The sequence below is a fragment of the Phyllostomus discolor genome, chromosome 8, assembly GCF_004126475.2.
Source record: "Phyllostomus discolor isolate MPI-MPIP mPhyDis1 chromosome 8, mPhyDis1.pri.v3, whole genome shotgun sequence".
NCBI lineage: Eukaryota > Metazoa > Chordata > Mammalia > Chiroptera > Phyllostomidae > Phyllostomus > Phyllostomus discolor.
The window spans coordinates 86,691,714-86,763,308 of NC_040910.2; the positions used below are offsets into that span (position 1 = coordinate 86,691,714).

Here is a 71,595-nt window from a genome sequence, read left to right on the forward strand (position 1 = left end):
ATTGCTGTACAGGGAGAATAAATTCAGGCCCTGCTCCTGTGTCCTGGTATCTAACATGTGCTACATATGCTTGGGTTTTTTGTTTTCTATGGAGGGTATGCATTTTTTAATCCAGAGATTGGCAAATATTGGATTGACCAAAACATTGTTACATTTTTTCCACACAATAGTTCTGGTAGTGCTTAGTTGTTTTTAACTTCATTCGAAATTACCTTGTTAGATTGTAATGTGACAGCTGTCATTATTAGCATATATGTAAAAACACTTATCTAAATTGGTGAATTTTTGTGTATTTTAATATTGAAGATGGAAAAAAATACACAACATTTTTGGTGTATAATGCTTTATTATTTCAAGAAAGGTAAAAACACAACTGATATACCAAAAAAAAAAAAAGATCTGTGCAGTCTATGCAAAAGGTGCTATGACTGACCGAACATGTCAAAAGTGGTTTGCAACACTTCTTGGTATTATTGACATTTTGGCCAAATAATTCTTTGCTGTGAGACTGTCTTATGCACTGGAAAATATTTAGAAGCCAATAGCAGGAGATAACTAACATACTCAAAATATCCAAATCAATAAAGTTATAGGTGAAAATGAAAAATGTCTTTTATTTTATGGAAAAAACTAAACAGACTTTTTGGCCAACCCAATAATGTATCCTCACTTTTCACTGGGGTAGTAAGTGAAGTTTTTCTTGTCTCTATTTCCACAGCTGAAGAGTTCTATGAAGCTTCTGGATTCAAGCAGAGATAGGAAGTCCAGCTTCAGAATCGATCAAGCACCAAATTCAGGTCACAGGCATCTGAAAACACCTTTTTAAACTACCGGATTACTGCCATTCTACTCAGTTCCGGCTTTAATTTCCCTTCTCACTTTTAACACCTGGGTATGTACATATCTTTCTCTTTGTTCCTTTTGTTGATTCTTATTGTCTTCCATCTATCTTTTTCTTCTTTTCTTCTAAAGGTTGGTTATATACCTGAACAGCTATTTTAAATACATTTTACCCACTATTTCTATAGATGAAAGTTGGGTGCATCTTTAACAAGTTAGTCAGATTTATGGGCTAATCTTCAGGTATAAACATGAAAAGCGGCCCCCCAAATACAGGTGAATCAGAGTAAATAAGTCAAGAAAGAGGAACACAAAGAATACATTTAAAAATATCAATGATAAAAAGTGAACCTAGTAAAATATTAATTCTAAATAATTATTGAATTCACAGTTGTGAATTTCAATGTAATTGTAAGAAAGGCAGAGTGGGAAAATGATTTTTAAAATAGAGTATATAGGGTCTAAAACAACAGTGACAACAAGAAAACTAATGAAAAACCTGATATATAGTTCAGGTGATTGAAAAGAAACTTAGAATCTTTGTCCGGACCCTTGACCTGTTACTGATAACACGATTTTAACGGTGTTCATGGCCTTCTACTCCCCCACCCATGGCAAGACCTTTAGAACGTCTTCATTCCCTTTGGTTTTGCCAGGTTTCAATGTCAAAGACATGCAGTATTGCATTGTTGACTATTTTTTGAAAAACAGAACTAATAACCAATGAGAGAAATGTATATACATAATTTCATGGCTTTAAATTTTTTTAAAAAATGACCCCCCTTTTCTCCAGGACATCTCTTAGTTTTATGATTATTAACATCTGTGGACCAGGAGGAGCCATGTCAAATATTTGAGATTTCCCAATTGATGGACTTTGGTTTCTTGTTTTGCCCTTTACTTTGGTGGGTCAAGAAAAGTTTGCAACTCTTTACAGGGAGAGATAACTATGCAAAAGCAGCTGAATAAATTTCAGGTTGTTTGCCTGGCTGTCATGCCTAAAAAATGACCCGAATCTCTTTCTTTTAATATGCTTTTTAGTCTTTAGCAATCCATTTTTATTTTCTTCAGTTGCCCTGAGAAATTCTGCATCCACTACGAACAGAATGGGGAAAAGGAATTTCCTTACTGTTCTTCATTTGTCCAACTTTAGTGTTTCCCCAAGGCAGACTATAGACTGCTTCACTTCATTAGGCAACAAAGAGTTCAGCTTCAGCACATTCTGCCTGTTTCACCTAAATTAGTCAAATATATCATTGGCAACTTTGTTTAGGCATTAGGAGCGAAAAAAAAATAACTAGCAACTCCTCATGCAAATTTAACTACTTTGCTTACTTATTGTTTTTATTTATTGTTCTTCCCTCCTTCTTTATTCCTCATGTCTGTAGGGCTGGCTGCATTTTCCTGGTTTACCATTGTCCCCCTTATCCTTGGAGTTGAAAGGCCAAGTGCACAAACACAGGGTTTGTTCTATTCCCAACCAACCACCGAACAGTTATTTCCCTGCAGAATAATTGGTTTAAGGAAGAAAAGGCAGAAAACAAAACAAGTTCATCACGTGCAGCTTGGTGTGACTACGCCCCTCTTTAGCAATCAGCCCGGGTTAAGAACTGTTGGGAGTAGACGCCCATTTAAAGAATAAATGAAGAAGAGACAGTAAAGAAATTTCAATCTCTGCCTTAGACAAAAAAAAAAAAAAAGAACAGTGCTTTGAAAGTGTTTCCAGAGTACTTTTTCTGATTTTTCTGACAGTAAGTACAGCTTTGTTTTGTTGTGCTATGCCAGATATGTGGGTGGACACTGCTAAAGTCAATCTATTTTTCATATGTTTCTAAATACTTGTGTGTTTTATACTGAAGACCTAATGATGGAAATTTTTCTATTTTTCCCAACCAAATTTATTGTACAGATACAAGAGTATATAGGAAAAGAGTAAAATTTGTTTCTGTGCTCATTGAGGGAGAATTCTCTGAGTTTTTTGATATGAAAATCTAAAATGATTTAATTTTGAGGTTTCAAAAACTGAAAAAATGTATCTCTGTTGGTTTACTTGCAAACATTTGACCAAAAATTACTTTCCCATGTATTTTTTTCTTTTTTTAGAAACTTACTCTGTAGTTTGTTTCCTCAGTTATTAAAGGACTTCTGAATTCAGAAAATTGAGGTAAATTGTTTTATTCTTTGTGTGTATCAAAATAAAGTTTCAAGTAGTTTGACTTTGGGTTATTATCCCATGGCTCAACTATTTTCATTAAAATAGTTCAAGTCAATTTAGAAGGTAAATACACAAGAAAATATTGAGTTAGGGTTAAAGTTAATGGACATAATTATTGAGATGAATTTAGGTAATTTCATAATGAAGTATATGAAGTTTGATGTTAATTTTATGTAAATTCTGGGACTTCCATTTAAATGCAAAGAATAAGAAGTTATTAATCAGATGAGATACAATAGATACTCTATTCCTATAGTTGAATTTCTGTTATGTAAGGTCAAAATGTGAAGCATCTTACAGGTCCTGCTATCTAATGATATCCTTTCCATCGGATACTTTGTTAGTGTAAAATGTGATAACAGTCACTTTCCCTCCCCTCTACTACCTACCATATAGCTTCCAGTGCATATATTTCATGTAAACTTTTACAATTATGAGTTATTGAAATACTTTAAATGCATTTTCTTTTCACTTCTTAAAGGTAGGAAATCTTTCCCCCCAAATATGAGCAAGGCTTTTCCCATTACACCTTTTTTCCTGGTGTTTACTTTCTCCTTGTTCATTTAATGAACAGGCTACATGCATAGGAAACAGAAAAGCGTGTGTCAACAAACTCAAGCCCTTTTGTACAAAAATCTTCTTAACAAATGGAGGAAGAAAAGAGACAGCTTATTGGTATGTTTGAAAGTTTTTCTCTTTCTGCAGTTAGCATTATTGCATTTCATTTCCTAACGACTCTCTTATTTTATACTTTAAGCAATAGACTGGATTTATTGATTTTGGGGTTGTTTCCAGCTGTACTTGCTGAATAGAGAGAGACTCACAGCAGTCTGAAAATAGTGTAAAATTGTAAAGATAAAAGCATTTACTCATTTTTTAAAAAACAAGATTAACTGAAAATTTAATTATACGATAAATTATAACAACTATTAAAGCTGCTCTAATTTGCATGTAATAAATTTAGAGTCAAGAAATAATAAAAGTAGTGTCTAGCAGAAAGTCAAAGAATTTTAACCTCAGGGACTTATTTTCAAGGCCATAAATTACCTACACAGGGACTATTTTCAAGAATTATGACCAAATAACACCGTTGGTTTTCAGTTTGAATTAGGTAGGTAGGCTATCTATAGGTAACAGCCCCAAATCTCAGTGGCTCCACAGAACAGAGGTTTATTTTTATTCTTCACTCTTTTTACAGCCTAAATACGATTGGCTGTAAAAGCGAAGTAGGTTGGGTAGGTGAAGGAGTCTTCTCCACGCAGTCATTCAGGGACTCATACTTCTTCATCTAGGGATTCTGCCCTTTCATTGGGCCTTGGAGACCTTCACCAGATCCTCTGCATCCAGTCAGAAGATCGGGAGGTAGAGGGACCTAGACAGGGAGACTAACAGAGGTGTCCAACCTGTGGCCTGCGGCCTGGTGGCCGTGTGTGGCCCAAAATGGCTATGAATGCAACCCAACACAAAATCATAAATTTACTTAAAAACTTCTTTTTTTGTTGCTCATCAGTTTTCATTAGTGCTTGTGTATTTAATGTGTGGTCCAAGACAACTCTTCTTCCAGTATGGCCCAGAGATGCCAAAAATCTGGGCACTCCCACTGGAAGGTTATGCTCCATGAGCTAGGCCTGAAAGTGGCCTATGTCACTTCTGCCCACATTCTACTGGCCAGAACTCCGTCGCTTAGTGCCACTTAATTTCCAGAGGCTGGGAATATAGTCTAGCATTGTGCCAAGCAGGAAGAGATTACTGAAATTGGTGAAACACTAGACAGTCTGTACCATTCAGCAACTTTCCATTTTCTTTGATTTCCAACACAAAGATATATGACCAGAATATCGTTATTTGTCACCAGGAACTCTAGCTGGGATAATCTGTGTCTCATAGACTTTAGAATCAGAGGCTCATGCATACAGACATTGTCATCCTATTAGTTTATCAGATGGCTTCTACATGAGTTCATGAGCTAATGGAAAAGTGTGGTTCTAATATTGGAGTATGGTGCATGTGGCAACTGTCTTGGTGTATGTCTTTCACTGGGTTCCTTTAGTTCTGAAGGAGAGCAAAGAGAAACCAACACTATGGTGAAACTGGAATTTGTCTTTAATTCTCTGGTGCCAATTGAGCTCTTTAAAGGAATGTAATCTAAATTTGTTCTTTTTTTCTCTCTGTGTTATAGGAATGGGGGCTCCCAGTGCTTCTCGGACTGTATATGAGCTTATTTGCAAATTTCAAAGAAAGTACCCAGTTTCCTGAAAAGCCTCCTGAGGAGCTGGGAAGGATAGATAAATTTAATGACACTTACACGCTTGTGTATATGCCAATCTCCAATAGAACCGAGCAGATAATGAATAAAACGGCCTCTATATTTAAAGGTAAATGTACTCACGACAAAAAATTACTGATATCATTTTATATTTTTATAAGATGTATATATGTTTAATTTAAAGTTACAGCAACCCATTATGCTAATTATTTAGGCATTAAAAATAGCATAGACATTTGGTTAATTTTTTTCTTTCTCTAACAACAATTAGCCTATTGAACCCCTTTTCAGCTTGATGGGATTCCAATTTATGGAGACCTACATTTCTATTAACATTTAACTAAAACAATAGATTTGTAATTCCAGATTTGCAGAATAGTGTCTGGGAAGAATACGCCCTTGATGAATGTGGGTGTTTTTAGCACAGAAATACAATGGTTAAGATTTATAACTCAGGGGGAAAATCTAAATAAAGGAAATTAGGTCCTGGTTATGTTAAACAATACTTTTGAAACTGTGAAAAGTGAGGATGGATAGTCTAAGTCAAGGAACATGCATAAAGGGCCCATGGACAAAGACGACTGGGAGGAGGACTGAAAGAGGAAGAAGGGGGTTGGCTAGGGCAGGGGGAGAGTGATGTGGGGGTGGGGGGGAGTGGGGACAACTGTAATTGAATAACAATAAAAAATAAACATAAAACCATAAAGATAATCCATGCTTGGTGCAATTTGTAAACATTTTTAAGAGGCTTCATTCCAAAGAAGGTTACCGTATACCCGAGATAACCAAAGCGTGTCTTTCATTCACGGGTGAGCCGGTGCAGTGGGGCTGCCTGCTTTTGAACCCTCCATTTTTAACGAGTGAAGTCACTGCTCGTGAGGTATAGCGTCACTTTGTGCTCTTGGTTCCTGCGTAAGGCAAAGATCATGAGATGTTTTTACTATAGTAACTTGGATTTCTTTCTTTTTTTCAAGTTTTCATTTCTTTTATTTATTTATGTATTTATTTAATTGTTCTGAGATTACACTTGTTCCCATTTTCTCCCCATTACTCTCCCCCATCCTACCCAGTAACTCTGACTTCTTATGCATATTTATTCTGGCATAACCTTTTTATGTACCTAAATTTGCCCTAAGACTTATTATTAAAAGAAAGCACTTAATTCTCAAGCATGTCTCCTGACTCTAGAACCTAAAAAACATTAAAATAAAAATTTCCCCTTTGCCTTTTGGGATAAGTTTTATTTAAGGGAAAAAGATTTTCTTTTAATTCTAATGAAAACTGTATGATGACATAGTTGACTATCACATTCTGTTTGGGTGAGGTTCTAACAATCTTTTATACCTATTTTTATTTTGTAATTCACAGGAGCTACAATCATTGGGGTATCGAATCAAAGTTCTATGGATAAAATACTTCTAGACAATATCCTAGAAGGAGCGGGGATCATCTTCAGTGATACTTTATTTTATAAGTTGAAATTTTTTCAGGGACATGGCATTCCATTTTTGAAGGAAGACCATTTCTCAGGTGATTTTCCATCTAAAATATCATCATGCTTTTTTCATGCTTTTAGCATAAAGAAGGGGTAAGGGTGATCAACAGAGCAGCTTTCAATGGCACTTGAAAAACTTAAAAGCACATTTTATTGCTAAACTTTTTCCAAGGTCAGTCATGATATCTGGCTAGAGGATGATGATCAAAAGATCATGAGTTATCCAACCTCTATATGCACACATATACCGAGGGTCTCCTAGGTGTTCGATATTTCTCTTGGCCTTGAAGATTGAAGTGAACAAAATGCAGAGCTTGCTAGTATGAATATGTGTATATATTCATACATATACAGTGGGCTCACAGGTGTATGCTGTGAAGGATGTGGAGGGTGATGGAAAGTGATGGGTCCCAGTCTAGCAGTACAGACATGTATTGAGCAGGTGCAGTAATGATAAGTGCAAGAGCAGGCAAGGTCCTTAAAGGGACTTATACCAGGAGTTCCTAATATGCTTGGGAATAGAGAAGTGCTATTTGGAGAAGTGATGTTTCAACTAATGTCAGAAGGAACAGCACGTGTGAGGTGCTAGGGGCACTGTGTTTCACATAGAAGGGAAAGTATGAGGCTCTGAGGTGACAAAGGACATCTGCTAATGTGCCTGGAAGAAGAGCAGTGTAATTGAATAAAGAACACAAAAAGGAATGTGATGGGAGAATGGGGCTGAAGGTACTCAGGCCTAGGTCCTGTGGCGTCCTTTAGTCCCAGGGCAATGGAGAGCCATTCGGGCACTTTAATCAGGGCAGAGGCATGATTAGATTTCCAAGCCTCAGGTACAATCTGGATACATCCTCGAGAATGGATTGCAGCAGAGTCCAGGAGAATGCCATAAAACGTACCAGTCAGCTGACGGTGGCTTAGACCAGAGTGGAGACAGCATAGCAGGATGTAAAGAGCTTGGAGGACCCCTTAGGAAGCAGAATGGAAGTGACTAATGGAAACGGCTTTTTTTCCCCATTCCTTCACTGAGGGTCTACTATGTGTTCCACATTTTTCGTGGCCTTGAAGATTGAAGTTAACAAAACGTAAAGTCTGCTAGTAAAGAATCGTAACAGTCAGGGACAGGGAATGGAAAAAAAAAACAATGGTCACTGCTAGGTGGTAATAAAGCAACAAAGTAAAAGAAAGCAGGGATATAAGACAGAGACTGAAAGCGCTATTTTAGATATTTTTATTTATGGTGGCCTGGAAAGATCTCTATAATGAGTTTACTTTTGAGAAGAGATCAGGACGGAGGAAAGGAGTGAGCCATGAGTGCCTCTGGAGGGAGAGCATTTGAGCACGAGAGACATTCTAGCACTGGAGTGCATTTAGCCTTTTCAGGCAGAGCAAGGAGAGTCCAGTGAGCTTGCTTTTTTTCTCTCTCTCCCCAAGCCTCCCTATGCGTGCTGTGGTTTCCATGAACAGAGTTGCCTCATTATGAACTTTGCTTTGCTTCTTTTTTTCTGTGTGGTTAAAGGTTCTGACTGGTGCAGTCCCCTCTAGATTGTTTTCTCTTGGATTCCTATTTCTTCTTCTCCAAGTGCCCTCACCCCACAATGTTGACCCTGCTCTCCTTTGTGCTTTACAGCTCATTGCTGGAAGTCGAGTCACCACTCAACATGTACCTTGGCCAAATACTTGTATACGGGATTTGTGGCTTTACAAACTGCAATTAATGCTGCTATTATAGAAGTAAGAAAAGTTCTAATAAATACTTCATTCCAGAAGCCTCAAGATTTTGATGAGAGGTGATATATACTCAGGTTTTCCCATGGTTATATAATGAAGCAGGTATGCAAGCGCTGAAATGGGATTTAGGCAAAGGAACACATTGCTTTTTTAAACTAAACTTTCCAGTAGTTATGGAATGAGAGGAGGTTGCAAAAACAAGGTCCAGGGTGGTCTGCATGCCCTTCACTGGGTTTCTCCAAGTGGAAATAGCTTACATTTCCAATGGACAATTTAAAAACCAGGAAATAGACTTTGGTACAATCCCCACAGCTTATTGATTTCACCAGTTTCTCTACTTTGAATAATGATTTTGTTTGTTTAAACACTTTTAGATCATGACAAATCACTCTGTGATGGAAGAGTTGATGTCAGTTACTGTTACAAATATGAAGACATTACCTTTTATTGCTAAAGACGCCCTTCAAAATGAGATGTTTATTTTCTACTGCTTGCTTTACTTCTCCTCATTTACATATTTTGCATCACTCAGTGTTACAAAAGAGAGAAAAAAGAGTAAGGATTTGATGACAATGATGGGTCTCCAAGATTCAGCATTCTGGTGAGTGACTGATTCAAATAGTAGCGATGAATAAGAGAAATGAAGAAGCAGTGAAAAGCCGTTACTGTTCCAGAACATCATGATGGAAACTTAATACATTGGCTACTTTCTCTCTTGTTCTGACTTTTTGATTTAGCCTTTCTTAAATTTTTCCATGCAAAATAGTTATACTTCACTGAGTACTTTTTCCGTGCCAGAATACAGAAAGCTAACACTGTTACAAAACTACTGTTCACGCCAGAGAGAGGGCAAGAGTTGCCCGGAGTCAGGTGACTGATGAGTGCCAGAGCCTGGCTGCAGCCCAGGAGCCCTGATTCCAGCTCCCTGCCTGGGTCTGCCCACAGTTACCCTTTGATTTCTGGAGAGTCCCTTGTGTTGAAGAAAGTATAATCTAATGGCTAGCTTGTGTTCAGGGATTTGGTCACAAGGGATTTTTCATTTTTCTGAGCAACTAAGTATCAGATGTTGGGGTTTAAAAGAGATAGCCTATGTAATGTTCCCAGCACATGCAGTGTGTAGGTTGGCATACAGGAAGGGCTTAATAAGTGCACTTCCTTCATATATTGATATATTTATATTTTGTCCTATTCCATGAGTAGTTTAAAGTGAGTATGAAATTTTGAAATATACATGTGTATATGTATCTGTGTGTTTGTATTAAAATAAAAACAAATAATTGAGGAGTAGAAGCCAAAGACCTAGCAAAATAATAAATAGGTAAGATTGGTAGCTTGAAACTGCTAAGACACCAAAACTGAGCACTCTACAATATAGTCAGTTACAAAGTCCATGCTGTCTAATAAAAGAAAAGAAAGGAAAGGAAAAAGAAAAAGAATCAATTACTTTTCTAGAAAAATTGTACTTCAACAACAATTAAAATAAAATTTAAAAAAGAAAAATAATTACTTTTATCCCCAAAGAAACCTAATATTTTTCAATATTGAAACCTGGGAGGTATTTCTCTGTACAATCTTCGTATCAGGAAAATACTGTGTAGGGATGTGGAGCTCTCTGGAACAGATGAGGAACTATTTATTGAACAATCTTTTGTCAGATACATGTTCCCTGAAATAAAAATGTGGTCCAAGATATTTCAAATTTTCTATAAATTATGTTTTACTAACAGAGTTTTGATTCTGACATATATGAAATGTGAAATACACAAAAAAGGAAACTGTGTTTTTCAATAAAAAAGAAAAAGGAGAAGCGTGTTTTTGTAGTGGAACTTTGGGAAGTGCGAAAGAATGGGTGGGGTCTGTTGGGAGGGAAGAGAGAGGGGATCTGGGTGAAAAAGACCCTCCTTCAGTCCAGCGCCTGTCTTATGGGGTGGCATCTCTGCAGTCACCTGAAATAGGCGGGACCAAGTCAGCTCTAGATGGAAACTGGAAAGGCATTGGATATTTAGATGTGGACCCATCTTAGGATAGATGCTTCTCAGTATGCATGGAACCTAAAACTTAGCAAGATGAAAATATATGTAACCATGGAAAAACCTGAGTATATATCACCTTTCGTCAAAATCTTGATGCTTCTGGAATGAGCTTACAGTATTTATTATAATTGTTCTTACTTCTGTAATAGCAGCATTAATGGCAATTTGTAAAGTCACAAATCCTGTATACAAGTATTTAGCCAATGAACATAAATGTATAAATACATATATATGTATTTGTATATTTACAACATATATTTAATATATATTAAATATATAATGAATATAATATATAAAATATAATATATATTTAAGGATATGTATATATATATCTTAAAACTAACAAGGAAAAGATTCTGAAACTTTTAAAATTAAACACAGAATGACTATTACAAATAAGTTTTGGCTTCTTAACTTTTGTAATAAATTTAAAATGTAATCAGGATTTATTCTTTAAGTATGACATCTGAATTGCTCTGTTGCTATAAGAAGGTTTTCTTGAGTTTAGTAACATCTCCCCCCACCCCATCCCAACTCTTCAGTGACTTCCTTTTTCTAGGTATTGTTTTAATTTCCTGTGTCTGTAATTCCTTACCCTGTGGTTTTTCAATTACTATCTATTGTAGTTCCCCTATGTTCTCAGGAAGTGGCTTCTGCAGATGCATTATGCTTTTTAAAAAATGATGTTTCTAATGCATCACTGTAAAGACATGAAATTTCAAAAGAAGTCTCATAGCCATTCCTGGTATATCTACTTGGGCAAGAGACACAAACAAAAAAAAAAATAAACAAGTGAGACTACACTAAGAAATTATTTTTTTGCCAATTAAAAAATGAGCAAAAGACCTGAATAGACACTTCTCCAAACAGGACATACAGATAGCCAATAGACACATGAAAAGATGCTCAACATCACTAATCATCAGAAAAATGCAAATTTAAACCACAATGAGATATCACCTCCAACCTATGAGAATGGCTATCATCAATAAATGAACAAACAACTAATGTTGAAAAGGATGTGGAGAAAAGAGAACTCTTGTGTACTGTTGATGAAAATGCAGATTGGTGCAACCACTACAGAAAACAGTATGGAATTTCCTCAAAAAACTCAAAATGGAACTACCTTATAACCCAGTGTTGCTGCTTCTGGGAATATATCCAAGGAAACCCAAAACACTGATTCAAAAGGATATATGCACCTTTGTATTTATTGCAGTATTATTTAGAATAGCCAAGATTTAGAAGCAGCCCAAGTGCCCATCAGTAGATGACTGGATAAAAAAAAAAAATGTACACAATGGAATACTACTCAGCCATAAAAAAGAAGGAACTCTTACCTTTGGTGACAGCATGGATGTACCTGGAGAATATTATGCTAAGTGAAATAAGCCAGTCAGAGAAAGAAAAGTACCATATGATTTCACTTATATGAAAATCTAATGAACAAAATAAACTAACAAACAAAATGAAAATATACTCGATACAGAGAACAGACTTATAGCTGTCCCAGGGAAGGGAGTTTAAGGGGTTGGGTAAAAAAGGTTAAGGGATTAAGCAGAAGGAAAAACCCTCATAGACTCAGACTATAGGATGGTGATTACCAGAGGGAAAGGGGACTGGGAAGAGGTAGAAGAGGGTAAAAGAGGGATAAATCGTGATGGAAGGAGACTTGACTTGGGGTGGTGAACATGCAACATAATATACAGATGATGTATTATAGAATTGTACACCAAAACCTATATAATTTCTTAACCAATGTCAACACAATACATTCAATTAAAAAATAAATCTTGAAATTCTCAAAAAGTCACATAAGCAATAAATATGTTCTACTGGGACATATTTATGCCAGCTCCCAGTTTTAATACTTTTGCCATTGTGTTCAGCTGTTGAATTCTTACTCACTTAGGCAATTTTATGTAGAGGATAGAGCTCTGGACTGAGCAAAGGCCTGTGGCTTCATCTTAGTTTTATTAAATGGTTTTATTCTGTTGACCTGAATAGGCCCATTAGCTAATAATAGGGAATGAAGTTTACTCATCTGTACAATGAGAAGTTTGGACTAAAACACCCTATAGTCTTGTTAGATCTAAGGCCGAATATTATTTCTTAATAAATAGCTCATAAAAATGTGACCACCAGCATATCTAAAGCAAAACAGTGTGGACTCTTAAGAAGTACCATAATTTATATCAGTTTAAATAAAGAAATTATGAATAGGAGTGGCAAGAATGGAATGGGCTTAGTGGAGCTGAAATTTCAATTTTCTTCTGGTAGGGAGGGTGGGGGTGCTGCTGGCTGAGGTCTTCAAGAGTGGCCCAGTTATCCTCTGCTTGCCACGCTTCCATGGTGACCTAGTTGATTAGCACTGTTAAGTTTCCATCCAATTCTATAATTAGAACACTTTGGTAATCAATAAAGCTGAAGAAACAAAATGCTTATTCCTTTAATTCAGCAATTTTACCCAAGAGAAATTGTGCATTCTCCTGCAAAAAGACAAGTATAAGAATGCTCTTAGAAATATTGTGTTAGAAAAAGAAACAACCAAAATATGTATGGGCAGCACTTTGGGATATATTCCTACAATGAGATAGTATGTAGCAGTGTATGCTATTGTACTTGTTGATTGGTAAAGGCAAGTTGTGGAAGAATCCATATGAGCTGATACTATTTATTACAGTGTTTGTACTTTTTATACAGTATGTGAATATAGAGCTGGCACCTAGCCAGTAGGCACAGCCATGCCAACGTACTACTAATATTTTAATTATTAATCTAGATGGCAGGTACAGGGGCAATCATTACATTATTCTTTAGATATCCTGTGTTTTCAGTATTTCATAATAAAATTAACTGCAATAACTTTTTGTCTTTAGGTTCTCCTGGAGTTTAATCTATGCTGGCTTCATCTTCATTATTTCCATAATCATTGCCATTATCATAACATCTACCAAAATTATAGTCATGACAGGCTTCATGGTCATATTTACACTCTTTTTCTTATATGGCTTATCCTTGGTAAGTTCCTGCAATGGTGACCATTTTCTCTGTGTTAGGTCTCAGCCATATGCAGCAAAAGGGTATAAGCAGGCTACCGCAGTCATTTCTTTCATGTCCATTTTGGGTGTGCACGTTTGACAAAGTCTCTGAGTGTGAGAAAAGGATGTAACCTAAGTAAAGCTGGGCCTCTCTTTTAGACAAAATCTGAACTAATAAAGTGATGCATCAAAAAGAAAAAATTATCTTGACTCGAAATTATCTAAGACATTTGTAGATAATTAACGAGGATGCCTTGAGGAGCAAACCTATCTTTTTTCCCCAAACTTCCCCCTACACAAGTATTCTCCCTCTAGTGTCCCCCACCTTACCCTGACTTCTCACCACACTCCTCTCCCTTCTCTGAACAAAGAGCCTCCCACATTTCAGGGTGTTTTCTGCAGAAGGTTATGTAGATGCTCTTTAATCCTTTAATTTCTTTCAATCTTTTCAAGTCTGCATTTCCACCCTTTCCTCAGCAATTCTTCCAGACTCCCCCAACCCTTTACTCAGCAACAAATGCCAAACACTTGAAAAGGGTAAACAGGGATGCTGTTTATACAGGGGTTGAGAGAAGGACTGAACATAATTATACCCTAATATTTTCATCACTGACTCACTCATAAAAATGTCAGGATCCCTATTCAATTGCACTGCCAGTGATTCTTGATGAACTAAGTCTGTGTAACCTGTCTTCTCTCTCTTTCAGATAGCTCTAGCCTTCCTGATAAGCGTGCTCCTCAACAAAACCGTCCTCACAAGTCTGGTTGTGTTTTTCTTCACTCTCTTTTGGGGCGGTGTGGGACTCTCTGTGCTTTATGAACAACTTCCTTCATCTTTGGAGTGGATTTTGAGTATTTTTAGCCCTTTTGCCTTCACTACTGGAATGACCCAGGTGAGAGAATAGTTCATTGATTTAGTATTGAATTTTCAAAAGAATTTGATGGATACTTCATGACTCTTCATCAGCAACACTTTCAGATTAAGAGCTTTCATTCTAAACAAGTCTACTCTAACGCTAAATATGAAAATGTTACTATTACATTGTAGAAAAATGGTCATCTCACAAGGAAACTTGAATAAGAAAATGTTTCAAATTTTCACATCTCAGATGTAATTTTTTATTTTGAGGTATTTTCTTCTAGTTTTATTTCTACACACACACAATTTTTCTCTTTTCACATAAAGCTAGATGATTAAGGTTTCTTGGTAAATCTTTTTTGAAACATGAAATATGAAAAGCTTTTGAGACATAAATATGGAGCTTAACCAAAAATTATAAAATACACCAAAAGATACATGAAGTAGGTCAAGAGACAAAATGTTGCCATACCCCCAGGGCTCCTCTCAACACTACTTCCTCTTAGAGGTCAGTTGTATGATCATTACTTTCTTGCTTTTTATTATTGCCTAAGTTTGTGTTCTGAAGTGTAATTTTTTTGGTTTTGCCTATTTTTCACTTTGATATTGTACAAAGGATATTTTAGAAAATCTGACTTTTTTTCACTCAACATTGTCTTGAGAGGTCATCCACAGTTTGCGTGTAGTTATAGTAGTATAGTGCTGTGTAGTATTCCATTGTGTGAATATACTATTGATTTTTGTATTGATGGACAAGAATATTTTTCAGTTTTTGACTATTATTAATAATTGCAAAAAATTCTTATGCATATTGCCTAGTAAATGTGGGCATTTATTTCTGTTTCGTATATCTCTAGGAGCTGAATAGTGGGAACTAGAGTTTGTATATTAATCTTTATAGCTATTGTCAAATGTTTTTTCAAAGTGGCATCATCAGTTTACTTTTGCACCAATAGTGTTTCAATATTTCAGTTGCTCCAAATTTTCACCAACATTTGATATTGTTAGTCTTTCAAATTTTAGCCATTCTGGTGGAAATGTTATGATATATCATCATGGAATTAATTTGTATTCCTCTGTTTATTGATATATCTTTGGATTATCTGTTTTATAAATCCCTGACTCAAGCCTTTTCACCATATTTTGCTAAGTTTCTATCTTTTCCTTATGCTATATATGAATTTCTTATACATGGAATATGTGACATTTTGCAATTATTTCTTGCTGACATTTTTACTCTCTTAGTGGTGCTTTTGTGTGATGAACAGAAGTTCATCATTTTGATGAAGTCCACTGTGTCGAGTTTTTCTTTTATATAGAGTAATTTTGTGTCTGTTTAAGAAATCATTGCCTGCCCCAACATTACAAAGATATTCTTCTACTACCTGTTCATTCTGGAAGCTTGACTGATTCTGCTTTTATATACAGATATAAAAATTTTTTCAAAATAACTTTTGTGAATCTGTAGGTAGGGGCCACATTAATTTTTCTATGTGAAAATCTAGTTGCTTTAGCTCCATTTATTAAAGGGACCATTCTTTTCCCAAATGAATTGTAGTGTTTCTTTTGTTACAGCTCAACCAATCATGTATTAGCCTGTACATTTATCTTTGCATTGTTGTCACATTTTCTTAATGGTTTTTCTTTATATGTCTTGCTATTTGGTAGCAACAATTCAACCACTGTATTTCCTTTTTTGAGAGAGTCTTTTCTATTCTAGGTTCTTTGCAATGTAACTTATCATTGTTACATCATTGGCTTATCAAGTTATACACAAATACTATGTATGTAGAAAGGTGTTGAGATTTTGTTACAGTTGAATTTTTCAATTTGGAGAAAATTCACACTTTTCAAATATATCTTCATATGAATTTTCCCATAGTAATTGTTTTCCTTTCAGTATAGCCTTGCACATTTTTGTTTGATTTATTTCAAAGTATTTGATATGTTTGATGCCATTAGAAATAACATCTATGTTTAAGTTCTTATTGCTAAATGTGTGTTGTTGATGCAGAGAGATGCAACTGACTTTGGGTACATTGGCATTGTGTCCAGTATTCTTGCTGTATTCTTTTATTAAAATGAGTATTTTTCTTGGTTTTATCTGGGGACTTTCTCATGTATAATCATGCTGTCTACAAATAATGACGGTTTGTTTTTTTTTTCTTTTGCAGTCCTTCTGTCAGTCATTTCTTTTTCTTGCCTTAATGCACAGATCAGGACCTCTAGTATGATGTTGAATAGAAATGCAGACAAAGGAAAAGCTTTCAACATTTCTCAATTAAGCATTATTTTTTGGTGTTGGTTTTCCTTAGTCTGGTAATTCACCAGGTTAAGGAAGATCTCTCATCTTAGTTTATAAGGAGACTTTCTTTAATATAAGCAGATATTGAATTTTATCAAATGCTTTTTTCAGTATCTATTAGGTTGACGTTATTTTCTATTCTAATCTGTTTTATGTTGAATTACGTTGATTGAGCTTCAAATGTCAAATCAATCTTGCATTTTTAGAATAAAGTCAACTTTTTCATTAAGTGTTAATTAATATTTTAACATAAATTGAGAAGTTGTACAGTGTCTAGTTAAGGCACTGAGTTCGAAAGCTGGACTTCCTGTATAATTTAGCTTTGCCACGCCACACTATGTGATTTTTGACTTCATCCAGTTAAGTCGCCCAATTTCTTTTTTATCTTATTTAAAATGCAGAAGAAAATAATAAGGCCTACATTATAGGGTTATGATGAAGATTAAATGGGATAATATAAAAAGTACTTAGAACAGTGCCTAGAACATAGTAGCTATTATTACATAAATAATTATAAATACAAATCTGTATTTGCAGTAATGACTAGAAAAAGAGGTAAGTTCTTTCATCAGTATTCTAATAAGATACTTCAAAGAAATTTCTATGTTTTTTCTAAAATTTATATTTCTTTGTTGCATAGGGTAAATATTTTGTAATACTGCAATGAAACCAAACAAATGATCTATAATTTAAATTACCATTCTTAAAACATTGCATGTCTTAAAAATTGATATTTTCTCCTAATATTTCTTTGATTGCTATAAAATAGGAGTAGTTTCTTAATAACTTCATAAAAGGGCTTCTTGAAAAAGCTACTTAATAAAGTGATAATCCTTGCTGCTATAGTGCATTTTTATTTATTTAATTTAAGTATTTATTATTATTTTTGTTTGAATCTTAGATTATCAACCTGGATTATAGTATGAATGGTGTTACTTTTCCTGACCCATCAGGAGACTCATATTTAATGATAGCAACTTTTTTCATATTGGCTTTTGATGCCTTTTTGTACTTTGTATTGGCATTATACTTTGACAAAATCTTCCCATGTAAGTAATAGTGGATTTTTCTCTGATCTCTACAAATATTGACCATATTAAAGATTTTTTCCTTAAGGTTATATAAATATATTTTTTTAAATGATGACTAAGAAGTATTTCCCATCATAGGCTGAATCAGTTCTTTATTTCTATTTCACAGTTTTAATGGTCTGAAAAATATATTTATGTAAAAACAATCATTCTTCTCACTTTAACATAATGATACACATTATAAATGTAAAATAATGATCATTTTAATACATATTATAATTATATAGTATTAAATAATATCACTTTTATCAAGGATTCCCTGAAGAGTTTTCAAAGAATGATATTTCAGATTAGTATCCAAATGAGCTGGAATAACTTAGATGGTTTTGGCTCATTCAGTATAGGGCCATAATGTAGCGAAGTACTTTCTGGTGAATGTTTGTTTTCCTTACAAAATCATGGGGCAGCTTGTAAACTAGATACCACGCCAAAGAACCTCAGGTGTGAAATAATCAGGTTTCCTCACTCCCCAGTGTTTGTGGGAAGACCATTTCAGAAGGGGAGTTAGCCTTCCTTTAAGGAAATCACAAAATGAAGATTAGAGAGAACATTTTCAGCATTGTTCTGAAAAGCTTTCTTATATTGTTTGTATTTACAGAAGTATACCCAGATAGAGTTCCTTTATCTTACAAACAACCAAAAATTTCAAAAAAACCCAGAATTCCTTCACATACACTGGAATCCGAATGCCTTTTTCCTTGTACAATCTTCTTGCCTTTTTATTTTTTATGTTCCTTCCATTTTGACTGTAGTTAAGGTTGTTTCTATGTATCCATTTTGACTGTAGTTAAGGTTGTTTCTATGTATACCTGTCTTTCTATCACTTCTGGTTTATATCTGAAGGCCCTTAATAGCAAATACTACTTCATTTTTTTAATCTAGAAAATAACCATATATTCATCCTGAACAAATAAAGTTGCTCTATGTACTTTTATTCATGTGCCATATATACTTCAGTATTATGTTCAGTCTTATGGCTGTGGTCAATTGATTAAGGTCACCAATATGTTTACGGTTAATTTTATGCCATATTAAAGCTTTCCCCCCACATATTTGGTTTTACTGTCCTGAACACCTTTTAGACCACATTTTATTCAAACCTTGGATTTATACTTTGTTGAAAGTTCTATTGTTTAACTTTTGTAATAATATGTTATCTCCTTTGTATTTTCGCTTCTTATGTAATTATCAAGCTTTCTTGAGAATACTCTAAGTAACAGGAAGGTAGAAAAGACTCTCTCTATGATGTTTAAAAGCCTAAGACATTCTGCAATATTTTGAACAAGGATTCTTTGCTCATTGTTTATTACTGATCCAATATTGTCTCTTGATTTGTTGTCTCTTGATTAATTAGATGGAAGTGACCACCGTTATTCTCCATTATTTTTCTTGAGCTCATCCTCTTGCTTCCAATACCAAAGGACTAATAACATCATTGAGAAAGAAATTGATCCCGAGTATCCCTCTGATGATTATTTTGAACCAATAGCTCCAGAACTCCATGGAAAAGAGGCCATCAGGTAACCACACTTAGAGTAATATATGGGTGCAAGGATAATGAATTATTAACCTATAGCGAGAGAGTTAGCCTGAGGCAAAATACAGAAGAAATTTGTTTTTGTGACCATCGCTTTGAACTCTCCCACTGCCATCATCACCAGAGTCTCCTAGCTGTTACTTGATGCAAAGAAAATTCTCTTTGCTTAGCTCCACATACTGTTAGCTCATCACCCTCCATCTTGTTTTCTTCCCTGTTTCTGTCTCTTGTCCCCCACCTCTCTTTTACACTTGCTCTTTTCTTTCTCTGAATTTCTTCTTCCATAGTGTCATCTGGCTTATATGGTATGATGGAAGAAGTAAGAAATTTGGAGTCACAATTTTATATCTTAATACCCCATGTCCCTCTTATTTGATGTGTAATCTTGAAAAAACAAGTGAATTTCTTTGACTTTCAGTGTCCTCTAGGAAAGAAGGGTAATGTTTACTTTGTAGAGTTGTTTGTTGCAGATTCATATGAGCAGTTCTTAAAATGTCTGTGCTCTCAGACCCCCACCTCCCGTGATTCTAACTCGGGAGGTGTGGGCTTGAACCCAAGTACCTGTGGATTGTGAAGAGCCCTATAGATTTTTCTAATATGCACTAAACTTAAAGAATTAGAGTTTTAAACATTAACCTTTTAGTTATTTAACAGATTTCATATAGTGCTTACCATGTGTGAGATACACAGTTAATTTTCTCAGAAAGCTCATGGGGTAGGCACTTTTATATTGCCCATCTGAAAATGAGAAAAGTGACGTACCGAAAAGTGAAGTCTCTTGCCCAGTGCCACCTACTCATAAATGTGAGGCTAGGATTGGCAGCCAGCCTAGCTCCTGAATCTATGTTCTTAGCCTCTGGCTACTGTACAGATATAAGTAGGCAAAGGAAGATGAGTAAAATGGAACTATAGCTAGGAAGTGAAATTTTTCTCTCTGCAACAAAGAGCAGAAGGAGAATTCATGTACCTCAGCTTCTTCCTTCTAATTCTGGCCCTACTTTTTGTTAAGCTTTCTGAGGGCAACCCCTCCCGAATCCATGGAAAATGGATTCTGTCCAATAGAGAAAGGCTAAGTGAGGAATAATTCCCCCAAACGCTATTTCAATATCATCAGTCCCTCTTCCTCAGTTGACAACACACACACACACACACACACACACACACACACACACTATATTACTGTTAAACTATAACACTTTTCAGGTCCAATCTCATAAGAGAGTCTTAGGGTTAGTTAGCTACACAAATTGATAATGTTCTTTGTTTTACTGTTGCGAAGGACAGAAACGTGAAATGTCTTCACCCACGCAGCCCGTCCTCTTCCTCCTCCCCCCCCCCACCACCCTCAACCCTGAGCAGCCTCTGCAGTGGGTGACTCTGGACATCCTTGTCTCTTTCTCTGGATTCTACACGAAAATAGAGGTCTGAGGTCACTGACAAATCAGGGAAGTTGTCTGATCCAAGACTTATTCATTATAGTTTTTGGCTCCATTGTGGGGTACATCACCCCAGATCCACCCCAAAGTAGCAATGTATGTAGGCTTAGGTGCCCAATTTACAGCTCTTTTGTGACAGTGTCTACACACTCAGTTTCTTTTGAAACAGGTTTTGGAGCTGCAAGGCAGCCTAAAATTGCCCTTTACCTCCCGATATTAGATGCTGTTTGATGCCAGTCCATAAGTCTTATCTCTCTCTTTATTGTAACCCTTTCTTAGAAACATGGTCATTCTTCCCCACCACTAGACAAGTGTTAAATTTATCCCAATCACTATCAACATTTGAACTTGATTTGTGTGGATATGGAAGGTACTAATATATTAATTCCCCTTTTCCCAGACAGTCTCTGTTTTACATACTAATGAACTCTTCCTTTTTCCTTAGCAGCCCTTAGCTATATGTATCTGGAAGTATGGAGAAAATCTTCCAGAGTTCTAACCAGAATCAAGATCTTTGTTCTGCAAAAATATCTACTTTGTATTCACAACTTTCTCCCTCTTACCCATAATCCTCCATCCCCCAATTTTCCTTCTTCTCTGGGGTATTTGTATGCACATCTTCCCATTCCTATAACTTTAGACCATTCATGTAACATTCCCAGTACACAGGTGGAACTTCTGCCCCAAACATAAATGGTTACCTTTATCTCTGAAAATGACCAGCTGCTCCTAAATGGAAATTTATTTTTAAAATAAAACACTAAAGGCCCATTTCAATGGATGCCATGCTACATGAAGAATGGCAGAAATAAAATACCCTGTCAGAATCAGCACCCTTTAAGCCTTTTCCTTTTAAGCTTCCAGACTCTTTGGTATAACCCCACCCACCACCAGCATCCTGGTTGAATAAGTGTCCTTACCTTTATTCTCATTCATGCTCAGCAAAGAGGGTGACTGAATTCTGTTTCCTTTTGAACTTGAAGATACATTGTACATGGTCTTATGTAGCTATGATATCTCTAATCTCTCTGAGCCCGGTTCCTGCCTTGTTCTGCAGCAGTTCCCTTTGGAATTCCAAGGTGCATTTAAGTTCAACAAGCACTGATCTAGAAGTGTGTGTGTGTGCGTGCATGTGTGTGAAATTTGTATGAAGAAATCCAGCAAACCTTTAAATATGTGAACCAAATCTCAGAGCCAAGGATATGGTCAACATTAGGTTGCTGTTGAAACCATGAGAATCAATGAGCTAACCCATTGGCAGAGTCTAGAGTGAGGTGAACCATAATGTACAAAGAGAACACTGTGGAACACCAAGGTGATGTGTCAGATGGAAGAAGAGAACCTTACAGAGAAACAGAGAAGGAACATTTAGAAAAATCGTAAGAAAACCAATAATATTAAATGTTTAAAACCTTAAAAATAGACACTTTTAACAAAGAAAAAGTCATCAGTGGTAACCCATAACCCAATAAATAAGGATGGAAAAGTATTTGTTGCATTTAGGGATTAGGAGGCCACTAATGATTTCAGTATGAAGAGGATCACTAGGGTTGTGGGTTCATAAGCCAGAGCGCAGTTAAATGATGAGGAAGTGAGGAAGTGGAGGTGTCAGATTCACACTTTTATTCTGAGAATGTTTTTAAGATTAGGAGAGAGAGAAATTTGACCATATCTCAAGCAGATTTACTAGCCAAACAAGTTATCAGAGAGGAAAATTCAGGGGACAGAGGGCTTGGGAGATGATGGTTACAGAATGCAGATAAAGGCACTAATCTTGAAGAGGGGGGAAACACCCAATGTTCTAAGACTCAGGAAAGGAAGTGAGGATGATTACAGATCATAACTTTCTAAAGAGAATGCTATTGTCTATTTCAGGAGAAATGATTTATCAAAAATAAGTCTTTGTCTCCCTGAGGACACAGGTGGTGGCCATCAATTATTTCACATAGAATGGTTGGCTGCCTGTCTCCAGGGCTGTTCATGATCTGCCCCACTTTCATTTCTGTGTTGTCTCAGTGAGTATCCCCTTTTGTCATTTCAGAATCATAAATGTCAGAAAAGAGTATAAAGAAAAGTCTGGAAAAGTGGAAGTATTGAAAGGTAAAGAAAAACATCTGTTTTATTGACTTCTTTATTTCAAAAAATGGGGAAATTTCAATATGAAAAATTAGAAAATATAGATAAGCAAAACAGAAAAATTTTAAAAATGTACAATCTAACTCCATCATGTAGAAATTAGCCATGATTAAAAACTGGATGTAAAATCCTTTTGGATACTTCATGTATCTATTAATCACCCAAAACAAGAATGTACAGTGAAAAATGCAATTTCACTTTGATTTTTAAGATGAATTTGCTCTAACAAATATTTTATTTGCACTATGAGGAAAAAACATTTAAACTTAAAATTGATAAATATTTTTGTACTAGCCAGAAAATCCCACAGTTTACACGTACTTGTGAGATTAACTAAAACAAGATGAGTAACACCATTGTGGATGAATTGCATTTCACAAGTCAATATCCATAACAAACATAGTTTATAGATTTGAATGAACCAACATATCTGATATTAAATATTCCAATAAATATAGCTTTCTATAACAAATATTTAAGTGAGCTATATATCCTCCTGAAGGTTGAGAGTTCTGTCCTTTGTGTTTATATTGTTTATTTTCTAGCAAATGTTGCACCCCTTAACTCATCTTACTTATTTTTTTGAGATTAGATCTTACTTTGAGCATTTAATGTAATTGTATCAGCAAGTTTATTTTCACTCCAGGTTTTTCTCAAGCAGCATGTAGATCTGTGTTTCTTTTTTAAATTTTAGTCAAGGATCTATTGAGGTATTTTTAAATTTATTATTTTAATTTCCAGAGCACATTATGAGCTACTTTCTAACTCATCAATAACCATGGGCTTTTATGTCTAAACATCTTCAACTTCTGCAAGGATTTCCTCTTGTTTGGAGTGAGAAGAAGATAAAATTAACTCTAATTCCAAATATTCACACTACACTTACTTCCAGTATACATGCAAGTGCATATATGAATATGAAAGTGTATACATCTCTTATTCTGTCTTTGGAACCAGGCCTGTTGAATGCTCTCTTAGATGTTGATATTTTTATTTTAATAACAGACTTGCTCTTTGACGTATATGAAGGTCAAATCACAGCAATTCTGGGTCATAGTGGAGCTGGCAAGTCTTCATTACTAAACATCCTTAATGGGTTGTCTGTTCCAACAGAAGGTGAGCATAAATAAATAAATAAATAAATAAGAACAAAAAGAAAAAACAACTTGTCAAAGGCAAGATGTCTGATAATAGAATGAGATCATATATACCCTTTCTCATTTTTGGATTTTTATTGAACTGTTTAAGAGAAAATAATGTTTGTTTATCTAAAGTATTTTATCAGAACTATATGATTTTAAATATATTTCCCAAATTGTTTTGAAAATTATTATCTTTATTCAACTGATATGGTACATTTCAGTGGGAATACACACTACTCTGAGCATAAATTTGTGTTAAGAATAATTAGTACTTGTTAGCAAATTATCAAGTCATCATTTTAGATGTTTATATATGCAATTATTTCCACAAATAAGATCTCTAAGCATCAATAAAATGTATTATGTTGCCAATATTAAACTACTTTTCACTTCTATTTTCAGGATCAGTTACCATCTACAACAAAAATCTCTCTGAAATGCAAGACTTGGAGGAAATCAGAAAGATAATTGGCTTTTGTCCTCAATTCAATGTTCACTTTGACATACTTACTGTGAAGGAAAACCTCAGGCTGTTTGCTAAGATTAAAGGGATTCACCCACAGGAAGTGGATCAAGAGGTAGATGGTTGGATTCATTAAACTGCCAACCTTTTGTCAAGTAAAGTCAGGGCCACAGAATTCCCCTCAGTATTTACTTGTCCTGTTACAAGTAAAATTCAGGCATGGAGATCCTATTGAAAACACCTCCTGCTGTACTGACCTGTTAAAATTGTAAAATATGAGTCATCTTGGATTTTAAACTTTGTATATGTTCTATAGGTACAAAGAATTTTATTGGAGCTGAACATACAAAACATTCAGGATCACCCTGCTGAACATTTAAGTGAAGGACAGAAAAGAAAGCTGACCTTCGGAATTGCCATTTTAGGAGATCCTCAAGTAAGTGCCATTATGCATATGGAGGAGTGTGGGTGGAACAGCAATACAAAGCCAGGCTGCTCTCTGTCACTAACAGTAGCAGAGCTTTCGTTGTCATGAATAGAGAGAGAACCTGCTGTGTAACTATGAAAATAAGTATATTGGATGGAAATGGTTGGATAGTTACTGTTTTGGGGGTTTTATTGTTATCCATGCTATCATCAGGAAACAGCTGACCCTGGAGTGAGGCATATTTTATATATCATCATCCTCTGTAGGTTTTGCTATTAGATGAACCAACCGCTGGCTTGGATCCCTTTGCAAGGTATCGAGTATGGAGCTTCCTCAAGGAATGCAAAGCAGGCCGTGTGATCCTCTTGAGTACCAACCTCGTAGATGAGGCTGACATCCTGGCTGGTAATTGATTCTATCTCATCCTGGCTGGTGTTGATTCTATCTCAATATCACAAGACAGAATTTGGGAAATATTGATTCTCAGGGCAAGAGCCCTGTTCTCATTGCCTTGATATGCTTATATTACATACCAGTCTGAGGGATATCAGCAGTCTAGTCTCAGTGTAGAATTCCTTGCCGACTGTATGGTTGCTAGATTTTGACCACGCGCAAAAACCTGTGATTTTTCAGATCAGCTTTTGATTAATTTAAACAATCAAATATGCTTTAATATATATTTGGTTGAAAAATATCCACTCATTCTTTCACATCCCATTAAGAGTAAAAAATGCACCCATGTAATTTCTGGTTTTTTCTTTCTTTTTTTAATAAAGTTTTGGAGGACACTGAAATGAGCTGGAGCTCATAAGTTCATTTTAAATGCATCAGTTTTAATGTGCATTTCAAACTTTCAAATAGATACTAGATATAGCAATGCCCCATAGAACATTTCTCCTCTGGGAACCAGAGCTTTGGCTCCTCGTTGGTATTTTCTAGAGAGGGAAGAAATGACTCCTGTCATCCCTTTTTCTTGCTTCTTTTTACTCAGATAGAAAAGTGATCATGTCCAATGGGAGATTGAAGTGTGCAGGCTCTTCTATCTTTTTGAAGAAGAGATGGGGTCTTGGATATCACTTAAGGTAAAGAATTTGGGGATAAATTGGATATATACATAAAATTTCAATACTGCCATATCAAAAAGGTAGACAATTATGAGAGACATTTGGCCTTATGCTTAGCTCTGCCAGGCTATAGCGATCAATGTTTTCTGAATGTTTTTTCTGCATTCCATTGTGATTAGAAAAATTTCAAAATTATAAGCTGGACGACTTCCCCGACAGCTGCTCTGTGCAGCCTAAAAATCTGTCTCCTTCCCATGCTCCACTTTCCTTAGCCAATCCATACAATCCTGTGACATATTTTTTTCTTCCATATGGTACAAAATCAAATGATTTTAGAAGTTAGTATCAAAAGTGTGAGTAGATCTGGTAGCAGAGAGTAAAGAGGACTGTGTGTAATGAGAATGTGTATGCAGGCAAAAAGAATGAAAACAAAAACTCTATGGACAAATGAAACATGCATGCTGGCCAGGTTTTCCTATTAACCACTAATTTCTGATATCTACAAAGCCTAGTGTAATAATTATTTTCCCTAAGAAATCTCTTCTAATATTCTCCCCTCCTTTGGTTTATCTTCCTTCTTAATATATATCAAGTTTCAATTCCAGTATGTATTTGTTTGTATATTTGTAGTTCTGAGTTTTTACACCTCCTCCGTATAGATCAGAAGATTTTTCAGATTTATAGCATTATGTATTTATTATTATGTAAATCATTTTGTTTGTTAAAGCTAAGTAAAGTAGTACTCAAAGGCTAGATATTCAATAGAAAGTTCTTTTGTGACAGTGCTGGGGAAAATACAAATGACTTTTCTTTTCTTTCAAACAATAGTTTGTACAAAAATGAAATATGTGATCCAGAAAAAATAACATCCATCATTAATCATCACATCCCTGATGCCAAATTAAAAACAGAAAGCAAAGAGAATCTTGTGTATACTTTGCCGATGGAAAGGGCAAATAAATTTCCAGGTAACTTCAATGTGATTATAATGGAATGAAATTTGGGACCAAGTGTTTACACTGTTATCACAACTTTTCAGTGTTTAATGAATTTGGATTTTGTTTTAGGTTGAGTTTCCTAAGTAGAATGTGAGATGAGGATTTTGGTGTCATTTGTTTGGTAATTGATGCCTAGAAGCACCAGGGAATGGGGACACGAGAGCGAAGGGAAGGAAGCCAGGGAAGTTTGCCTTATTGAGCAGGTTATGGCAATAAGCAGTCGAGGTGTAATACCCCTGGGAGAAATAAATGAATAAGTAAGGGGTTCAGAATTATGTCACCAGAGGGGTGAGAAAGCTGGGGTATTTGTTTGCCACTCCCTAGCCATCCTTGGTTAAGAGATGTGTCCAGAACATTGATTGTCTGACTCATCTGGCTTATGCTCAGCATGAGCTTTAGCATACTGCAGAGCCCAGAAAACAATGCCCTTCGGACAGGTGTTCTTAATAAGCACATTTGCTGTTAAAGGTGAGTGTGGAAGAGATGGGGGTGGGGCATCAAGGTGTCTGCTACAGGTTCCATGTTGTATTTTAAATTAATTGGGTGCATATCTTTTCTTTGTTTGATGGCCAACCTTACATGCTATTTGGATGACCCAGTACATGTAGGAGAAATTGATGATTCAGAAGAGGGAGGGAGGGAGGGAGGGTAAAAGGGAAAGAGGGAGAGAGAGACAGAGAGAGAGGGAGAAATTACTTTGGAAAGTTCTTGAGATGACCAGAGGGGGTCGGATTCAGAACATAAGTCAAGAGGCAGACTTTGGTGGGAACAGCTACAAGTCTTCTACCCATACAAAAGGAAGACCCAGAACATGGGTAGGAGTACATGCTGATTTGTGGTGTAGAGGTGAGAAGATGATGCTCTCTCTGATTGCTTATATTTCCTGTAAGACATTTGCAGGAAGTTCATGAGCTGAGAACAGAAGGGAGAGTGCAGGCAGTTTGCGGATAGAGGGAGAGGTCTGACATACTCATTTCAGAGAGGGAGAGCGTTCCAGTGAAAATTTGCTTTTGCTTACTGTGATACTGCAAAGATATAAATTTTATGAATGATATTCTGCATCATTTTTAAATATGTAAATTTAGCAGGTTTAGTTATCAGTGGTATTTCAAATGTATCTATTCCTGTCTGTGGTCTTAGACCTTTTCAGTGATCTTGATGAGGGTTCTGGCCAAGGTGTGATGAGTTATGACATTTCCATATCAACTCTGAATGAAGTCTTCATGAAAGTAGAAGAAATATCAACTACTGAACAAGGTAAATTCATTTGTACAAGTCATATAAAATCGATTTCCAATTGATCATGTGTCAATTTAGTATGTGTAATGTCTTATACTTGATTACACTAAAGAACGTGGCTGGCCCTGGCTGGTGTGGCTCAGTGGATTGAGTGTCGGCTGGTGAACCAAAAGGTTGCAGGTTCAATTTCCAACCTGGGCACATGCGTGGATTGCAGGCCGGGTCCCCTGTTGGGAGCATGCGAAAGGCAACCTATAGGTGTATCTCTCACACTTCAATGTTTATTCTCTCTAAAAATAAAACCTAAAAAATTTTGAAAAAAAAAAAAGAACGTGACTAATCCCAAATTTGACTCTGATGCTCTGGGAAGGGCTGCCACCACTTCTTAACGTCATCACTGGGACTCGGCACGGACTGCACCTGGAACACACCAAATTCCTCTTCAGAAACCACTTGCTTCCTTTTCAGCAGCTTTCTTCTGTCCCCAGATATTCACTGCTTCTTGGATATTTTGAGGATATGGAAGCCTCCCAATCAGGGTCATGAACTCTGAACAGATATTTTGTATGAAAATTGCTCTTAACTTGCTCATATACAAAATTCCGCCAAGGTCTAAATGGGGGAAAGGCTTAGGGTCATGTCTTGCATATTTTAATGGGTGGCAATAGTAAGAGATGTTACTTATGGAGGGTTTATACCAGACACTTTGATCCATGTGTGGCTACATCACACTACTTTTCTACAATAACCATTCCAACCAGTGTCATTGGCACTGTTTACACATGAGAAAATTGCACCACCCATTCTCAACTTAAGAGCAGTTAAGTGACTTGCCCCAAATAATATGACGTGTAAGTCATATATTTGGAAATTGGGTACAGGTCGTGTGGTTTCAGGGCTGGTAGTCTTTCACCTAGACTTCTTCATTATTGATAGCTTAATAGCAGACATGTAGGCATTAGTGATTTGCTATTTCCATGGAGAAGATTTCTTGAAGTCCCCCAGAATATTGTTACCTGTAGGACTTTATATGCCTTTTTAAAGACCAGACACAATGGGATCATCCTTTACTGACTTCTTTTGTTATGAATTCAGAATATGTGATAACTGAGTTTATTGAATATAGACATGGTAAACTTGTTATTTACATTGTTTGTTTTGTAACAAACATCCTAAGACAGTTTTTCTCTAAAAAGAGAAAATTGTGATGAGTCAAGAATGACATTAATAATATGTATATATATGTGCATATGTGCTTATTCTGACCTCGCAGAGATGAGCAGAGACGCAGAAAGCCTGTATGAAATGGAGCCGACTTACTCTTCTTGTCCTGAAATTCAGAAGACTGTGGGTGACATGGAACTCTGGAGAAGGCAGGTCTGTGCAATGGCGCGGCTCCGTTTCTTGAAGTTAAAACATGGAAGGAAAGAACTTTTGACTCTGTAAGTATCAGAGTACTGTGGTTTTCTTGGGTCGTGAGTTTCAAGAAAGGGTTAAACCAGAAAAAAATTTACAACGAGAACATAATACCCAACATTGCTGCCAGAGCATGTACAAATGCAGCATTTGATTTTACTGTTAGTGGGAATACCCATAAGTTAGCACGTGATGAGCCTCGTACACTGGTCTGTTGGGTTTTCATAGTCTGATTGCCTGCTGTTAACACAGCGATCTGTTTTTGTACTGTGTAGCATGCTAAGGTGTGACTTTCAAAATTTTAGCACTTATCATTATGGCTGGCATAAAGTTGATACTCTACAAATATTTGTGAAATGTCTGACTGAATAAATACAATTACTATAGATTCATATGGTAATTTTTCTTTATTATAGGCTATTGGTACTTGGAATTTCACTGTATCCTATGCTTGTGGAAGTGATATTTGAAGGTGTATTAGTTCACAAGAATGACTGGGAATTTAAACCTGAATTGTATTTCCTCTCTCCTGGACAACTCCCCCAAGATCCTCTTACCAGCCTACTGATCATTAATAACACAGGTGAACAGAAAGACAAAACTCAAATCTAGAAATAAGTTATTTTTATGTAGAGGGGAAAAAGTGAGTTGTAAGAGTAGAAAACATGTATTTAGACTTTATGAATAGAAAACAGTTTCTGAGGAACTGTGCATATTTGCTCAGAGTTTAGGGGTGATGGCGATAAAGAGATAGGGTCGAAGGATCCTGGATCACTGCTTCACCTGGTGGAGCAGAGCTGCTGATCTGCCTGATTACCCTCAGCTGCTGTGTGAAAGAGAAACTTCTGTATTGGCTGAACCACTCAATTTTGAGACCCCTTTGTTACAGCAGCTTAACTTCTACCTTTAATGATGTACACACTGGTTGACATATAGAGATGCAATAAGATCTAGGAGGATGCCTTAACACAGTTTGGTACATGTGCTCCTGTTATCCTAAATGATAGGTCATCGGTTTTGTCTAACTGGCTTAATCTTCCTCTTTATTTAACTTTGAAGATTTTATGTCTTTGCCTAAAATATTAACAAAATATATTCAGAATAGGAATTCTCTCTTGAAGGGTTCCCCTGCCCACTCCAGTTTTCACATACATTTGTGACTCAGAGTTCTAGATGTCTTCTCTTTAAACAACAGTGGTCTTCTTATTTGTTTCTCATTCTTGTTATTTTCCATGCGGGTTTTAGAAAGTGAAGTTTATTCATTCTTCTACCTTAAAACTGAAAGCCTTGCTAATTCTTTGATCTCCAAGATCTAGAATTGTTTCTCTGCCTTTCAGTTGCCCCATGAATGTTTTCTTCCCGTTACTCTGAGCACAGTCCATGCTGTTCACTTGTTTATTTTTTTCTTTTCTCTGTACTCACTTGTTAGGTATTTTGTCATTTAGATTTGGAGCTTCTATGCTATCTCATTCCCCTTTTTCTCAAAAACCTCATGATTGTTGATAAGACATAGTTAAATTGGAGAATCCCTGTTTGTCTGGGTGAATGTGGGTCTCCATTAAGATATCTGCCCTACCTCAAGTGACTACGGAGATGGAGCAGGCTGTGTGGCTAACTGTCCTGCAATGCAAGGAAAGCTTAGCTTCCATGCAAACACCCCTTTCCCACCTGGTGGGAGGAATCCTAATTCATCTGGCGCTTGGCCCTATTTTTCTGGTGCCAGAACCCAATTCTGTCCTTAGCTCCCATTTGAAAGTTCGAATGAGCCAAAAATGAGAATCCTTCTTTTTCCTTTTCCCGTTAAAGTCTGCCTTTTGTCTGGAGTTCCTGTAGGTTTTTCTCTGCAGTTTTCCCCAGGTAATGTCTATTAGAAAGTCAATTTGGGGACTTGTATTCTGAGGGCAAGTGCAGCTGCCACCTGCTCTGTGTGGAGTAGAGGGAAGGGCCTGTGGTCACTTTGTTCCAGGTGTGGTTAAACAGTTAACCAGCCTGACAGCAGCTTCAGAGTCTGCCTTGCCCCTTGAATTCATCTGCTGAGGTTAGATATTAGGAAAATTGGTTTTGCCTTTGTATTTGTTGGCCCCTGTGTGTGTGTGCTAAACTGTGGGTTTTTCTTACCTCTTATTTCTCTGTTATCTTCGTTAGGAGCATATAAAAAACTTTGGTCTGATAGTGGCAATCTTTTCATTTCCCACTTCCTAACAAAAATATACTTATGAAGTATATGTGTATGTAATACATATGTAAATATGTAAAATACACTCATAGGTACACCTACATATATTTATTTTTCTGTTATTTGGAGAATACAGAAGCGAGAGGGGTGCTATTATTGGTCATTTTAGGCTAGCCAATCCAAGGCACTCCCCATATGATTATTGTATTCCCACAAATTATTGAGTTCAAATGTATTTCTTAACAGAGTCATAAAATCAAATTATATTGTCTTAATGGTCACATGCTAGCTTACATTGAGTAGAATTATAAAGCTCACTCATCACAGAGTAAGGTTTTTTTTATATATATTTTATTGATTATGCTATTACAGTTGTCCCCTTTCCCCCCTTCTCTCCCCTCCACCCTGTACCCCCTCCCACCCACATTTCCCCCTTTAGTTCATGTCCATGTGTCATACTTATGAGTTCTTTAGTTTCTATATTTCCCGTACTATTCTTGCCTTCCCCCTATCTATTTTCAACCTACATTCTATGCTACTTATTCTCTATACCTTTTCCCCTCTCTCCTCCTCCCACCCCCCTGCTGCTAACCCTCCATGTGCCCTCCATTTCTGTGGTTCTGTTCCTGTTCTAATTGTTTACTTAGTTTCTTTTGGTTTTGCTTTAGGTGTGGTTGTTAATATTTGTGAGTTTGCTGTCCTTTTACTATACATGTCTTTTCTTTATCTTCTTTTCTTAGATAAGTCCCTTTAGCATTTCATAGAATAAGGGCTTGGTGATGATGAACTCCTTTAACTTGACCTTATCTGAGAAGCACTTTATCTGTCCTTCCATTCTAAATGAGAGCTTTGCTGGATAGAGCAATCTGGGATGTAGGTCCTTGTCTTTCATGACTTGGAATATTTCTTTCCAGCCCCTTCTTGCCTGTAAGGTCTCTTTGGAGAAATCAGCTGACAGTCTGATGGGAACTCCTTTGTAGGTGACTGTCCCCTTATCTCTTGCTGCATCTAGGATTCTCTCCTTCGTTTTTACCTTGGCTAATGTAATTATGATGTGCCTTGGTGTGTTTCTTCTTGGGTCCAACTTCTTTGGGGCTCTCTGAGCTTCTTGGATTTCTTGGAAGACTGTTCCCTTTGCCAGATTGGGGAAGTTCTCCTTTATTATTTGTTCAAATACGTGCTCAATCTGTTGCTTTTCCCCTTCCGATTCTGGTACCCCTATAATTCGGATATTGGGACGTTTAAAGGTGTCTTGGATGCTCTTAATCTTTTCCTCAATTTTTTGAATTCTTATTTCATCATGCTTTCCTGCTTGGTTGATTCTATCTTCCTTCTGGTCCACTGTATTGTTTTGAGACTCAGATTCCTTCCTTTCACTATTGGCTCTCCTCCGCGTGTCTCCCTGCATCTGTTTTATGGTACTCTGCATTCTTTCATCTAAATTTCGTCCCAAATCCACCAGTTCAATGAGCTTTCTGATCACCAGTGTTTTGAACTGCGCATCTGATAGATTGGCTAATTCTTGGTCGCTCAAAAGGATGAGTCTTGGGGGACTGATTTGCTCTGTTGAAAACATGGTTTGTTTGTGTTTTTTTTCCCCGTCTCTTTTTTTTTTTCCCCCGGTCTGGTTGCTCTTGTTACGGTGGGGGGCAGGGCCTTAGGTGGTCCCCGGGGCTGGGCACCCCGGTTGCTAGATTGTGACGTTATATGTGGGGGAGGGGCGGGAGCGGGGCGGGAGAAAACAATGGCGGTAGTTCCGTTCTCCTGGACTCAGACCCTTGTCTGGGCTTCTGGGCCGCGAGTTCTGCCCTGGTCCACAATCGCTACCCCTCTGGGTCTGCCAGCCGCAGCTTGCGTACTCAGGCATCACCGCTGCCTTCTTGCACCCCCAATGACTTTTGTGCTGATTTCGCGCCAAACCTTCCCCCGACCTCCGCGCGCCGCCAGCCCCGCGCCCGCCGGCTTGTCTTCTCCTACCAGTCCGGATGAACGCGTCTACTTCAACTTCTTGGCTGCCCGACTTCCATTCAGATAAATCCTCTGCCGGATCTGGGTGTTATTCTGATAGTAAATTATTGTTGTAAATTATTGGTTTTCTAATCTTGGTTGTACTAGGAGGTACGGTGCGTCCACCTATTCCTCCATCTTGCCGGAAGTCCCCACAGAGTAAGGTTTGACAAATAGAAGATGGTACAATGAGTTCTCTTTCATGGGCCAATATTATTATTATTGTGACAGCCAAAGGGATATGCCTTCACATAATAAAAATATAAATTGTATATGTGGTTTATTTTTTTAACTTGACATATATGTTTTGTTTTATGTGGCCTTCTGTTATTAATTTAATATTAGAATCAAACATCGAAGATTTTATTCAGTCACTGAAGCATCAGAATATACTTTTGGAAATTGATGACTTTAAGAACAGGAATAGCACTGAGGAGTTGTCGTACAATGGAGCTATTGTAGTTTCTGGTAAACGAAAGGTATGTTAGCCTCTCGCTTCTTGTTTTTGCTTTTATGAAAAAAATTAATGAAGTACTACATTTTAACTATCTTAAAAAATGTGGAAAGTCAGCCCAGCTAGTATGCAGCAACCGTGACTCAAAATCATTTGAGATCATTATTAAATAATCTGAGAAGCTTAATTAAATTTGTGTAGCCCATTTGCCATTGTAACTTTTGAATGAGATGATCTTTTACAATCAAAAGTAGCTGAATATAATTGCATCATTCAAACCCAATGAAATATTAGGACTTAAACTTACCATCCAAGATAATTATGAATTAAAGGGATCCTGTGCAATGGCTAACTACCCAAACTGGCTTTTTGTAGTTGAAAAAATACATTAAATACTATCATAGCCACTGAAGTCTCTGAGAAAATTTTTTTCAGCCTACTCTCTTAACATGTTTCCATTTGGGTGAAGACTATAAGCAACAGAGATCTTTGCAGGAACAAGACTATTGAAAATACATCCTAATCACAAGTAGACTCTGAATCTTACTTGCATTGGAAGTAAGGGAGTTCAATTCAGTGAAGCTACCTCTTTATTTCTTGCCACAAGGAGAAAAAAGCAAAAGCCTTTGAAGATGTACCATTGACTTCGGTTCTACCTAAACTAAGTGCATCATTAAAAAAATGTAACCTCAATGTGGGCAACGACATCACTTGGCAGATGCTTTGCTTGTTACTTATCCAACATGTTTATTATAGGAACTTGTGGTAGTATTTAAACAATATCGAGCCTCTTTTTCATAAACATGAAGAACATAGACATTGTCCTTGGAAGTGTAAAAATGCCTCATCGGCAGTGTAGCTCGAATGTTTTGTGAACCTCATGCTTACCTCGTATCCAGAAACACAGGGTTTCTGTGCTTGCTCACTGCAGACCGACGGGATCTCCTCATCAGGGCCACTTTTAAATTCTATCAGCTGAAATTCCTTATGAGCAAAAGGAGGACAAAACGATCTAAAATTAGTAATACTGATAAAATTTCATACTGCTGACTGTGCTAGGGCCTAATATACATCATCCCCTTTAAACTGCATAACAACCTGTTTATCATACACACCTTCTCATGTGCAAAGATGTGCCACTCCAAAAAGGCAGGGGGCTTTGAAGATGGCCACACAGCTAGAATATAGCACTGTTGCGATTTTATGTACAAACCCTTTTCTTTGCTCTTCATTTAGGATTAACATCATCTCATTTGTGTCTATTTGAAGGATTATAGATTTTCAGCTTTATGCAATACCAAGAGACGGCACTGTTTTCCTATTCTTATGAGTATTATCAGCAATGGGCTGCTTCGAATGTTTAATCATACCCAACAGATTCGAACTGCGAGAGGCCCATATCCCTTTGTAAGTATTGGCTTCACTCCTTCTGAACAATTAAGAGTTTGACAAGCCACCTATATGTTCCCTCTTCGGCTTTTAAATATTTGTAATTTATTTCCATCCCCCCAAATTAATTTTGTCCTTATATTTTCAGCAGATTATTGTCTAACAGAGCATGATTTTTCCCTTTACTATGATAATCAGGGAATTCTCATGGGGGGATTTTTCTCCATATTGTGTTATAGTCTCCCAAAAAGCTTCTGAGAAGACACGTACTTGACTGTAGGAATGTACTGGAGAGAGAATGACACTGTGTGTGTGTGTGTGTGTGTGTGTGTGTGTGTGTGTGTGTGTGTTTATATGCTGAACTGGAAGTCAGGAACACATATAACCCTGTTTTAGAATCTCATAAATCTTATATAATTTGTTGGTCGATCCTTCATTGACTAAATTAGTAGACTGACTGATTCGAAGGACAGTCTACCAGTTCTTGGGCTATATGCTTTCTGATAACCCCTTCACCTACCCAGTCGCTCTGCATTGCGGGGGTGTCTGCCACACACAGGCTGCGTTTTCAGGGTTCTTTGTCAGCTGGCTCTAGTGTGGCTTGGCAACTGGAAGCAGTGCTTTTAGCCAGGACAGCAGAAGGATCTCGTACCCTGGCCTTCAGTGACATCACTTTCTTCCTTTGTCCCTCCACCCCGGATGTGACAGCGGCTTCTTGGGTCATCATCCTTGGCTTCTCTGCTCTTTCCTCCCATGTAACCACTGCAGGATTAATTTCACTCTATTTGAAGTGCTCGAGGTGGTTATGGTTTTCTGGTTAGAGCCCCGTGGATGCCCAAGAGGGATCTCTCAAAGCCTACTTCAGCTGTTTCCAACCAGAACGTTGGGAGAGAAATAAACAGGACTAGAAATGGAGCCTCCAAAAGGGAAGCCCATTTTGTAACAAAGGGGTCAAATTCAGTTTTGGATTCACTGCATCTGTGGTTCTGGGGGTACACAGAGAAGCACATGGATGGACTGACTATCCTTGAGAGGTCAGCAGGTGACATAATCCTCTGACAGTCAAAGCCACCACTGTCCCTGAAAGCAGGGAAAGTTCAAGAGTGGTGGTATCTGAAGGGAAGTCTCCAGAAGGTGGAACCAGCTGACAGTACAAAGAGATACATGTTACTCCCTCTTTGTCCTCATGTTGGTTCAAGATTAAAATGAACGGAGGCTCCATGGCTACACTCTTAGCCTCCCCAGTGGCAGAGACAATTCTTCTTTCAGCCATTCTTATGAAGACAGTAATACATTTTCCCACCCACTGGAAAATTTCTAGGTACAGCTTCCAAAGTCTTACGGAAAACTTGAGAATTGTGGAATGATTTTGAAGTAGGCTACCGTCCAAGAGGCGGTTCTGTACCCTGCCTGAGTATAAGCCCAGCCTCAGGCAGACATTGACTCAGGGGCAGTGATTTAAAGTGCATCTCCTAGAAGACGGGCTCAGCGGCATCGAGTTTTCATTTTAGGTCTGTGCCTCAGAGCACAGCCAGCTGGCTGCCGTAGTTCCCACGTGTCCATCACTAGGTTTACTGAGAAACACCTGCTGCTCAAAGCTGACTAATCTGTTTCCCTAGGACCAGAATTCCTTAATTATTATTTTTTTCGTATTGTGGTTAAAAAAACCCATGGAACATGAAATTTACCATCTTAACCATTTTTAAGTGCATAGTTCACTGGTGTTAAGTATATTCACATTTTCACAGAAACAGGCCTCCAGAACTTTTTCATCTTGTGCAACTAAAACACTATATCCATTAAATAAAAACTTCTCATTACTCCTTCCCCTGCACCCTGGCAATCACCATTTTACTTTCTGTTTCTATGAAATTCGACTACTTTTGATACCTCATAAGAGGACAAGTGTATAGTATTTGTCTTTTTGTAATTGGCTTTCCCCTGGGATAACGTCCTCACACTTCATTCATGTGGCAGCATGGGCCAGGATTTTCTTTTCTTTTTTTTTTCAAGGCTGAACAGTATCCAATTGTATGTACACAGTACATTTTGTTTATCTGTTCATCTGTCCATGGACATTGGGTCACTTCCCCGTCTTGGGTGCTATGAATAGTGCTGCTATGAAATGTGTGGGCAGAGATACCTTTTAGGTACTGCTTTCAGTTCTTTTTCATATATACCCTGAAGTGGGTCCTGGGGTCCTGGGTTATTTTATATTCCCTGCTTTTGTTCTAAGAGTTTCAACCTCATGCTTCATAATCAGAAGTTACCTGCCTCCACTGCCATGCATAGATGTTGATGAACTAGACACACTTTTAATTTGATTTTCCCATATTTTGAACAGCATATTCATTGTGGTTATTAGTATTTGTGTAATTTTTTAAAAAATGCTCACTAGCTTAATGTGCATCTCATATTTGCAGAGTTTCGTAGTGACCTACACTGGGCTGCCAGAAGCCTCCTTCTTCTTATTTTCCTTCGTGAGCTGTATCTCCCCTTACTTGGCCATGAGCAGCGTCCACGATTACAAAGTAAGAGATGGGGAAGGGAAAAAAAAAAAGAAACTTCGGGGAGCTTAACACTTGTGTTTTAAGTGCTATTTGTCCAAAATGTTGTCCTGTGAGAAAAACACTTAAGCATATGTTTAATTTAGATAATGTAATTAAGCATTATTTCTAGCAAGTCAGAAATTTACTTCTAAAAACGTGAAATACTTGTGGATGCAAACAACAGGGTGGTGATGGTTGGGGGAGGGGCTGGGGTAGGTGGAAGAAGGTATAAGAGGGATAAATGGTAGTGGAAAAATACGATAAAAAATGAAACCACAAAACGCTTTTTATTTCAAAATTAACAGAAAAAGCGCAATAATTTTACAGGGATTCAAGTTAAACATTACAAGGGGAATATTATAAAACTTTCAACTATATTATTTCTTAACTACAAAGAAGAAATCATAGATGCTGAAAAAGACCAGATTTAAGACTTGAGTCACTTTTTTACTGTGGGGAATACAATTTTTCCTTATGTTGGTATTTGGTTACATCCGTTATCCAAGTCAAACAGTGCAGTGAGATTTAGGTGAGTCATCCTTCATAATACTGAGCCAGCAACTCTCCCAAAGCGTATTTACATAATGGAGAACTGATTGTCCTTCAGGCCACAAATGATATTTCTTTTGAAAGAGATTCACTCCTTGACCATTATTAAATCTGCTTTTTATCTATTATGCATAAGTTAAAGTGGTGTTGTGAATCAAACCTATAAAATGAATTAATATCCATTTTCAAAATAGTCACTTTAATGAAATTAGCAAATTTCCATTAAAGAGTACGTGCATAATTAAAATTATTAGAAAATTTAAAAGTATTCGATTAGATTATATTTAACATGTCTTCCAATGGGTTTGTTTTTGGATTTGGACTTTAACCGAATCTCTGTGTTTCTTCATCAGAAGAGAGCTAAGGCCCAGCTTTGGGTCTCAGGCCTCTATCCTTCTGCCTACTGGTGTGGACAGGCCCTGGTGGATACCAGCATCTTCGTTTTTATTCTTCTTGTAATGTATGTAATTTTTTACACAACATACCTAGCACAAGTTTTTTTTAACACTCGAATTGTGTTCGGTTTGGTAAGTAACACCCTACACAGAGATTGTCTTATAAGCTAATTCATGATAAATATTAACATTTGATATTTGATATAATCAAGACATTTTTATTTTAATTTTGTCCTAAACTGAAACAAAAAAAATGCAAAGTGCATGTTCAATAGAATGTTTTAAAATATTTATAATTTAAATTTTCCCTCAACATTTTATTTTTTGACTTTGGTATTATTTATCCTATCTTTAGGTTACAATTACATTTGGTTATGCAGCTTCTCTCATCTTGTTCACATATGTGATATCATTTATTTTTGGCAAGCGGAGAAAAAACAGTGGCTTTTGGTCATTTTGCTTCTATATTGTAAGTATACAGACAAACATACAAATAGAGAGAAATAGAGTTCTATTTAAACTTTCAGTGTAACAGTAAATATATTTACTTTTGCCCTGAACAATGGGAAAAGTAATACCTTAAAGTGACACCATAGAAAGAAGAAAGAACGTAACATGTTGCTGATTTAATAGTGTTCCTGAAGAATTCACGTACAACCCCTTGACTAAAGTTCATGGAATATTTTATGGGAAATCTGAAGCTCAAAGTGCTGCTGTTGAGTTTATGAGTCCTTCAGCATACAGGGCTTCCTTGCAACACTAGAACAAAAATTGACCTGATAACATTCAACAGTATAATCCATTTCTACAATCTTAAAGAAAGTGTCTTTAACCTCAGATGCTAGTAATTTTAGAGATTGGAGATGTTTCTGTACCTACGGCAGTATACTTGTTCATGAGTATGAATAAAAGATGACTGAAAGTCCAAGATTACTGAAAACTGGGATGGAGATATTTACCAAGACTCTGGATACCCAGAGTGCCTACTCCCAGAAGTTCAGGTGCATTTTAGCTGGTACTCTCACCTGGTAGTTGAACATCTGGCTTGCAAACACAGCTCCCAACTCTTGGAGTTGAAGTCCTGAAACCACCAGAGGAAGCCAGCCAGAGGCCATCTGCTAAGAAAACGCATCTGTCAGCACCCGCTCACTTCTGTAAGAAGTTAGCCTTAGACTGCCCTGGTTAGCAGATAGCTGTGGGCTTATCCCTTCTGATTTGGTTTCTCCACACTTTATTTCCTGGTATTCAGCAGGTTGTGTCTATTACTGCCCCACTTATCACCATCAGGACAACCCAATACAAGTTCAGACATTACAGAAAGACTTATAGAGATGCCTCACTTGGAAAACTGGCTTTGAGGCCGGTATGACAATCTGGTGCACCAAAAGTCTTCCACTCATCCTTTGCATGGGAACTTTCATTCAGTCAACTTCTTATTGCCTGTGCCCAACGTAAACCCAGGTGCTGGGTATGCAGTACAGATGTCAGTAGAAGAGGGCCTAATAGTTGATTTCAGTTGGCACACTTGTATATGTCCAGCAAAATGTTAACAAAGAATTTGTGTCCATACTTTGTGTTTTCTAGTAGTTTCAGTTCTGAATGAGGTCTTTTTCAGAGCTGATGTCCAAGCAATGTCAGGGTTATTTGCCAATATGAGTGTTAACAGATCCATTACTGCCAGCCTAATGGAGGCTAGAAGTATCCCCATGAGTTCCCTCGTAGACACTCATTGAGCTTCTTTCCCTTGATTCCTAAATAATCAGCATACTAAGGTCGTGGCTCCTTTTACTTTGTCTCTCCCATTCTTGTGTTGGTTCTCCTTAAATAGAAGCCATTCTAGACTGGGACAAATAGAAGTCTACTAGAATGTATTTTTGCTTTGTGCCAAGTGAAAAATCAGCCCCTGGTTCACCTTATACTCACAATTCTCCCTGGTTTGTATAGATTCAACAATATCTCAGATAGGGGAGCGTTTGGCCTCAAAGGTAGAACCATACCTCATCAGCCCCTTCTCCTTCAGCTTTCAGCGGGAAAGCCGAGCAGGGACGGAGTTCTTCTTGGGGATGCAGGCTCTGGAGTGAGGTGTGGAGGTGGAAAAAATGTCCAGGTTCTAGGAATCCAAAGTGCATCAGTTCTACAGAACATGACTTACCTCCCAGAACTTGAAACAACACGGTCTTCAAGAACAATAGCTTTCATCTCTTGGTTTAGAGAGTAGAGACCATTTCCCCTAATACTTTATATATATAACAAAGGGTGGAAGTCTAATGAGAGCTAATTTACCTCAATATATGGTAGATGGCAGAATGGAGCCTGCATTATCATATAATGAGTTCCTCTTGCATAATTCCTTAGCTGTAAGAGCATAAATGAGCTAAAGAAATAGGACTTTGTTATTTCTGGGAAAGTCACGATAAAGCAGAACACCCTTTCCATCAGGTTTGTGGACAAATGTGATCATTAAGATGTTCGCACTGTGGTGGCACAAACCATAGCAAGTAAAGGACCACATCAGAGAATCAAACATGTGACTCTGAAACACTGTGTTTTTCACATTGAAATATAATTGTATCTATCTGTGATTGAACACTATTTTTCTTTTGCTGCCACTATTTTTGAATTATTGTGTATTAAAATAAGGTGGTATTGCAGAGGCAAAGTAAATTTTTTTAAATAAAATTTTTTTGTTTAAAAATTTAAAAAATTGTTTCAGTGTTATATATAGTATAGTATGTGTTTATAATTTCTGGTTTTTACTTTTTGATATTTATTTATTTTACTGTACTTGTCTACTTATTTCATTTTTATACCATTGAAAAGAAACTACATTTTTATGGAATACTGGGATATCAGATTGGTAATTCAAGATTACCTATGATAATTCCCCTCATTTTTAAGAGTGAAAATAATTAAGTAACTTATTTAAGGTCACACAAAAACTAGTGACAGACTTAGGAACAAAACAGGTCTCACACCTTATGTCATTCCTGACCTCAAAAAATAAGAGATGGTAGCATGGTCCATGATACTGATGTGAAGTTGTGTTGACCCACATCTGGACTTCAGTAGGCTGAACTATACATCCTCACGGAGACTCAGGCAGTTTGCAACATCTTTATGCCTGCTAAAAAGAATTTATAATTTCATTCAAAATGTGTATTGAGGGTAGGTACTGTGATCATTGATCTTTCATCATGCAATTAGTGTAAGTTTCAATCATGCCAGTCTTAGGACTGAGGTGATTTTTTATCACTCACAGGATCAATTTTAAAAAGGCATCACTTGCTGATGGTCAGTGCAGTTGTCATTTGTGATCTTATGTATACTTGGAAGGACAGTATAGGCAATGTTTCCCCATCATTGAGTGAAGCCACAGTCAACAGTCAATTTGTTTCTAAAGTCCAGTGGACTCCTGTACCCCCAAGGGTATGGCACTTCGTGGGCATCTTAGGCCCTTGTTTAATAAGGAAGCATCCTGCCTAGTGGTAGAGGTACAGTAACACATCTTAGCACACTGGTCCATGGAGTGTTTCCTTTGGTGCATTTCTGCATCTTCTCTTGTTCCAGTGGGTAAAAAGGAAAAAGAAAAAGAATCACAAAAGTATAAACTTGGAGGCCTAGTAGAATAAATGGAGTCAGCTAGGTGGACTAAAGGACTCAGTTATCAAAAATGAGGAGATAGGAAAAAATACAAAACTGTGATGTCATGGAAACTAAGAGAAGAGAAGTATGTGAATATGGACAGTTGTGCAATACCTTTGCAGAGAGATTGTGGAGGTGGTGAAATGAGAAAAGTCTTTTGTACTTGCCATCTAAAATGCTTATCATGCTCTTCCTGAATACTTGATGATGTTATTTGTTTTTTCCCAATTGTCTTTCATATGTCATATTCCCCCAAAACTTTCAATTCCCCTAAGAGCAACATTCCCTTTTATGTAACAATTCCTCAAAATAGTATAGTTTTCTAACATACAGACTTAGCGATCACAGTTGCCCAGAGTTTTGAATTCCAGCTCTGTCGCTCACTAACTGTGTTGTCTTGAGGGTGGTGTTTAATGTCTCTGGACCCTAGATTCCCCATATATAAAGTGATGGATAATGTGCACCATTATGTGACAGAGTTGTGAGGATTAAAGTGCACAATGCATGCTACATTCTTAATGCCTAGCATTTGTGTAGTAGTCGATGAACTTACTAGTTTTAAAATGTACTAGTTTTAGTGTAATTAATACATTGATAAGACCCAGCAGTGGCTTAATAAAGTGCTCAAAACATACTTATTGACTGGTAAACTGATCCTTAAAACAGGAAATTAAATTATTTTCAACTCCACCCCAACATATCCCAGTAATCTAAAAGAAAATCAGTCCATTACAATCAAAATGCACAATCTCAGAAAAATAATTTATTTGGAATGAGCACTTAATGGAGCAGATGTGGCAATCAGAAAACTTCAGTCTAGGTGGGGGGCAGTATGGATTTTTTTGTAAGGTCAAATATATTCAGGGTCCAGCAGAAGTAACACCTGCTTGAGTGTGGTTGGTAGGGTAATAATGTGGGTGTAATAATTTATAGTTTTAATTTGAACATTTCACCTAAAATGTCCTATGCTGTGCTTGAGTGTGATATTGTCATGTTACAGAATTACATGATTATAATTTTTTAAGAAATGATTTTACGATTAAAAAAGGGGGCGTTATTTGTGCTGGTCCCAGTATTCTCATTATCAAAAGCTTCTCCTTTCCCTTTCCTTCTGAAAGGGGTTTATCTGCATGTGGGAAAATTCTAATACATAGGACAAGAACACCTACATCTTAAATGTTTTCTCAAATATGAATGGACTGGATATGTTTGACACGCAATATATTTCAACTTGCCTTGTAGAGCTCAATCACCATGATAGAAATCCTTCTGTTCAGAGACTTATACTTACCGGGTACAGTCTGGGGTATGATATTTATTCCCCAATTCGTATTGGATGGATTTATAGCTTTTGTGATAGAGGTAAGAAATATTATCAACTGTGTCACTAATTTTGATTATGCAACCTATTAAAATGCTTTGCCCAAATCTACAAAGATGGAGCGTAGGCTACTGGTTTTCTGGGGCCTGGGTGGGAATTGGGAGCAAAAGGATATGTGTATGATGGAAATGTTCTTAAGTGAAATTGTGGTATTGCTCTCACAAGTCTGTAAATTTACTAAAAATCCTTCAACTGCACACTTAAAATAAGTGCATTTTATGGTGTGAAAATTTAGCCTCAATAATGCTACTAAAAAGAGCTTTGCCATGTGTACTTTGTAAAACTTAATTAGCTTATTCAAAACTAATGCCAGATGGAAAAATGTTGCTCAGTCTAATGGGTATTCATGATCCATTGTGAGGAATACACTCAGGTACAATATGATTCATTCATTCAAAATATACGTTAAACCCTATTCTATGTTAGGCACTGTGCTAGTAATTGGGGACATCTGATGGACAAGATAGCACAGACCTAACTTTCAAGGAGCTTAGTGGAGACAAAGGCCAAACTCAAAGTAGTCAGTGCAAAGCACTAAAAGGTTGTGAAGGAGAAGGGCAGAGTTTCAAGTGCAGCTGATATGCTCTGGAGAGTCTAATGAAAAGCAATGTTTAAACACAGTCCTGAAGAGTAAGAATTAATGGGACAGTGGGGCAGTAGGTGAGCATGTTCTGTAGAGGGAAGCAATGGCATTGAAGAAGGAAAGACAAGAAAGCACTAAATATACTGAATGTGATTCAAATGGAAAGAAATGTACAATGAGATGAGCAGAAGAGCAAAGTCAAGAACATACTTTTGGGGGCCCTGCATCATCTTGCATGAAGCAGCTTTAAACAAAGGAGAGAGGGCTTCCCCAAGTTTGTGTTCTTGAGAATCTGAAAAAGCCTTCCATCTATAAAAACACATTTCTGTTGACTGAGCAACATCTGAAATTCTGAATTGAAAATGTATTCCTTTGTAAAGCATTTTTTTCTCCTAAAATAGAAGTAGACCTGCAAAGTGAAATACATTACCCTAGACCTGTCACACATTATTTAGGAGTAGTGAGTCACTTGTTGAATGCATTCATTGATGAAGAAAGAATCACATGATGGGACTAATTATTATGGTGGAAACAGTCATCACTGGGGTGAGAAAGAACCCTGAAAAGACTGGCGATGGCTCTGTAAGACAAACACTGTTGATGCCTACAATTTATCATGGTGAAGTCGTCTCTCTCTCTTATGCTTTCAGTTGCTTTTCAGCAAACATTAAACTAAAATATTAAAGAAAAAAGAGGGATTAGAAAAGATAACCATAGAGAGACATTCAGAGTTGAGTAGGGGATCCCCTCCCGTCTCAGAAGGGAATTGCTTGTCACCAGTGCACATAGGGGACTCAAGCTTAAGGAAAGTATTCAATATGTGACATTCCATGTTATTTAAATAGAGATTGTAAAGCTGATGACTTTTTATTTAGCCATTTATTTTTTGCCTTTGCAGAGACTCTTCGATCAACAAGGAAATGGAGACCAACATTACATTCTGAGTGGAACTGATTTACTAATATGCCTAATAGTAAGAAGGTTTTTCTAACTCACCACCTATTTTTTGAGGGGGGGGCGGTGTTATCATTTACTATAATAACTATTTGGTCTTGTCAGAAGTGTGCCAACTTTAAAGGTGTTTTAGTCTTAGAATAAGCAATTACATTCCAACATGATTCTCAACCCTAGAGTTACTTTTTATATGCATGAATGGATGATATAAATCTAGAATTCAATGTGAAATTATCTTTCATGTTTATTTATTCTGTATACAGCCCCCTCCAAATTTGAGACAGTTTGTCAAAAATACAGATCAAATATGCCCTGCCTGGGTGGTTCAGTTGGTAGGAGCATCATCCTGTACACCAAAAGGCTGTGGGTTCAATTCCCAGTTAGGACACATTCCCAGGTTGAGGGCTCGATCCTTGGTTGGGACATATATGGGAGGCAAAACCAATATTTCTCTCTCTCTCCCTCTCTCTAAAATCAGTAAAAAAACATATCATCAGGTAAGGATTTAAAAACATACAGATGAAGCATAACTTAAATTCTTTGAATTAGAGGCAAAAAAGCAAAAGCTAAATAATTAAAATGAAAGGGAGAAAATTATAATGTTGATATATTTAGACTGAAGGAAGCTGCTATCTTTGAATACAATGCATCAATACTTCTTTAGGCACAGGAGCAAATACAGAGAGAAGTCCCTCCCCTCGTGGAGTTTATTTTTTGGTAAAAGAAAACAGACAATAAACTAAATAGATACTGTATACCATGTCAGGTGGGTGGTCAGGAGAGGGCTGGGTGAGAAATAATCAGAGGAAGGCAGGAAGCAAGCTGTAGAGATAGCTTGGGGAGGAACATCCCAGTAAGAGGGGACAAGAGTCACCCTGGTTTGTTCCTGGGTCAAGAAGGAGGCCTGTCTGGTTGTGGCAGAGTGACCAAAGAGGACAGTGGTCCCAGAGAAGGTCAGAAGTAATAGGGTGATGTGCAGGCAGATAGAGGGAGTGACATGGAGTATTCTTGGTCACTCTGAGGATTTTGACTTGACTTTGAGTAACTGAGGAGTCACTGGTGAGTTTCCAGCAAAGTGCTGGGTCAGGACATGTTTTAATAGGAGCTCTAGTGGCTGTGTTGAGAATAGATGTTTGGAGCAAGGGAAGAAGAGGGAAACCAGGGAGAAAGGTGTTGTGATATCATTATATATTTCTTCTTTTTGTAATAATGAGAAATGACAACGACCTGTGCCTGGGTGGGAGCAACACAAATACAGGTGAGAAGTGGTCGGGTTCTGGGTAATTCTGAAGGCAAAACAGAATTTGCTGGCAGACTGGATGCAGGTTGTGACAAGAAAGGGATCAGGCCCCACTAAGCCCAACTGTCACTGTGTAGCTGGCCATATCCCCTGATTTGTAAGATGATCCACATCCTTTTTACCTGAACACAAAAGGCTACCAATTTAAGTCAAATGTCTAAATAGTATTTGTGAGTGACAAGCCTACATATAACTCTTTCTCTTTGCTCCTAGCCTTACCTTCAGCTTTTGCTATTCATTTTTGTTCTAAGACGCCTGGAAATAAAGTATGGGCAGAAAACAATGCGAAGGGATCCTGTTTTCAGGTCAGGCAAAGCTTCATTTCCTACTTAATATTGCATTTGAATATTCCTAGTAGTGAGTATACTATCAGCCTGCTGATGCAGACTTTTCTTTACAATGTGGACAGCATGCTGATTTTCATGACAGTCAGGGGATTGCTGGCTTCCTGCTGAGACACAGGACTCCCAGGCAGAGTTCCGGCACTAACCAGCTGAGGGAAGCTTTCAGTGTCTCAAAGATTGAATGAGCGCTCCAGTGTGCCATTCTGCAATCCGGGATGGCTACACATCCCTGAACAGAAGAGATGGGGTGGAATTGGTTGAGCAACCTAGTTTCGAGAGCTACACCAGTGGGGGGACTCCAGAAAGGGTGAACAATAAGAGATACTAAGGCAATTGCTGGGTCAATTAGATGGGCTCAGAGTAAACAGAGGAAATGTGGGTGACCTGTTTTTTAAAGAAGAAGTAACACTTGCCAACAGATTGGAAAATGTCAAGGATACTAACTAAAAGAATGGGGGACCACACTGCAAAAGGGATTCTGGCTACCAGGGTGGGGATTTAGGGCAGATGCAAAAGCAGTGTTGAGGGGGGCCATCAGCAGCAGCAGCTGACTGAAAGAAAGACAGGGAGAATGGTAAAATCACCAGGGGGCTGATTTTTGATCCACCTTTGACAGTGAAGATCCCATGGCATGTGTTTTCATGTTCTCCACAGAATTTCCCCCCAGAGAAGAGAGGCCCAACCATATGCAGAGGAACCTGATGATGAAGACGAAGATGTTCAAGCAGAAAGAAGAAGGACAGCGGCCGCCCTGACCACTTCAGACTTAGAGGAGGTAGACAGGCAAGGGGTGAAGTGCATGTTAATGGAACTATCCGAGAACTATCAACAACAGATGTTGATGTGGTAGTTTTCATTTTGAAAAGTGGGCCTTCGGTGCATTTCCATAATTCTTTAATATGCAGGCACTTCTTTGGGGTGTCCTGGTAGCTCTAAGAAGCACACAGAACACAATGGCTGTCTTCCCCTTTTGAGAAAAAAATGGACTTTGATCATTAGAGCTATAATTTCAAAACCAGAAATTTCATGAGTTGCGGAATTTATGTGAGTGAAATCTGTTACAAAATCCTAAATAGAGATTGGAATTTTAAGGGTTATTCTTTTCTTTGACTTACATGTTGTGATATTCCCATGAGGGAGACACTTCTGTTCTGGGAAGGCAATGAGCCAGCTTTCCTAAAATTATGCTGTTTTGCTCCACTCATTTAGGAGCAAGAAACATTAGTGAGTGTATGTTACATTTGAAATGAGCAATGGGATTACCCTCAACTCAAAAGACAATTTGGGTCATGACATAGGGCATGAAGGGTTCCAGTAGGGAGAGTATAGGAACACAAAGTCTCTGAAGTTTAAGAGGAAAATCAATTGTCATCCATTCCAGAAACCCGTCATAATCGCTAGCTGTCTGCACAAAACATATGCAGGCCAGAAGAAAAACTGCTTTTCTAAGAGGAAGAAGAAAGTAGCAACAAGAAACATCTCCTTCTGTGTTAAAAAAGGTTTGGAACAGCCACTTTTTTACTCATGATTGTTTTTAGAAATGCACACTGAACACCTGTGTTGTAGGCTCCACTATTCCTGCTGAAGCATTCATTCATTCATTCATTCATTCATTTAACATACATTTTTTTAATGTCCCAGGGACTGTTTTGGCTTCCAAAAATGTAATTATGAACTAAATAAGCAAGTTCCTGCCTGCATGGATTTTACATCCTAAGAGAGGTCAATAAACAGAAATGACTTGTCAAGAAAAGTCTCGAAGATTGCATAAGGAAGTTCTATGTGGAACATTCATTCATGTGTGTGAAATGATATGTGTGACCTGGGGCTGCCTTCACTCAGGGTCAGGGAAGACCTTCCTTCAGCAGTAACTAAGCCACGCGATGAGAAGGTGTCTGCAAAGGGACGTGAAGAGATAAGATCTCCCCAGATAGAGGAAACAGCAGGGCGGGGACTCAGACCTGGGGATGCCTTGGGAGGGGCTGAGGCACACCCAGAGAGGCCAGAGGCTGCAGCAGCAGGGGGAAGGGATGCAGCTTTGTGAAATATGGCAGAGTTCAAATATTATGTCAAGTTATTAAAATGCTACTGGAGGGTTTTAAGACAGTGTTTTGGCACAATTTAACTTATGTTTTGAAAAAAACACACACACACTGGCTATTGCTTGTTTATAAATTTGGGTTGTGGACAAGTCAAGAGACTTTTATGTGAGCTCAGATGACAGATGGCTCGAACACAGGTAGTGGAACTGGGGATGGAGATGATGCCCCGACTTCCTAAGTTTAGGAGTCACTTACCCATGGAGTCAGCACATCAGCCATCTGCTACAGAAGACAATTGGGGCCTTTTTTTCACTAAAAAAAAATAAAGAAAAAAGGAAGGAAGGAAGGAAGGAAGGAAGGAAGGAAGGAAGGAAGGAAGGAAGGAAGGAAGGAAGGGAAGGAAAGAAGTATTGACATAATACTTCTGAATTGGCAAATTCAGAAGATTTTCACCAATACTGTCTATAATTATAGGAGTAAAAGGACATGTTTTGGTGGGTTGCATATGTGTTATAATTTTCAAAATGATACTGAGGGGTTATCAAATAAGGTTATTATTGAAGTCCATGTCTGGGAGTCCTTTTTCCTTTTTGCCCAATACCTCCACCCCCTTGCAGGGAGTAGGAGTATGAGGAGACTAAATGGGAATAGGAAAAAGATGCAGTAAAATAAAAAATAAGGTAATTAAAGAAAAACAGTTTTATGTTAATCAATATGTCACTTCCAGTATTGATCACTAGTGATTCTTTTTCAGGTGAAATATTGGGGTTGCTAGGACCCAATGGCGCTGGCAAAAGCTCGTCTGTTAGAATGGTGTCTGGGGTCACGGACCTGACAGCTGGCAAGGTAGTGAAAAATGAAGAGCAGTTCCCGTTCCCAGAAAAGAAATTTCACGATAAATATACATTATATCTTTGTATGGCTATGCTTTTAGTCATGTAAAAAGTTTTAATAATAAATGCCTAAAGTAATTTCTATATTTCTGTGATGCTCAAAAAAATGTAGATATATATTAACTATATGCCAGTTTCTTGAGTTATTACATGATCCGAGAAAAGGCTACACATATTTCTAAAACCAGTTTCCTCTCTTAGGTGGAACTGAGAGGATATAGTTCAGCTGGGAGGCATCAGGAAGATGGCACAGTCAAGTTCCTGGGGTACTGCCCTCAGGATGATGTGCTATGGCCCAACCTGACCATGAGGCAACACCTGGAGGTGTTCGCTGCGGTGAAAGGGCTCAGGAAGGTGGATGCCGCAGTCGCCATCACAAGGTACAGAGACAGTTGTGTGGTTTCTTTGTGTGGAAAGGCAGGGAAACTATGTATTGATGATGAATTCACTACTAAAGAATGTGGAGTAGAACCAACACCTCCACTTTTTCAGAGAGTGTCAGTGGTAAAGCAAGGAACAAGGGCAAGCGCTGTTTTTGGCAAGTGAATGCTCCATCATCCATTTGAGTTCCAAATACAGAATTCAACTCACTCTTTAAAAATTTTTATGAGATGAAAAGTCTTTCATGTCCCATAATAAACTGTGATTTTCCCTTGGTCCTTGGAGTTAGAGTTTTGAGAACAATAGCACCCAGCTCTCCTCCAAGGCTGTTCTTCCTCCATGTGATGGCATTTTCCCTGAATCCTCTCTCCATCTGACATTCTCTTCCTGTTTCCCATCAGATTGGTGGATACATTCAAAATGCACAGGCTGCTGAATGTCCCAGTGCAGAAATTAACAGCAGGAGCCACTAGAAAGGTATGTGAGGTGTGATGATGTTCTGAGGGTGGGACATGGTGGTAGAAGCAGCAACTAGGGGTGATTCTCTGCATTTCAGTTGGGTTTTGTGCTGAGCATCCTGGGAAATTCTCCTATCCTGCTTCTGGATGAACCATGTACAGGCATGGATCCTACAGGACAGCAGCTAATGTGGTGAGAATGATCCCCCTCAGAGCCAGAAGAATAAATCTTATATAAAAGATGCATTTTTAAACTGACCTAAGAAAATCAAATCCACTGGTTCCCAGTTTGGTGAAGATAATCCACGTTAGTAGGACAACAAATATTTAACAAGCAGATTCTCTAATGTTGTATTATATTCATGTGGTATTTACATGTAAAAAAATCAAAACAAAAACTCTAAGGATTTTGTTGGAGTTTTAGGTATTGCAATTTGCAGTGTATTTTAATCTTATCTTTTAATTATTGAGATGTCTATAACTGTTTCCTTAGAAACTATTAAGTTAGTGATATAATTTCCCCATTTCTCTTCCCCCTTTTATCTAATCTGCCAAATTTTTGTTACTTTTCTTAATTTTTAAACTCTTTTTAGTTTCCTATCTAAGTTTTCCTGGTTTTCATTTTGGACTAATAAAATTTTCCAGTCCAGTTTCATATTTGTGACTGCTCAACTTTTAAAAAGAGCTTCATCAAGGAAAGTTTATACAAATGCAAAGAGAATCATGTATGAACCCATTCTATTCATCACCCAGTTTCAACAGTTACCCGTAGAAGGTCAATGTTTCTTCACCTATAGCTTCTCCTACTTTCTTTCTCCACTTGCCAATTATTTTGAAGCAAACATTAGGTGTGGCATGTCCTGTATTTATAAATATTTCAGTTAGTTTCTACAGAAGACATGGAGTTTTTTTAACTTAACCAGAATACCGCTACTGCCCCTAAAAATATTTAGAACTTTTCTTTATGTTATAAAAACCCTAGTCAGTAGTCCCATTTCCATTTTTTTAAAAAATAGGATCTAAATATGATTCATAAACTCTATTTTGCCTATAAAATTTCCCCTTCATCTCTTTTTTTCCCTATGCTCTTTGTTTTAATGGTGTTGATTTTTTTTTTTTTTTTTTTTTTTTTTTTTTGCTTACTTCAGGCAGATGATCCAGGCAGCCATTAAGAACACAGAGAAGGGAGCTCTTCTGACCACTCATTACCTGGCTGAGGCTGAGGCCATTTGTGACCGCATCGCCATCATGGTGTCTGGAAGGTTGAGGTGGGTGTCTTTCCATAGCTTCCACTTGACCCCCAAAACGATATTGCCTGTGAAAAGGGGACATTCCCCATGAGAAGCTGGAGTTCTTTTCAGCTCCCTCAGTGATGCCCTTTCCCTTACCTTTGAAATTTAAGGCTAATGTAAAAAAGTTTCAGGGGCAATATTTATTCCAGCATGTTTTCCCTCTTGCCCTTAGATGCATTGGCTCCATCCAATACCTGAAAAGCAAACTTTGCAAGGATTACATTCTAGAACTAAAAGTGAAGGAAATTTCTCAAGAGGCTTTGGTCCACACTGAGATTCTGAAGCTTTTCCCACAGGCGGCTCGGCAGGAAAGGTAAAAGCTTTGATTTTGAAGGAACCTGTTGGCTTTACTCACTTGATGCTTCTTTTTTTAATTGGTGGAACTTCAGGGTGATTTGACCTCATAGTGAAAGTCAGGGACCTCAATCAAAAACTGACTTGTTGAGTCTTGCAGATTATGAGATCTGGGAGTTACCTAGGAAACTGTGCCCCCCAAGGAAGCCTAGAAACACAGCTTTCTGCATCTCCTCTGCCATCCAAGGCTGAACCCGTTCTCTGGAGGGGGCTTGAAAAAACTGTGGGGAAGGAATTCCTGAGGGCTCAGACCCATACAGGACTGCAGTCAGGCCCATGGTGCCCTTCTCGGACCTCCCTGTAAATACTTATAATTTAAAAGACATGACTATTTAGGGTGAATCCCCTTCATAGAGAACAAACAGCAACTGAGAGAATCAAGGAATATTCCTTTAATGGACTTTTCATGCCTCAAAGTGGAGACTAGAAAGGGGTGTGTTTGTGTGAGTGTGTTATTGATGAAGGGACAAGGAGGTGGAGCAGAAACTGAATTTGGAAGTCCTTGGAGAGGTAAGTACTCCAAAGAAGCAGAACATAACTGCTGTTTCCATTTTAGCACAGTAAATATACTCTCTGAGGCACATGCCAGGGCATGTAACGATCCTATTCTTAGACCTCTGGTGTCACAAATCTGAGAAACAGTTTTGATGTAGGTCGGAAGACCACAAGTGGTAAGGCTGGAAGAGCAGCGCCTGGGAGGAAGAAGGCCAGCCTGGAAGTCTGGGCAGTTGCAGGCTCCCAGAGAGCAGCACACTTCTGTTTGGGAGGGAACTGAGAACGGGGCATGGGGCTCATAGCCGGAAGTTGCATGTGGACCCGTGATGCCCAAAATCAGTCCTGGCTCTTCTCTCCTCAGAGGTCAGGGACATTGTTAAAGCCTTTGGACCCCTTCCCCTCTTATGTCCCTCTTTCCCAACCTCATATCTCTCTTTCCTTAGCTTTCTGGTGATAAGGATAAAGTATTCAGTTGAGATGAATTCTAGCCTAATTTGAAGTAACTAATTCTGAATTAGTTCAGAATACCTGTGTTCAACAAGAAAAAGGGTTGCGTAAACTAAGCATGAGTATAATTATGCCGGATCTTTTCTGGGAGAACTGTCTCCAAGGGCCAGCTACCAAACCCATTTTAAGAAACATCCATTGATAAATTATTTTATCTATTTCATATGTGAGCTTCATTAACTTCTATTATTTTTATTTCAAAAAAGAAATTGCTGAAAATATCAAGATTTATTTGAATGTTCATTTCAAATGACTCCTTGAAACTCAAGGTGAAATATGACATTTTCCCATTCCCAGGTATCCCACCTTCTTGACCTATAAACTGCCCGTGGCAGATGTTCACCCTCTGTCTCAGGCCTTTCACAAATTAGAAGCAGGTAAGAATGACCATTTTTAAAATAAAACTTTTGAAAAATTAATTCAGACTTAGATAAGACTTTAGTAGGAGATAATTATGTAATACATTTTAAAAAATAGGTCCTGTAGGGTATGATTTTAAGAATTCTAATAGTACATAATGGTGAGCTTTACCCCAGTTTTGGTTAATCTGAGTCTCTGGCAAGAGGTTTATTTCCAGTGCAGATGGAAGCTGCAGAAGACACCCAGTCATGCTTGATTGGTTTTAATATGACCAACCTCCTGGCATTAACCTCAGAAAGCCCTTTAGTCCAGGCTGCTTTGCTTACATGTACAAATCCATTCACACCAAATGTGCTGAGTTACTACTTCACTCCTCATGCTTTTCACCCTGAGTTGATGCCCTTGCTTTATATTTCACCGATAAAATAAAGGCAACAGAAAACTCACCTGCGTCTTTGCTACATTTTCTGTCTCCCACTGGGGATGAATGAACCGTCTGTGTCTCCAGCTCAGGCCATCCTCTGTGAGGTGCCTAACTCCTCCTGCCACTTGAAATTGTCTGTTTTCTCTCTGTCATCCTTTTTCCACTTTTTGCTGGATCATTCCTGAAAACAAACCATCATGGTGGAATTTCTAAGCACAGCATGAGCACAGCATGGCAAAGAGCTCCATCTCTGGCACCGGGATCTCCAGGTTCCCATCCCAGCTCTGCTGCTTACTCCCTGGGAGACACAGAACAAAGACGCATAGTCCCCTCATGTCTGGATGGCCCATCTCTAAAATGAGAGAGAGCATCGCTGCCCTCTTGGCAGGGTTGTCAAGAGGATTAAATGAGCTCATTGGTAAAGCGCCTAGAACAGTGCCCAGCTCGTTGACAGTGCCTGACATAATATTAACCTCTGGTTTGTTCCTCCCTGAGTTCCTAGTTCTTCCTAAATGCTACCGGACATGCATAGTCCTGCATTGCTAATCCTTCTTTCTGGAGTTCTACTTCCTAAATCTCCAGACTGCTTCTTCACTTCTTTCAGGTTTCTGCCCAATTATTACTGAGGCCTTTCCTAACCCTCCTGTAAAAACAGTAAACACCACTTCTCATTTCCCTTACTCGATTTACTTTTTTCTCCATAGTAGCAATTATTTACTTTATTATATGCAGAAATTAATATATTTATTGTATATTGCTTATTTATTTAGTGCCCATAGTCTTACTAGAATGCAAGCTACACAAAATGCAAGCAGGAGTTTTTGTTTTTACCTGTTTTATTTACAGCTCTGTCCCGGGTACCATCGGGCGGCTCCCACACATACAAGATTCTCAGTGTATAAATGGTGCACTGTGAACCCATGAATATGTAAATCTTGTGGCCCCTCTCATGCAGATTTGCTGGTGGGGAAACCCAGCACAGAGCTGGTACAGCATATGAACTGGTCAAAGCAAAATTCCACAGAAGTATTATGTCCTTTTAAAGGCAATAGGAGGGGATTGAAATCTTCCTCTTGTGTGAGAATATATCAGTCAATTATGCAGTTTCTCAAGGAACTTATATATCTCCACAAGACACACAGAATAAGTAATAAAACACATATTATCAAAAGTAATGTGAGAATATTTTAATATCAAGATCAACGTGTATTTATATTCTCTCTGCATTTTCATTATTTCATTCTTTCACCAAACATTTGTTTATTCAGCTCTATATTCCATTTATATGAACGATTTGTATTTTCATCTTGTGTGGCTATAATAGAATTATTGGAAATGAATTATAAGTGTCTACTACCAGTTTCTTTTTTCCCCAGTGAAACATAATTTTAACCTGGAAGAATACAGCCTGTCTCAGTGCACACTGGAAAAGGTGAGTCGACATTGATGGTTCTGTGCCATTGTTCCTGTTTGTTGGGAAGACAATCGACAACTTGATTATTCTTTTCCCTCCTTGTTTCCTTCTTCATCAGGCAATTTTAGAGCTTTTTGAGGAGCAGGGTGTGGGTGATTGTGACGAAGAGGTGGACACAACCATGCGGTGGAAACTCCTCTCTCATTCAGACAACCTGTAAAACTTGAAGCCGGGTCATTCCTTGTTCATGCCCTATAATCTTATGTTTATGTAAAAATTTGCAATTTGTATAATTGTAGAAGTTGTTAACATCGATATTAGGTGTGTTTTGTATATTTGGTTAATAAATGAATACATTTTAAAATTATTCTTCCTTTCAAACTTAGGGATGGTAGAAAATCTGTGATAAAAGCCACAAAAAGTATGAACGAAGTTCTCTGAAGAGCCAGGCACTGGGTGTGAGGAAATAAAACCACAAACTTGGAATTTTGTGAAGCATGACTCTTTTGAAATAATGACGTTTACTACAACTTCTCGTGTTGAAATATGTGAGGGATGTAGTCAATAGCCAGAGGTGCTGTGATTGCTACACGCCAGATTGTGATAATACCAAGTTTCTGAGTTTGTTTTTAATACCCAAATAGGACCCGAGAGCCTTCCTCTGAAACCTTTTCAGAAAAAAACCTTTGTTTGGAAGTTCACAGAGTCAAGAGACCCTGAGCTCCTAGATGCAGCCTCTGCATTGGGAAAGCTGTTCAACTATCCTCTTTAAAAATAATGAGAATCACTGCAGCATTTATTCAGATTTAAACACTTTTTGAATGCTATATTAAATTCTTATGATTTTGGGAAGGCTGATTTCCTTCTTTACCGCATCAGTAGTTTTCTGTTTATTTACTGCTATTTAAAAATAACTTCATCCTATATAAACACATGCATATGTGTGTGTATCCACACATACATATCTTTTGTACTACTCAACTTTTAAGAAAAATTTGTGTCAGCTTTACCTGTTTTTTTTCTTTAACAATAGCATATTCATTTTGAATATCACTAGAAAAAATTTGAAAGTGAAACAGTATTTCTGCTCCTTTTTCCGGTGATATGTTACATAACTTAAAGAAATTGTTATGCCCGCTGAAGAAAATTTGTATAATGCGGAAAAACATAGAAAGTTGGATAAGAGAATCACTACAGTTTCTTCATACCAAAAAAACTCAATGATTTTCTCCTTTCTTTAGTGCATTCTTTATATGTTGGAATCATTATAGTGCATATAATTTCCTAATTAGGGATATATGCATATTTGCTAATATAACATTGAAATTGTTTTAATTTACTTTTTAAATTATACTGGGATTGAGCTTCATATGTTTGCATTTTATTTTGTGTTCATTGTATTTTTTTCATTTTTGTGCTTTCATCATTTTCTTATCTATTTTATAAGCTTTTAATATAATTAAATATTTCATCTGTATATTTCTACATGTATCATATTATGTCTGGAGCACTATATTCCTTAATCTATGATGAATGAGCTATAGTTTATTGTTTATTTAGGAGCCTTGAGTATCCTATAAAAGTAAATTCATATTATAGTGAGAGTTGAATTTATTTAAATTATTTCTAAAACTCAATCAATAAATTCACCTGTCTTGCTCAAATGTATAAGACCACAATGTATATAACCAGTTCACATGACGATATAATGAAATTTTTGCTTGTATTCTTTATAAATTATAAATTTTATTAACTGTTATAGAAATAAGTTTACAAAGTACTGGATAACCAATGCCATATATAGTATGAATGTTTCAAAATATTAAACTGGGCATAGCATGCTAAAACGATAATAATATGGTTGTTTTTGAAACTATTAACTTGGGTTTTTATTAGGATTATGTCCTAAGAGCAGATGAGTGGATACAAAAAGAGGTCAGAATAAAACAAAAGAAAGGAGTTTAAAAACAAAAAGAAGGAAGAGTTATACCACCTCTAACTCTACTATAGACAACAGATATGGTGCTAGCTTTGTTCTCTATTTTCCTTAATAGCCCTCTATACAAGGCTGACCACTGGGAACTGCATCGCCAACGTCTGCTTTGAGGGATGGCTTCTAGTTGGGACTGCCCGGTCCAATAGGAAGTAGCAACAAGAAATGTAAGGGTAGAAGAGAGAAGTCAGAATATTTCTTCCCTTGTCCCCTCTTCTGTCAGCTGGTGTAACTTTCCAAGCCTATAGTCTTTGCCCTCCTCCAATTACACCTGCCTGCTCCTGGCCCTTTAATACTGAGTGTCCACACTGAGCCTCCAGCAATTTATCAAAATTGCATTTGAGTGTTTGTTTCTACCAATTAATGGTTCTGGTGACTTTTCCACATAAGCTGCTCTTGGCTTTGGTTCTCTGTGGCCACTTATGTGAAAGAACTTCATGAAAAAGAATATACAAGTATTATTTATCCATCCCCGGTTCCTTACACAGAGCTCCTAAAATCCTTGTAATTTTCCAAGCAATAGAAGCATCTGACCACAGAGCTCCCAAATCTCTTGGAATTTCCTGGGTGATAGGGATGTCTTTTGTTCTAATGAGGGGACTATGGTGGGCTCTTGAACCAGGGCTTGTCATCAGAGAACCAAGCCATGATTAGAAACTTGGTACTTTTACCCTGACCTCCCATTCTCTGGAGATGGGAGATGGTTTGAAAGTTGAGTTAATAGCCCATCATGCCTACCTGATGCAGCCTCCATAAAAATCCCAGGGTACTGGGTTGAGAGAACTTCTGGGCTGGTGAACAGATTCACCAGCTGGGAGGGCAGTGGCCCCTAACTCTGCAGGGACAAAAGCTCTGGTGTTTGGGACCCTCTGAACCACACTCTATGTATCTCTTCACCTGATTACTCCTCTGAATCCTTTATCATATCCTTTATTATATAATAAACCGAGGCCATGTGCACATGTGCAGATAAAGTGGCCAGTTCAGTGTCAGGGGGGTGAGGATTTGCTGGGTCTGCTTGACTCAGGAGCCCAGTGCGCTGTGATTTGAACGCTGCTGGCGAAGTCTTGGTGGCAGCTTGGTTCAGATTGGGAGGACACAGAGATGCAAAAATTGATGGGATTAAGATGATGGTTTAGATGAAAACTGGGATTTTTTTAACACACTTTATATGAGGTTGTTGGCTCTCCTTTACCTGAATGTATATTTGGGATGGATATTATGTCCAACTAGAGATTGCTTCCCCTACCTAATAGTGTAAGCAGGAGGCATGACATCTTCCTTTGGGCCAGTCTTAATTTGTCCTGCTAAATGGGAACCAATAGAACTTCCCAAATGCATGGAAGTAGTTAACTTAAAACAACATAGAATATAGTAGGTCCTCAATTAACATAGTTCTGTGCAATATCATTTTTGTTATAAAGTTGATCAAGTGTTGTAGGAGCTCGACTCTTGTTTATATCAATTAGCCTATGGTAAAATAGGTGTCATCATAGTCATTTCACTTAAAGTCCCAGAACCTATTGACCACTTACTATATTGAGGACTTACTGTGCCCAGCAGGCAAAAAGATTACCGCTTTAATGACACATCAAAAGCTGACGTGCTGAGTGCTGGTACCAATGAATTCTCTGTACAGTGACCAGCCGTTTGTGGCTGAAGCAAAAGGCTTATAGCTCATGCAGACTAACAATAGACTGTTAGTCTTAAATAAAGTTGGACCACCCATGGCCTCAGCAGTCCTACACATGGCTTTAACCGTGCCCTGCCCTGCCCCACCGCCACCAAAAAACCCCACAGGCTGAAGTAGACTGATATTCAGTTATTGTTTTTTCAAACACGGTCTACTCCATCTTGGGAAGGAGCCAACTGTAGTTCACTTTTAATTAGGAAAGATCCCAATTTGTGTTTGCTGTGCTGTGACAGCAAACTGTCATAATTTGGTCAGAAGTGATCTGGATCCGATGTGGGTCTCCGGTGTGACAATAATACACCATATTGCTGACATTATGGTAACATTGGAAACTGAAGAGCAGGCTAGGACTGACTTGAATGCAATAGTGGCTCACATAACCAACTGAAGCTGGTTAATAAATCCAGCAAAGCTCTTAAGACCTGCCCTAGTAGTAAAATTCTTAGGAATGACTTGGGCAGAAGCCTCCTGGGATATTCTAGAAGCAACCAAATACAAACTTCTGTTGCTGCCCACCCTGAGGACCAAACAAAAAGCTCAGCCTTTGATTAGTTTATTTTGATTTGGGGGAACACTTGTTTCATATCTGGGAATATTACTAGCTCCTGTATATGAGACTATGAGAAAGAAATCTGTATTGAGTGAGGACCTGCACAAAAGCAGGCCATTTTTGAGTTACAAAACCAGTAGGTCTCTCAACACCTTTGGACTCTCATGAGTCCAGGTTTCTGGGCTCTGCCTTACCCTGAAATCTCAGTCTCTGAGGGGTCTAAGAAACATCACTGATTTTCAGTGTGCTTAGCTTTTTCTTGTTGTTAGGAAGGGAAGGATGACTGCCAAGCTGTTTATATGTCAGAGGTGAAGGAACTGAATGTTAAACATTGTTGTTTTCTAATGAATTTAAATGTAAATACCCATTTGGGACTCGTGGCTAACATATTGGACAGTGAACTTTTATTTTATTTTATTATTTTTTAAAATATATTTTATTGATTATGCTACTACAGTTGTCCCATTTCCCCCCTTCTCTCCCCTCCACCCTGTACCCCCCTCCCACCCACATTTCCCCCTTTAGTTCATGTCCATGTGTCATACTTATGAGTTCTTTAGTTTCTACATTTCCCATACTATTCTTGCCCTCCCCCTATCTATTTTCAACCTACATTCTATGCTACTTATTTTTTTATTTTATTTTAAAGATTTTTATTTATTTATTTTTAGGGAGGGAAGGAGAGAGAGAGGGAGAGAGAGACAGAGAAACATCAATGTGCAGTTGCTGGGGGTTATGGCCTGCAACCCAGGAATGTACCCTGGCTGGGAATCGAACCTGGGACACTTTGGTTCCCAGCCCGCGCTCAATCCACTGAGCTACGCCAGCCAGGGCGCTACTTATTCTCTATACCTTTTCCCCCTCTCTCCTCTTCTCACCCCCCTGCTGCTAACCCTCCATGTGCCCTCCATTTCTGTGGTTCTGTTCCTGTTCTAATTGTTTACTTAGTTTCTTTTGGTTTTGCTTTAGGTGTGGTTGTTAATATTTGTGAGTTTGCTGTCCTTTTACTATACACGTCTTTTCTTTATCTTCTTTTCTTAGATAAGTCCCTTTAGCATTTCATAAAATAAGGGCTTGGTGATGATGAACTCCTTTAACTTGACCTTATCTGAGAAGCACTTTATCTGCCCTTCCATTCGAAATGAAAGCTTTGCTGGATAGAGCAATCTGGGATGTAGGTCCTTGTCTTTCATGACTTGGAATATTTCTTTCCAGCCCCTTCTTGCCTGTAAGGTCTCTTTGGAGAAATCAGCTGACAGTCTGATGGGAACTCCTTTGTAGGTGACTGTCCCCTTATCTCTTGCTGCTTCTAGGATTCTCTCCTTTGTTTTTACCTTGGCTAATGTAATTATGATGTGCCTTGGTGTGTTTCTTCTTGGGTCCAACTTCTTTGGGGCTCTCTGAGCTTCTTGGATTTCTTGGAAGACTGTTCCCTTTGCCAGATTGGGGAAGTTCTCCTTTATTATTTGTTCAAATACGTGCTCAATCTGTTGCTTTTCCCCTTCTGATTCTGGTACCCCTATAATTCGGATATTGGAACGTTTAAAGGTGTCTTGGATGCTCTTAATCTTTTCCTCAATTTTTTGAATTCTTATTTCATCATGCTTTCCTGCTTGGTTGATTCTATCTTCCTTCTGGTCCACTGTATTGTTTTGAGACTCATATTCCTTCCTTTCACTATTGGCTCTCCTCCGCATGTCTTCCTGCATCTGTTTTATGGTAATCTGCATTCTTTCACCTAAATTTCGTCCAAAGTCAACCAGTTCCGTGAGCTTTCCGATCACCAGTGTTTTGAACTACACATCTGATAGATTGGCTAATTCTTGGTCGCTCAAAAGGATGAGTCCTGGGGGACTGATCTGCTCAGTTGAAAACATATTTTTTTTTCCCCTATCTCTCCTTTTTTTTTTTCCGGTCTGGTTGCTCTTGTTACGGTGGGGGGCAGAGCCTTAGGTGCTCACTGGGGCTGGGCACCCCAGTCGCTAGATTGTGACGTTATATGTGGGGGTGGGGCGGGAGCGGGAGCGGGAGCAGGGGCGGGAGAAAACAATGGCGGTAGTTCCGTTCTCCTGGATTCAGACCCTCGTCTGGGCTTCTGGGCCGCGAGTTCTGCCCTGGTCCACAATCGCTACCCCTCTGGGTCTGCCAGCCGCAGCTTGCGTACTCAGGGACCCCTGCTGCCTTCTTGCACGCCGGATGGCTTTTGCGCCGATTTCGCGCCAAACCTTCCCCCGACCTCCGCGCGCCGCCGACCGAGCCAGCCCCGCGCCCGCCCGGCTCGTCTTCTCCTACCAGTCTGGATGAACGCGTCTACTTCAACTTCTTGGCTGCCCGACTTCCATTCAGATAAATCCTCTGCCGGATCTGGGTGTTATTCTGATAGTAAATTATTGTTGTAAATTATTGGTTTTCTAATCTTGGTTGTACGAGGAGGTACGGTGCGTCCACCTATTCCTCCATCTTCGGACAGTGAACTTTTATAGTTCATCAGTATTTATGTCCTCATCCTGAACTTGAAGATTTCTAGGGAACATAGCTTGGATCATGCCTCTTTATTCCCCCATATAATTGCTTTTTGATACTTGAGTTCCCACATTATGTTTAACATCTTCCCATACACAAATTGGTCATTGTCATCATTATCTGCCTGGTCAATATCCATTAAGTTTACCTTAGTTTCCAACATCTGACTAGTGTGTTTTGGTTCAACTTCCTTGTTCTTGGAGGATAACTCTCTCAGAGTTATTTCTAAAAGAGATAACCCATATTTTACTTGAAGATGTGACTACTTAATCCTACACATGAATAGGATTTTAGCAGGTTTATCAATCGGCCTTTGCTAAGCCACATCCCACATTTACTGGTTTAAATTAGCAATCACTTTGTTTCTTTGCCTTCTTCTGCCATCCAGATATTTATTTTTCTTGAACCTGACCTCTATTCTTGTTATATTTTTATTCAGCCATTGTATGCCTCTTTTGAGGGAGCAAATGTATCAGCACAGTCGAATCATTTCGATCATTGGTCGAAATCTTGCAATTGTCTTTTAAAATGATACTGTGTGTTATATTGGTGCAAGCAACCCATTGAGAGGTAAATTACCCCAACATTTTCTCCCTCTTTGTAAGGTTTACACTAAGTAAACCAGAAAACTTGCAAAAAATACTCCTGGGTAGAAGAGCAATGATTGTGTACTGTAAAGAATACTTTTAGGTGACAGAACACATTTTTGTTTGCAGTTCTTGTGGAATATTTTACAAAAAGACTGATCATTTGGCCTTCTTATATAATAGTAAATAATTTCTATAAAGAAAAAAAGCTCATGCAAAATTTAAGACATATGGATTCAATCGAATAGCTGAAGAACATGTAGAAAAGATTAGTAGCCAAAACTATTGTGGAATAAGGCTTAGATTTCCTAGTCTGTAACAGTGAGAAGGGTCTGAGACTTCCCGACTCCATTCTGGCATTCTGCACTGGGGTTGGCATCTACCATAACAAATGAACTCAGTCTTTGCATACTGCCCTGAGACACCTTCTCCCTACTGCCGACCAGGGCATTTCAACGTCATTGATGCTTAGTTCTTTCAAACCCAGTGAGCTGTGTAGCTTCTGTAAATCTAACCATAACTTGGAAAGGTGTACTTATAACTGATGATGACCTTTGAGGAACTCCAAGCTTAATGGTTAGACTTTTTAAAAGTATGAAAAAGGGAGAAAACTGTAGACCCAATCATTTTATGAATTCAAAATTGGTGAATTTAACAATATTACGTCACAGTTAGCTATGCCTTGGGCAAATTACCTTTTTGTAAAAATAATGAAATAGCAACAATATTACAAAATTTAACAATACATGTCAACTTATTACTTTTTGCCTTCCCTTTCTCCACCAGTACTGATGCCAGCGTCTTGAATTTGAGTCACTCGGATTGTTCGATAACTATGTTTTTCTTTCTTGCTCATTTTAAGCATTTTTGAGTCTTTAAGTAACTCACTATTTATCAGCTTCAGTAGCCATTGATTCCTGTATCGATGGATCCACCAATGATTTTAGTTCAGCAATGAACAACTTGAAAATATGTTACTATCAGCCATTATTTCAGAGACAAACTTCCTAATTTTTCTTTTGTTTGAAGGAGAACCACCTACCTCAGCGGGGCCTTCGGCCGGACTTGAGAGCTCCTAACATGTCTAAGGCAAACTTTCATTCTCCTGATAACTAATCCAAGGTGCCTAACATTACACTCAGTTGCCAAGCACATCTGGTGGCCAGTTCTTAGAATTTGCTTCCTACTTCACGGAAACATATCTTAACTCTCAGGGGTGACATTTTTTTCTTATTTAATTATTAATCCATTTATTTTAGCATAGTGAGAGGGACACCCTTGGTGTAATGTAGATAATAACTTCCAATAAATCTTTACAATATTTATGGAACGCTCTGCTGTTCTTTGTTTTCAATTACATTTTACATTTAATATTATTTTGTATTAGTTTCAAGTGTACAGCATAGTGGTTAGATGATCACATATTTTACAAAGGGTCCCTATTGATATTTTCAATACCCACCTGGCACCACATATAGTTATTACAACACTATGGACCAGATTTCCTGTGCCGTACACTTACATCGCCGTGGCTGTTCTGTAACCACCGATCTGTACCACTCAGTGTCTTCACTGCTTTCACCCGGGCCCCCAGGCCCCTCCCCACCTTCCCCTCTGGCAACCAACCACCAGTCTGCTCTCTGTGCCTATGAGTCTTTCCATTTTGTTTGTTCCTTTATCTTGTTCTTTAAATTCCACACAAAAATGTGAAATCATATGCTATTTGTCTTTCTCTGACTGACTTATTTCACACATAATACTCAGGGGTCAAATCTTTACTTCACATTGTCATACTTAAAAATTCTCTCAGTTCTCACTTTCACCTCCTTTTTTTGCCCCTTCTTCTTTTAAAGAAACTCTCCCTTCTCCTTTTTAAGGCTGTTCTCTTGTACTGCTTCTGACCTACTCCCTTCTATTCCCCTACAAAAAAAAGTGATGTTCCATCTGTTACTTCATTTCTCCTGTATTTTTGCTACTTCCTTTTCCTTCCTCTTCTAAAAAACCATCTTCAAAAAACCTTGATCAAAACAACTCATTTTGGCCACCACCCATCCAAGATCTTTCTTTCAAAACCAGCCTTCCAGAAAAAAAAAAAGAGGGTTTTTCTTTTGTCTATTTTGCTTCCCTACCTTACATTCAACATTATACATTTAAAACTCAAAATAAATGCATGGAGCAACTTTTATGGCCCCAAATCTGTGATGCGTATAGCAATGGAGATTCTGTAGGAGCCACTCGGCAGTTCACAGCCTACAGGGGGAGACATACAGCTGTAGTCATCAAGAGAAGGCCAGTTGAGAGGAGGGGTTCGTTCCGGGAGAACAAATAGAGGTAAATGTGAGTGTGGTACATTCACTTAAAAAAAAAAATCATCATGTCTAAGTATGACTGCAGTGGAAGGAAGGGTTAAGGCGAGGGAAGGTTGGAGAGAGAAGCGGGGACCAGATGATAGAATGTCTGGTGTTTTTCTTCAGAGAAACCAGAGGCTGTGGAAGGAGAGATGAGGGTAACATCAGAAAAATTTAATCTGGAAAAATTGTTTACATGTAATGTGAAAATGGATTGCTTTCTAGTTTTAAGATGGTAAGTAGGCAATAGATTTCAAATACCTAATTAACTTCCAGGGGAAAAAAATGGAAAGACTAAATAAAAAGAAGGCAATATTCAGCCAAAGCGTTCGTTAGCTGAAAATTTCCCAGAACTTGAAAAAAGGCACAATTTCTTTTATTGCAGGTGACCACAAAGTACCATGTAGGGTGAAGGAAAAAAGCCAAAAACAAAAGCTACAGCAGAGCACACTGTTATTAAATTTCATACACTTGCAGCTAAAGAGAAAATCCTAAAATAGCCTAGTGAGAAAAAGAAAATAGCTCAAATTAATGAGATTCAGTGTTATGTAAGGATTCTTCTCAGCAAAACTAGATGTGAAAAGGCAGTATAACACATCACTTTCAAAGGCAATGATTTAAGACATTTTCAGTCAGAGCCAAAAACAACAATGGAACCCTGGTTGGTGTGGTTCAGTGGATTGAGCACTGGCATGCAAACCAAAGGGTCACGGGTTTGATTCCCAGTCTGGGCACATGCCTATGTTGTGGGCCAGGCCCCCATCTGGGAGTGCATAAGAGGCAACCACACATTGATGTTTCTCTCCTCTTCCCCCTTTTCTTCTCCTCTCTCTGAAAATAAATAAATAAAATCTTTAAACAACAACAATGGAATACAAAAACTTGGAACAACAAAGTAGCAGAAATATAGGTGGAGAAAACAGGCAGATTTATCAGTCAGGTAATTTACAAATAGCCAAAAATTACATTCAAATGTGCTTGACATCACAAGTAGTCTTGTTATAGGAAAGACGACTCAAATGGCTTCGGGGTTTGCAAAGGGGAGTTTTATTCATGCATGTGGACCCACAGGAGACATTCCAAATTCTGGGCTCTGAGCTCAGGCTGAGGCTGGCTTATATTCTTGTTACACAGGCAGAAGGAGGAGGGGGAAGCAGTGCAGCTGCTGAAAGCGGGGGTTAGCATATGACCTTGAGATAACTGCTTATCTGGGAATGGCTGCTGTCAGAGAATGGCTGCTATCCAGCTCCTATCTAAGAATGGCTACTGCTCAGCTATGTCCTGTCACAGTCTAAGAAATGTATGTTAGGCAATCAAGGTGGTAGGATTTTTTATCAGTCAGATTAGTAGCTTTTTAAACACCTATAATTTCCAGTCTGGGCAAGGTCGTGATGGAGAGAGAATTGCCAGCATTTATTGGGTGCTCACTCAGTGCTGGGTGCTATCATAAATACTTTCATGTGTTGTTTTCTTTAATCCCTACACTATCCCCCCAGATTCTAAACTTATAAATATTAAATGACCCTGTTGGGACTCTGTTTTACAGGTGAAGAAACCGAGGCTTCCAAGTTAGGTCTCTTGCCCAGCATTGTAGAGTGAATAAGCGGTAGAGCTAAGGTTTCAAGGTCAAGTATGATAAAGGGCTTAACTTGTAAAGGGTGGGATGGAGGCACTGCCTGGGGGGGTGGTCACGACAACAAAATAAGCAGAGATAGAGGCTGATTTTATTTTTTTTTACATTGCAAGAGTAATGTACATTTAAATCTGTTTGTCAACATTTAAGGGAGATGACTAGGAGGGTGAAATGCCAGAAAGTCCTGACTCTTCTCCAGGTGCCAGGAGAAGAAAAGGGCAAGGGGAACCTTAAAAAGGGAACAGAGAAAACATGGTCAGTGTAGAAATGGAGAAATGGAAAAACCACAAGAAAGATTAATTTAGAAACTATGAAATCAGATGACCGTATGAAATGGATGGGTTATCTTACGGACCTACATTCCCTGTGGAAAGTAAATGGTTTGCAGACGAAGTGAACAGAAAAACTGTGCTGTTTCAAATGGTACTCTCAGCAGATAACAGAATAGATCAAAAACTACCTAAGAAATGCAACTGCAAATAAAAATGAATATCACACAAAGGATGTTTCAAGGCCAAAAAAATTAAAAAAATAAAAAATCATGAACTGGATGAAGAAAAATCATTTTACTATAGTTTTAGGAAACAAAGAGAAATTTTTGGAAAGTACGTGACAAAACCCAAATGCAGGCTGTGCAGATGAGCCTGAGGAAGGACGAAAAGCAAGACCAGAAAAGCCCCTGGGAAATAAACATTCTCTCTCTCTCTCTCCCCCCTCCCAATCACCTGTTTATTTTAACTTAACCAGCAGGTGTACTACATTGCATAGTTGACTGCAAAATTGAGAGTATAATGTTTCTTTACAGAGTGTTTCTTTAAGAGGAAAAGGAGATAGTTTATATTGTTGCTTACAAAGTCTATTTTCCTTTTCATTGGCAGAGTACCTTTTAGAGTTATCAATGCCTTTTGAGGGGCATCTTACTTATAAAAAATATGAATCTAAATTTTGAGACATCTATTTTATTTTATTTTGTCTATGTTTTGTGTATATTGTCATAAGTATTATGGAAAATAAGTTAGCCACATTAAAAGCTTGAGCTAACAATTAATAATAATGACTGCTTGGGATTATGTTTATATTAAGAAGAATTAATTGGAGCCAGTAGCTCATGCAGTCATGTCAAAAAAAAAAATACGTGCAAGCAAACATTCCTTCGGATTACTTTGTTTCCTTTTTTTTGCTTTCCTGTTCATGGAAGCATCCTTTAAAGCAATAACTTTCAACAAGCATGCTGCAATAAAGCATGCAATACCTGACTTTAGCCAGGGGCACTCACCTCTTCTTTTAAAAATTTAATTTGTTGTGATGACATTGGTTAATAAAATGATACAGGCCTCAGGTGTACAGTTCTACAATACATCACCTGTATACTGCATTGTATACTGCATTGGGTCCCAAGTCAAGTCTCCTCCCATCACTATTTCCTTTTATCGCCCCTCTACCCTTTTCTACTCCCCCATTCCCTTTTCCCTCTAGTAATCTCCATACTGTTGCCTGAGTCTATGAATTTTCTTTTTGCTTAATCCCCTCATCTTTTCCACACAGCCTGGCCAAAACCCGCTCCTCTCTGATATCTGTCAGTCTGTTCTCTATTCATGAGTCAATTTCTATTTTATTTGTTAGTTTATTTTATTCGTTAGGCTCCACGTATCAGTGAAATCAAAGGTACTTGTCTTTCCCTGACTGGCTTAGTTCACTTAGCATAATGTTCTCCAGGTCCATCTATGCTGTCACAAAAGGTAAGATTTCCTTTTTTTAGTGGCCAAGTAGTATTCCATTGTGTACATGTACCACAGATTTTTTATCCACTCTATTACTAATGGCACTTGGGCTGTTTCCAAATCTTGGCTATAATACTGCCAAGTGTACAGTTCTGCCAAGTATTGGCAGTATTATATCTATTGAACATAGATATATCCTTTCAAATCAGTGTTTCAGGTTTCTTCGGATAAATTCCTAGCAGTGGAATTGCTGGGTCATAAGGTGATTCCATTTTGAATTTTTTGAGGAATCTCCATACTGTTTTCCACAGTGGCTGCACCAATCTGCATTTCTACCAATGGGACACTAGGGTTCTCTTTTCTCTACATCCTTTCCAACACTTGCTGTTTGTTGATGTATTGATGATAGCCATTCTGACAGGTGTGAGGTGATATCTCATTGTGGTTTTAATTTGCATTTTTCTGATGATTAGTGACATTGAGCATCTATCTTTTTATATGTCTATTGACCATCTATGTGTCCTCTATGGAGAAATGACTCTTCAGGTCTTTTGACCATTTTTAAAATTAGATTGGTTTTTGTGTGTGTGTGTGTGTGTGTGTGTGCACGCGCACACATGTGTTGAGTTATGTAAGTTCTTTATACACTTTAGATATTAACTCCTTATCAGATGTATCATTGGAGAATATGTTCTCTCATTAAGTAGGTTGCCTTTTGTTGATGGTTTCTTTGCTGTACAAAACTTTTTAGTTTGATGTAGTCCCATTTGTTTATTTTCTTGTTTCCCTTGACTGAGGAGACAGATCAGAAAAAAATATCATTATTAGAATTGTCTGAGATTTCACTGCCTAGGTTTTCTTTTAGGATTTTTAAATGGTTTTGATCCTAAAATTAATGGCTTTAATTTATTTTGAGTTTATTCTTGTGTATGGTGTAAAAAGGTGGTCATTTTTTGCACATATCTGTTCAATTTTCTCAACATTATTTGTTGAATAAAGTATCTTTATCCCATTGTATGTTTTTGCCTCCTTTGTCAAATATTAACTGACCATAAGGGCATGGGTTTATTTCTGTGCTCTCCATTATGTTCCATTGATCTGTAAGTCTGTTTTTATGCCGGTACCATGCTGTTTTGATTACTATCGTCTTGTAATATAATTTGATAGTAGGTAGCATGATGCCTCCAACTTTGTTCTTTCTCAAGATTGCTGTGGCTATTCAGATTCTTTTGTGGTTCCATATAAATTTTTGGAATACTTATTCTAGTTCTGTGAAATATACTATTGGTATCTTGATAGGAATTGCATTGAATCTATAAATTGCTTTAGGTAATATGGACATTTTAATGATGTCAATTCTTCCTGTCCATGAACATAATATATGCTTCCATTTATTTGTATCTTCTTCAATTTTTTTCTTTAATGTCTTATGATTTTTCAGGTACGAGTGTTTTACATTTTTGCTAAATTTATTTCTAGGTATTTTATTATATGTTTTTGAAATAAGTGGGATTTATTCCAGGGATGCAAGGTTGGTACAATATCCATAAATCAATAAACGTGATACACCACATAAACAAAATGATGGATAAAAAACCCACATGCTCATATCAATAGATGCAGAAAAAGCATTTGATAAAATCCAGCACCCATTTATGATAAAAACTCTCAGCAAAGTGGGAATAGAGGAAACATACCTCAATAAAGGCCATACATGACAACCCCCTAGCCAACATCATACCCTATGGGCAAAAGCCACAAGCATTTTCCTTAAGACCAGGAATAGGGATATCTGCTTTCACCTCTCTTATTTAACATAGTCCTGGAAGTCCTAGCCACAGCAGGAAGCAATCAGACAAGAAGAAGAAGTAAAAGTCATCCAAATTGAAAAGCAACAAGTAAAACTGTCATTATTTTTTGATGACATGATACGTATATAGAGAACTCTACAGATTCCACCAAAAAAATACTAGAACTGATCGATGAATTCAGTAAAGTAGCAGAATACAAAATAAATATCCAGAAATCAGTTGCACTTTACATGGTAATAATGAACTAAAAGAAATGGAATCTAAGAAAACAATGTCATTAACAACTGCTTCTGAACATAAAAATAAAACACCTAGGAATAAATGTAATCAGTCTCTCTCTTTCTCAGGGTGCTGGGCCACCTCATTCTTCTCTCTCTGAAAATCAGGTTTTCCTGCATTTGCACTCACAGTGTTGAGGACAGCACGCAGGTCCCATGATGCCAGGCCCATGGTTGCCCAAAAAGTTCATTTGTTTTTTTCCGTAAGATGGCTTTAGTCATGCTTAGCTGTCTCTAACTTCATTTGAAACAATTTTATTAGATTGCATTGTGACAGCTATCATATCAGTGTTCATTTTTAAAAAAAATCAAAATTGGTGAATTTTTGTGTAGCCATTTTAACATTGAATATGGAAAGATATAAGCAACATTTTTTAGTGTATT

The 71,595-nt window shown here is 37.8% G+C and overlaps 1 protein-coding gene across 3 annotated transcripts; it reads left to right on the forward strand.

Moving 5' to 3' along the window:
* The first annotated feature begins 2,406 nt into the window (after positions 1 to 2,406).
* Positions 2,407 to 57,140, forward strand: ABCA6 (ATP binding cassette subfamily A member 6). Of its 3 annotated transcripts, XM_036033444.1 has the most exons (40): positions 2,407 to 2,591; positions 2,944 to 3,004; positions 3,630 to 3,730; positions 5,235 to 5,430; positions 6,690 to 6,851; positions 8,444 to 8,547; positions 8,919 to 9,145; positions 13,457 to 13,598; positions 14,326 to 14,511; positions 17,684 to 17,831; positions 19,228 to 19,393; positions 22,888 to 22,946; positions 23,988 to 24,098; positions 24,527 to 24,702; positions 24,904 to 25,023; positions 25,281 to 25,419; positions 26,006 to 26,096; positions 26,907 to 27,046; positions 28,217 to 28,333; positions 29,589 to 29,757; positions 30,148 to 30,314; positions 34,260 to 34,393; positions 35,638 to 35,775; positions 38,181 to 38,288; positions 39,209 to 39,382; positions 39,606 to 39,719; positions 44,135 to 44,254; positions 45,755 to 45,829; positions 47,324 to 47,415; positions 48,109 to 48,229; positions 48,836 to 48,953; positions 50,251 to 50,342; positions 50,591 to 50,769; positions 51,172 to 51,247; positions 51,327 to 51,421; positions 52,377 to 52,496; positions 52,693 to 52,833; positions 54,174 to 54,253; positions 56,037 to 56,092; positions 56,193 to 57,140. In XM_036033444.1, exons 3-40 carry the CDS (start codon positions 3,635 to 3,637, stop codon positions 56,292 to 56,294), a joined length of 4,851 nt encoding a protein of 1,616 aa, XP_035889337.1. In that variant the 5' UTR covers positions 2,407 to 2,591; positions 2,944 to 3,004; positions 3,630 to 3,634; the 3' UTR covers positions 56,295 to 57,140. The 3 variants fall into 3 exon arrangements, with proteins under 3 accessions (XP_035889337.1, XP_028377210.1, XP_035889338.1); XM_028521409.2 differs by lacking the exon at positions 2,944 to 3,004; XM_036033445.1 differs by lacking the exons at positions 2,944 to 3,004; positions 39,209 to 39,382 and having other exon boundaries at positions 2,408 to 2,591.
* The last annotated feature ends 14,455 nt before the right edge of the window (positions 57,141 to 71,595 follow it).

What these genes read in the sequence shown, in the direction of transcription:
- ABCA6 (XM_036033444.1), top strand. Translation starts at nt 3,635, where the DNA reads ATGCATAGGAAACAGAAAAGCGTGTGTCAACAAACTCAAGCCCTTTTG. An exon ending in CTTTGACAAAATCTTCCCAT is followed by an intron (nt 17,832 to 19,227) that starts GTAAGTAATAGT and finishes TTGATTAATTAG; the next exon opens with ATGGAAGTGACCACCGTTAT. An exon ending in CTTTCACAAATTAGAAGCAG is followed by an intron (nt 54,254 to 56,036) that starts GTAAGAATGACC and finishes TTTTTTCCCCAG; the next exon opens with TGAAACATAATTTTAACCTG.